The sequence below is a fragment of the Euphorbia lathyris genome, chromosome 7 (genome assembly GCF_963576675.1).
Source record: "Euphorbia lathyris chromosome 7, ddEupLath1.1, whole genome shotgun sequence".
Taxonomy (NCBI): Eukaryota; Viridiplantae; Streptophyta; class Magnoliopsida; order Malpighiales; family Euphorbiaceae; genus Euphorbia; species Euphorbia lathyris.
In genome coordinates, this window is record NC_088916.1 from 22,657,643 (window position 1) to 22,718,590 (window position 60,948).

Here is a 60,948-nt window from a genome sequence, read left to right on the forward strand (position 1 = left end):
TCTCATAAAAAAAGCACATAAATGACCTCAAACCTAAAAAGCTAAAGAATAAAAGTTGTTTAAAATATAATTTAAAACATTATTTTGTTAATTATTAAAACATAATTTTCTTGCTAAAGGCCCCAAAGCCAGAGATTTATTATGTGTTTTCGAGTCAAACCTAAAGAAGCTAGACTCAGGCTCGTTAGTGCTTGAGGCGATCCGAACTTGAGTAGAGTCCTATCCAATCGAGCTTTAACAAAGCCGAGTTCAAATAGTTTGTGACTATCAAGACTTATTAATATCCTACCAGGGAGGATCAGCTTTAGGAGTAGTATTGTTCCATGAACAAATACATATTTGTTTTTGCACATTAAAGCAACCTTCTTGATTGGTTGTAATTTGGTTGAATAAGTATGTATGTGAGAAGGGCTAGAGATGCTATTTCATTTAGGGGAAGAAAATAAGTTGAGGTGGTGTATCCGAGGAATTGTAGTCCTGGTGGTGTAAGAAATTTAAAAAAACGGAGAAGAGAGCTTATGCTCTCATTACAAAGAAGCAAGTTTCATCTGTCTTGTTTCGCGGAATTAATGAAAGATAAAATAATAAACAATCGAAAAACACAGATTTACTTGGTTCACCAACATGTCCACGGGCAGAAGGAGAATAGTATTATTAGGAGACGAAAATCAGATTACAATAATTAGATTACATAATGGGATATTTATAATACCAAATCTAACCTAATCCCACTAGGAACTCATGATCCTAATCCCACTAGGAACCCATAATCCCAATCCAATTAGGAACCCATGATCTCAATTCCACTAGGAACTCATGATCCCAATTCCATTAGGAACTCATGATCCTAATCCAACTAGGAATCCGAAACCCAATACTACTCCGAATAGGAACTAATTCAAGGCATTACGACAAATCTCCACTTTGACTTGAATCCTCCTGAAAACATAACAGATGCACCCATGATAGTGCCAGATGAACAGACTTCTCCCTCTGTCTCAGAGTTGCCCATAGGCAACTAGTAATCTCTGATGTTTAGCAAGTCCAAACAGTGTTGAAACATGCTCTGTGGAACGGGCTTGGTAAACATGTCGGCTGGATTGTCAGCAGTGCCTACCTTTTTCACCTTGACCCTCTTCTCACTTCTCAGAAAATGATACCTCACATCTATATGCTTGGTCCTCTCATGATGAACCTGATCCTTGGCTAAACAGATTGCACTCAAGCTGTCACAATACACTGTAGTCTGATCATGATGTAGACCAAGATCACTAACCAGTCCCTTAAGCCAGATCCCCTCCTTAGCAGCTTCAGTCAGTGCCATATACTCCGCTTCTGTAGTAGACAAAGTCACTGTAGGCTGCAAAGTAGCTTTCCAACTGACAACTGAACCGCCAATAGTGAAAACATAACCAGTCATAGATCTTCTACTGTCAACATCTCCAGCATAATCAAAGTCTGAAAAACCTGTCACCAAACACTCTGTATCACCTCCATAAATGAGACCAACGTCAGATGTACCTTTTAGGTACCGAAAGATCCTCTTCACAGCTTGCCAATGCTCTTTGCCAGGTTCACCCATAAACCTGCTAACAACACTAACAGACTGTGCAAGATCAGGTCTAGTGCAGACCATTGCATACATCAAGCTTCCTACTGCACTAACATAGGGAACTTGAGACATGTACTCCTTCTCTTCAGCAGACTTAGGTGCAAAAGCAATAGACAGATGCGCACTTGCAGCACTAGGAGTATCTATGGGCTTTGCGGTAGACATGCCAAATCTTGACAAGATCTTCTAAATATAGCCCTTCTGTGACAGAAAAAGTTTCCTTTTGCTTCTGTCCCTGAACATCTCTATTCCCAGAATTTTCCGAGCTGCACCCAAATCCTTCATCTCGAACTCTGCGCTGAGAAGACCCTTCAACTTCTGAATGTCGTGCTTCTTCCTTGCAGCTATCAACATGTCATCTACATATAACACCAGATAGATAAAGGACTCATCTTCTAGTTTATTGTAATAGACACAACAATCATATGGGCTACTGGTGTAGCCCAGCTGCATCATGTAGCTGTTAAACCTCTTATACCATTGTCTGGGAGACTGCTTAAGTCCATACAAGGACTTCTTCAACTTGAAAACATAATTCTCCTTTCCAGGAATCTGGAAACCATCTGGTTGGGTCATGTAGATCTCTTCCTCCAAATCTCCCTGCAGAAAGGCTGTCTTTACATCAAGTTGCTCAAGCTCCAAATCCTGATGTGTAACTATAGCTAGCAACACTCTAATAGAGGTGTGTCTTGTTGGTCCCGTATAACGTGACAATATTAATTCCAAGGGGGGGTTAGGAACTATTTAAAATTTCGAACTTAGACTTTCTCGAAGTCTTTTCGCACTGTGAGACTGAGTAAGTTTTAGATACAGACTTAGTCAACAGGTGACTAAGACTTAATCTATCCTTGAGTCAGGAGATAGCACTTTGAGTCTATTCCTGAACTCAGCTTCTCAGTTCACTCAACTCAGTTTGTGTTCGTTTTAGCGTTTAACTAGGCAGTGTTATAGCAAGCAATAATTAAGGGAGATAAGGGTTAGAAGGATATTACTCAGCAGACGTATCCTGGTTCGGCCTCTTCGCCTACGTCCAGTCCCCGGAAATCCTTCCAAGCTTTTTGAATCCTCTACTGAGCTCTTTAAAGGTAGAGCACAAACCTTTTACAATAGAAAGCTGAGTATACAAGAGTACCTTCCTCTATACCTCTACTCACTCCTATTTCTACCGCTGAGTACTGTAACCGAGTATTCAGCTTCTCCTTTCTATTCTTCTAGAAATGATAAGTGTTTTTGTCCTAAACAACAATTGCTAAGACACTTTAGATGATTTAGATCACTCTAGACTTTTACACATAATTGGAATTGGTGTAAGATTTGCTTTGCTTTTCTCACAGAACTTCAAGTAACAATTTGGTCAGCGTTTCGACTTGATTGAAGATCTGCGTCGAATGAAGCATTTGAGAGGCCTATTTATAGTGACACTTGAAGCACCGATGATTTCGAATTTCAAAATAACCGTTGGAGGGAAACGGCTTCCTGTCGCTTTCACTCAGTACGTGCTCAGCGTCCTCGGCCAATAATATTCTTGTATCTTCTGTCTTCGGCAGTGCTCAACAGCTTTTCGTCAGACAAACCAGAATGTTTCCATATTTATAGTAAAGTCTTCCAGACAACTTTCTGTGTCCTATGAGCTTTACCCAAAGTAGAAATACTTTGTCTCTAAGTTTGTTCAGGTCAACTGCTGACTGGACTATCTTGTCGCTCAACTCAGCAGCTTCATCTTGAAGCTATTTAGACGAAGGCTTCTCGATCCTTCTCCAAGTTGGGCTTGCGTTTTACTCAGTACGACTGCGTTTTGGTCTTCTTGGGCCGTGAGGCTATGATCCATTGACTTGGGCTTGACTCTTTTTCATGGGCCTTGGGGCCATTCAACTTAATGTCATATAAATCAAATAACTCAACATTGAACAAACACATTAGTGTGAATAAATCAAAGCATTTAAATTTAATGTGCTAGAATGTTTTTTTATCATTAATATGAATAATTTTGTCAAATCAAAATCATGTGGAAAGGTGTTTCAACAAACTCCCCCATTTTGATGTTGGCAAAAATATTCAATAAGGAACTCAGTGTTGAGGTCCCCCATGATGATTGACCTATTCTTAACTTCTTAAGATTCTCCCTCGTAAGGGTTGAGCCGCTGACTTAGTTTTACTTTAAACATTTTAAGGTTTAATGAAGTAAGTCTAAAGTCAGAGTTCAGAGTTAGGCCAGTTCTTGGACCATGCTCATTTCACTCAGTTTCGATTAAGTTAAGCGGAAGATTAACTTCAAATATCAGAGTTAGCTGAGTGAGTTAATTGAGGCTGAGTAGTTTTACTCAGTGGCCAAGTACATGATTAATTCAATGTTGTCAAGCTTTAGTTACTTTGTTCAATTCGAATAAGAAGACATGTGAGACAAGTCATGAATTTAGATCAACACAGCAGATAGGCATAAAGTGATAATCAGATAACACAGATGATTTAATAAAGATATGATTATATTTAGCACAAAACATAACATAAGCAAGTACACAAGGTTACAAATATCTATCGCCTAATGTTGACAAACACTTGGTTAGACTTGGTCTTGGGTTGTTGCTGGAGTTGAGTGCTAGGAGGGACAGTTGAAGAAGTGGAACCAAGATGTTGTTTCTTTTGTTGAGTTCCAGTTGGGTGTTTATCTTTCTCCCCCTTTTTGCCGGCATCAACGGGCTGAGGGACAACAACATAAAACTTCCCTTGATCAACATCACGAGTCAGGAGGGCGGAATACTGTTGGAGTTGAGCCGTACTGTGTTTAAGCCCGTCAAAGACTTTGATTCCACCAGCCATATTGGACGCCGGAATGTCCATATGAGAACTGATGATGCTGAGTATAAATTGAAGGGACTTGCCCATCCAGCTCATGGTGTCGGTCATCATGGCATAAGACTGATGGTACATTTTGAGCAAACCAACATCATAATGGTGTCGCTGGTTAGATTGATGTGTGACATGGTCATAAGTGGCCTTGGCAAGTTGAAAAATCTCAGATGACTTTGCCTGGTCAGTTTGCATCTCCTCTTTCGATAAGTTGAGCAGGCGGATGGCTTCAACAATTTGCTCTATTGTGCATTGGGAGGAAGAAGCAACCAAGTCTCTAGTTGTAGTGAGCTCAGTACTAAGTTGAGTGAATGCTTGAGCCACTTGAGCAGACTGAGCAACACCAGAGTTTGCGGCAGATAAGTCATTCAACTTACCTTCAATAGTGTCCATGTGGTGCACCATATGCAAATGAAGGTTAGCCACCTTTGTAGCGAATTCCTGCTTTGGCTGCTGAGCAACCATATCAGTTAGCACACACAACAGCTCCTTAAGACTTTTGAGTTCAGTCAGAAGTTGCGTTATGGTGCTCAGTTGAGCAGGCTCAGCAGGATGACACTCAGCATCAGAGGCATGAGTTTGTTGTATGTCTGCGATCAGTTCTTGAGCAGCTTGGAGAATTCGCTTTCCCGACGCGGAAGAAGTAAGAAAGTTCAGCGGATTAGCTGATGGAATCTCAGGAACTGAGTTCTGGTTAGGAGCACGTGATTGCATATGTGGTTGCTCACCAGAAATGGAGGTGCCCTCTTGAGTGGTTGAAGGTTGAGCAATTGGAGTGGAAGACTCAGTGTTGGGCCCAGCAGCAGGAGCTGACTGGTTTGCTGATAGTTCAGTTAGAGGATTGGTTTGAACAGCAGTAATATCTGCCTGCTCAGTGTCAGTCTGGAGCTGAGTATTGACTTGTGGAGGAGTCAGCTCGAGATTGTCCTGAGCAGGAGTTTTCTCAGGTACTTGTTCATTTTCTTGAACAAGAGGTTCTTCGATCACTTGCTCAGTTGAGGCTTGAGCAGCGGTGTCGGCAGACTTCTGACCTTGAGGAGCATCAGCTTCGGCATGTTCCTGACTTTTAGAAACAGAGGCTTATTTTTCCTTGACTGGCGAGGGCTTGGCAATAGGCTTGGAGAAAAAGTTGAAGTCCAAGTCAGTCAAATTGACGATAGGTTCATGGAGAGGGGACTCATCTAGTATATCAAACACGGGGGTTTTTTATGACTTCTTTTTAAATCTCCTCTCACTGCCATCTTTAGATTGTTTTGGAGAAGGAGTTTGGTCAGCTTGGATGATGTTAGGGACATCCTCAGCTAATTCTTCAGCAGCTGAGTTGCTTGAGGTATGTTTCTTTGTCTTCTCAGCAGAGACAGACTTTTCTTTATCCGTTTCCTGAGCTCGCAGGAAGAAGGAATCCTCTGGAACAGCAAAACCAAGAGGGATTACGTTTAGTGGTGCATCACCAGGAACCTTCTTCCTCTTTAGGGGTGGCTCAGTTTCCTCATGCACATCCTCAGTCTCTTGGACAACAGCTGGTCGTTTCTGGGAAGGCTTGGAAGGATCAGCTTTCTTCTTAGCTGGCTCAGCTTGAGTGGGTTTGGCCATTACCACTTTAAGTCTTTTTGCAGTTTGAAGTGCCGGCATAGTTTTTGCTCCAGCAGACATGACTACCTTTCTCTTTTTCCCTTTACTGGGAAGCTCAATCTCCTCTTCTTCTTCTTCAACCACAGGGTCCTTTCCTTTCTTTGATTTGAAAGGAAGGCTGTGTGCTAGGCCAGCAAGATTCTCAATGCTGATTTCTATTCCCAGTATGCTTTCCTCATTCTTAAAGCTGACTTTGTGGTCCTTGAGAATCTCGGTGATGAGAGATCCCATTCGAAGTGCTCCAGTACTTCGTTGCATGGCCCCGATCAGGAACACAGGCATATTTAAAGGTTTGTAATTGAGCATGTGCCATAGGAAACACTGTTCGAAATTGGATGCATAGGATGTGGAATTGACCTTTGGGTATAAGTAGTTGGTCAGCAGGTAGTGGGCGTGTCTTTGATGCTGAGTAAGCGAGGTGCACGAGACTTCGCCGACATGCCCGTCAGGTTTACAGAATGTAGAGGCGTACTTGACCTTTTTGTAATCATTGGTTTTCCTCAGCTCAGCTCCTTCGTCCTTCAAATCTAGAAGGATGGCTAGATATGAACGGTTGATGATGATTTGTTTCTTGTTGATGTATGTGACCATAAAATCAACATCGTCCGTAGTGACCAGTAGATTTGAGTAGAACTCGGTCACAAGTCTTGGGTAGGTCAGCCCATTTAATGAAAATAGTTTGGTCCATTCGTTCTTGGATATCCAGTCACAGTAGGGTTTCTCAGTTTCGACAGAGCTCTTTGAGAACCATCGTGAAGCCACGATATCTAGTCCTTCAACGTCGGAGAACACAGATCGAAAAGTTCTCTCCTCAGGCTCATTTGATCTCTTACCTTTGTCCTTCTTTTTCTTTGAAGGAGTTGAGTGTTCAGTATGAGGATCAATACCGAGGATGCTGACTTCATCCATAGGTTTGTCATGCTGACCATGAGCAGTGTGAGCCTCATCTTCTGGAGTATCAACATACTCTTGCTTAGGTGGGGAGCCAAGATTGATGTCTGAGCGATTATCTTCATATTGGTCATCAGTGAAATTCTGGGAATCAGACATGGTGTTCTTGAGAATGTCTTTGCAGAAACTTGAAGATTAGAGGTTAGAGAGAGAGAAGGTTCGAGTGCGAATTTCAAGCGTAGAGAGTAAATAGTGAGAAATCGTTCACTATTTATAGACGATAGGTGGTGACTTGATGGGTCGGAAAGAACGGTGGGAATTTGAACCATCGATAGTCAGTTATTACTCACATTAATTGCGAGAGACGACGCGTGCTTTTACTAATGATGACGCTTACGTCATCCTAGTGGCTATGTAACTACGTGTGCAAACCCTAATTGTGCAAGTTGCTTTACTCAGCAGTTCAAGTTCTGAGTGTATAAAGCAGTTTTAATTCATTTTATGGTAAAGGATACTCAGCATGTATAGCAACTCAGCATGTATAGCAACTCAGCATGAATCATACTTAGATTTTATTAAAGAGGATTAAACATACCGATAGCTTCTCTAAGAATGTTAAATTGCTCACGAGCCAGAGGCTTGGTGAAGATATCTGCAAGCTGCTCATCCGTTGGGACGTAGGTCAGCTTGATCTCTTCCTTGAGTATATGGTCTCTGATGAAGTGATGTCTTATGCTGACGTGCTTCATCCTGCTGTGCTGGATTGGGTTCTTTGATAGGTCAATGGCACTCTTGTTGTCACATTTGACTTCAATTGTTTTAGTCTGAACACCATAATCTTCTAGCTGTTGCTTAATCCAGAGGACTTGAGCAACACAGCTGCCAACAGCAATGTACTCAGCTTCAGTGGTTGACAGGGCTACTGACGACTGCTTCTTACTGAACCAAGACACAAGACAGCTCCCAAAGAAATGACATCCTCCTGAGGTTCTTTTTTGTTCAAGCTTGTCTCGTCCGTAGTCAGCGTCAGTGTATCTAATGAGTGTGAAATCATAAGTATTGGGATACCATAAACCTGCATTTACTGAGCCTTGCAAATATCTAAGGATTCTTTTTATAGCTATGTAATGAGATTCCTTAGGGTTAGATTGATATCTAGCACAATAACATACTGAGAACTGAATGTCCGGTCTACTAGCAGTTAAGTAGAGTAGAGAGCCAATCATACCTCGGTACAATTTTCTGTCTACTGACTTACCATTTTCGTCAGTGCAGAGGACAGTGTCAGTGCCCATTGGGGTAGATATTGACTTGCAGTTCTCAAGTTCATACTTCTTCAATATCTCCTTAGCATACTTAGTTTGACTGATGAAGATGCCATTTTTTCCTTGTTTGATTTGAAGTCCAAGGAAGAAGTTGAGTTCTCCCATCATTGACATTTCAAACTCAGTCTGCATCTACTTACTAAATTCCTTGCACATGGATTCATTAGTGGCACCAAAAATAATGTCATCAACATATATCTGAGTTAGTAGGGTATCTTTTCCCTTCCTCTTAATGAATAAGGTTGTATCAGCTTTACCTCTGACATAATTTCTAGTCAGCAGGAAACTGGTCAGCCTCTCATACCAAGCACGTGGTGCTTGCTTGAGACCATACAGAGCCTTTTTGAGCTTATAAACGTGGTTTGGGAACTTGGGATCCTCAAACCCTGGAGGCTGATTAACATAGACTTTCTCGTTTATAACTCAATTAAGGAATGCACTCTTAACATCCATTTGAAATAACTTAAAGTTCATGTAACTAGCATATGCACATAAAATTCTTATAGCCTCTAACCTTGCCACTGGGGCAAAGGTCTCACCGTAGTCAATACCTTCTTGCTGACTATAGCCCTGAGCTACAAGTCTTGCTTTGTTCCTGACTACGTTCCCTTGTTCATCTAGCTTGTTGCGGAATACCCATCTTGTTCCTATGGTCTTCTGGCTTTTTGGGTTTGGCACTAAGTCCCATACTTCATTTCTTCTGAACGGATCCAGTTCCTCTTGCATTGCACCCATCCAGAACTCATCGTGCTCGGCTTCAGAGAAGTACTTTGGTTCCAGAACTGAGACGAATGCTACGTTGCTGAGGTATCTCCTGAGTTGATTTCTTGTCATCAAGGTGTTTCCAGCAGCATCAAGAATAACACTCTCTGAGTGTCCTCTTGGTATTCTGATCTCTTTTGGTAGAGTGATGTCTTGAGCTGGTTGTGTTTCAACAATCTCTGCAGGTATAGATTGGTCAGTGAAAACAATTTGAGTTTCGCTTTTACCTTTGGTCAGCCCTTGAGGTAGTGACTCAACGGCTGTTTCTTGGTCAGCAGGTGCTGAGTATGGATCATCCTCAGTCAGCTGATTGTCTTTTCCTGCAGGGTTAGTTTCATCGAACTCAATGTGTACGGACTCTTCTAAGACCTGAGTTCGTTTATTGAAAACTCTATATGCTTTGCTGTTTGTTAAGTAGCCTAAAAAGATAGCTTCATCAGCTTTTGAATCAAACTTAGCAAGGCTGTCTTTAGTATTTAGAATGAAACATTTACAACCGAAGGCACGAAAGTATCCAATGTTGGGTTTTCGTCCTTTCCAAAGTTCCTAGGGGGTCTTCTTTAATATAGGTCTGACTAGAGCCCTATTAAGTATGTAGCAAGCTGTGTTGACAGCTTTGTTGAAACACCTTTCCACAAGATTTTGATTTGATAAAATCATCCATGATTAAGAGGAAATTAAATTTAAATGCTTTGATTTAATTGTACTAATCTGTTTGTTCAATATTGAGTGCAAAAATATATATAAAGTAAGACAGGTCAAAAGTCAGCATAAGCCAAAAGCTGAGTGGAACGGAACTCAGCATGAATGAATAGAAGCTGAGTGAAGTGGAACTTAGCATCAGAAGCTTTCTTCAAAGTTGCCAAAACGAAGCTGACTAAATTAGAAGACTCCTTCAGAATTATACAAACATAACGAAGCTGACTAAGAAGGAACTCAGCATGGAAGTTAAACATTCGAAGATAACGAATGAAGCTGAGTGACAGTCAGGACAGTATGAAGGATCCGTTTACTAAAGGACAAAGTCTGCCAATCTTCTGCACCAATAATTGAAGCCTCGAAAATACAAAGAAGACTAATTCCAAGAATCATGGGTCAATGGATTATTGGTAAAAGACAACTGGCACAAAAAGACAAGTCTGATACAAGAAGACAAAACCTGACGCCTGAAGAAAACAGAGGAAGCGAATGGCGGAACAGACTGAAGCTGACCAGAAGCTGTCTGCTAAAAGAGCCGTTTTGGACTTAATGGCTAAATCATCTCAAATGATCCAATCTTCAGAATTTCATCTATAAAAGGACAATGGTAGTTCTTGGATCATTTGCCCAAGTATCAAAAGAAAAATACAAGAGAGAAAATTCTGAAAGCACTCAAATACAAAAAGATCTTACACCAACTTTTCTATTCTCTGTGTAAATGCTAGATTGATTGTTTTGTAATCATCTAAGGTGTTCTTTAGTTGAAAAAGAACAAGTGTGTGATCAATAGGAATATTGAGAGTGTTGAGCTGAGTACTTGGTTGTAAGTATTCAGTGGTAGAAAAATCTAAGTGCTGGGTTGTAGTACTTAGTAGGAGCTGAGTAGACGAATAGAGGACGTACTCTTGCATACTCACTGCCTTGTAAAGGGTTTGTGCTCTACCTTGAAAGAGCTCAGTATTGGATTGAAAATCCCAGGAGGAACTGGGGACTGGACGTAGGCAGAGAGGCCGAACCAGGATAAGTCGTGCTGAGTAACTTCTAAACTCTCTCTCTCAATATATATATATATATATATATGTGCATGTGTTGCTTGTTGTATTTACTCAGCTTATAAACTGTTAAAACTGAAACTGAGTAAATCTGAGTGCTAAGTTGGAAGCTGACCTTTCAAGTGTCAATTCCTAACTCTCAAGTCAAGCAGTCTTAGTCAGCATAGAACTAAAACTGTCTGACTAATCGAACACCCGTGCTGACCAACACGCTGAGTTATCAAACTCTTAAAATAACATTAAGTCAGCATAATTAAAAGCGAAAAAGTTACATTAGTTCCTAACCCCCCCTTGGAACTAATTACTAGGGACCAACAAGCTTCTCCCCAAAAGTACTTTGGAAGCCTATTCTCACTCAGCATTGTTCTGGCTATTTCAACCAAGGTTCTGTTTTTCCTCTCAACTACCCCATTCTGTTGAGGCGTTCTAGGAGCAGAAAAGTTATGGTCAGTGCAGCTGGCTTCACAGAATTCAACAAACTGTTGGTTTTTGAATTCTCCACCATTATCACTTCGGATGTGAGCTAACTTTAGGTCTTTATCATTTTCAAGTTTTCTTACTAATGTTGAAAACGTCTCAAAGGTTTCATCCTTGCTGCTCAGCAAGATGATCCAAGTGTACCGAGAAAAGTCATCTACAATGACCAAGGAAAATCTCCTACCACCCAAGCTCAGCGGCTGGACTGGTCCGAAGAGATCCAAGTGTAGCAACTCAAGTGGACGCTTAGTTGAGACGATGTTTTTACTATGAAAAGATTTTTTAGTTTGTTTTCCATACTGACAAGCATTGCATAATTGATCCTTTTCGAACTTAAGTTCTGGCAGTCCCTCAACTAATTGCTTTCTTGCTAATTTGGACAGGAGGTCCATGCTTACATGACCAAGTCTCATGTGCCATAGCCAGGAATTTTCTTCCTTTGACACTAAGCATATATTTTTTGAAAATTTCTTTTCCAAATTCAGCATAAAGACATTATCAACATGAGGGGCAGTTAAAATTAATTCATTTGTTTTTCCTTCGAGAATTTTACATCGAGTGTTATCAAATATAACTTTTCTGCCATTGTCACACAGCTGAGCTACACTTAGTAAGTTATATTTAAGTCCACTAACTAGGAAGACTGACTCAATAGTAGGATTACCACCAATAGTTCCCAACCCTACTATCTTACCCTTTTTGTTATCTCCGAAACTTACGCTTCCACCTCGTTTACGCACAAGTGTGATGAACAGAGTTTCATCACCAGTCATATGCCTCGAGCATGCGCTGTCAATGTACCACATCTTTGACTTCTCAGCACACCTCAGGCTTACCTGTAATATAACTAGTTATCTTTAGGTACCCAAATCTTTTTGGGTCCTTGTTTGTTAGGCTCAGCAGGTGAAACATCATATTTAATCTTATGACGACACACTTTGACAGTGTGTCCATTTTTCCCACAGAAGTCACAGCTGACCTTCCGTTGGGGATATCTCACTGGCTGGTCAGCACCCCAATGCTGAGCATGCCAACACACCTTTGTGGTGTGTCCTTTCTTCCCACAGAAGTCACACCGGACATTCCGCTGAGGATTCCATCTCTACTGACTAGTATTTCGGTACTGAGTGTTCAGAGGGATATTTCTTTTATTCGGAACCATGAATTGGTTCTGAATAGATGTGATGTCCTTTCTCAGTTTCTTAGAATCTGATTTAACCTCAGAGACAAACTTGTGCATAATTTGCATGTTGTCATGCAAAGTTGAGTTGTCTTGTAGAAGATATCAAAGGTCACTGAGTTTGACCTCTTCAATCTCATCACATCGCCTGCTGAGTGCTCTAACCTTCTTGTTACACTTTTTGATAAGTGTGTAGAGGTCACTCAGGGCATTTATCAGTTCATTTTTGGGCAGGGGTAGTGACATTACCTCAGTTGAGTGTTCCTCATTGTCAGATGCAATGGAGGGGTCAGCATGCTCAGAAACACAAGGCTCAGCAAGCTCATCAGCCATGAAGTAAATCTTTGCTGACACGGTGGCATCAGCTTTTGATGATGATGACTCATCACTGTCACTCCAGGTGGCCACCATTGCCTTCTTACTATTCTTCTTTTCCTTCTTCAAGGTAGGACATCTTGATTTGATATGGCCAGTTTGATGGCATTCAAAGCATGTGATGGGCTTTGAACGTCCTTTTTGTACTTGCTGTCGCTAGACTCAGCTTTGTACTTATCGAACTTCTTGTAAGGCTTCTTGGAATATTTATCATTCTTTCTGAACAGCCTTTTCATTTTTCTAGTGAACATGGCTATCTCTTCATCGTCTGTTGAGCTCCCATCAGTGGAGTCAGCTTTCATGACAAGAGACTTTTGCTTCTTGTCCTCAGACTTCTCCTTCACCTCAAAGTTCTTCATTGAGATCTCATGGGTCAGCAGAGATCCAATGAGTTCATCATACTTGTAGGTGGTCAAGTATTGAGCTTCCTCAACAGCAGTTTTCTTGGCTTGCCAACTTTTGGGAAGACTCCTCAGTATCTTCTTGACTTGCTCTTCCTCAGTAAAGATCTTTCCAAGTCTTTTGAGCTCGTTGATTATGTTGGTGAATCTTGAGTTCATTTCAGAGATTCCTTCACCATCATTCATTTCAAACAGCTCGTATAACCTCATGTGTTGGTTTACCTTGGACTCCTTAACTTTGCTGGTTCCTTCATAGGTGACCTCCAGTTTCTTCCAGATTTCCTGTGCTGACTCACAACCTGAAATTTTGTTGTACTCTACAGCATCTAATGCACAATGAAGCATGTTTATGGCAGTGGCATGATTTTGCAATTTCTTGAGGTCGTCCTCTGACCACTTAGCCTCAGCTTTGACAGATGTTTTTCCGTCAACAGTTTCAACAGGAACAAACGAGCATTGGACTATTGAAAGCCATGCACTCATGTTTGTTGCATGAATGAAGTTTTTCATTATGTTCTTCCAAAAGGTATAGTTAGACCCGAAGAATAGAGGATGCCTAGTAATGGACAGTCCCTCAGGAAGAATCTGAGTTGTCTGATTTCCTGGGAGGAAACGAGTGCTATTCTCAGCCATTGTGGGGATCAGCTCAAGATAGTTATATCTTGTTCAGTGAGCTGTTAAGATCTGATACCACTTGTTGGTCCCGTATAACGTGACAATATTAGTTCCAAGGGGGGTTAGGAACTATTTAAAATTTTCTCGTATGGCTGACTGTTAATTTCGAACTTAGACTTTCTCGAAGTCTTTTCGCACTGTGAGACTGAGTAAGTTTTAGATACAGACTTAGTCAATAGGTGACTAAGACTTAATCTATCCTTGAGTCAGGAGATAGCACTTTGAGTCTATTCCTGAACTCAGCTTCTCAGTTCACTCAACTCAGCTTGTGTTCGTTTTAGCGTTTAACTAGGCAGTGTTATAGCAAGCAATAATTAAGGGAGATAAGGGTTATAAGGATATTACTCAGCAGACGTATCGTGGTTCGGCCTCTTCGCCTACGTCTAGTCCCCGGAAATCCTTCCGAGCTTTTTGAATCCTCTACTGAGCTCTTTAAAGGTAGAGCACAAACCTTTTACAATAGAAAGCTGAGTATACAAGAGTACCTTCCTCTATACCTCTACTCACTCCTATTTCTACCGCTGAGTACTGTAACCGAGTACTCAGCTTCTCCATTCTATTCTTCTAGAAATGATAAGTGTTTTTGTCCTAAACAACAATTGCTAAGACACTTTAGATGATTTAGATCACTCTAGACTTTTACACAGAATTGGAATTGGTGTAAGATTTGCTTTGCTTTTCTCACAGAACTTCAAGTAACAATTTGGCCAGCATTTCGACTTGATTTAAGATCTGCGTCGAATGAAGCATTTGAGAGGCCTATTTATAGTGACACTTGAAGCACCGGTGATTTCGAATTTCGAAATAACCGTTGGAGGGAAACGGCTTCCTGTCGCTTTCACTCAGTACGTGCTCAGCGTCCTCGGCCAATAATATTCTTGTATCTTCTGTCTTCGGCAGTGCTTAGCAGCTTTTTGTCAGACAAACCAGAATGTTTCCACATTTATAGTAAAGTCTTCCAGATAGCTTTCTGTGTCCTCTGAGCTTCACCCAAAGTAGAAATACTTTGTCTCTAAGTTTGTTCAGGTCAACTGCTGACTAGACTATCTTGTCGCTCAACTCAGCAGCTTCATCTTGAAGCTATTTAGACGAAGGCTTCTCGATCCTTCTCCAAGCTGGGCTTGCGTTTTACTCAGTACGACTGCGTTTTGGTCTTCTTGGGCCGTGAGGCTATGATCCATTGACTTGGGCATGACTCTTTTTCATTGGCCTTGGGGCCATTCAACTTAATGTCTTATAAATCAAATAACTCAACATTGGACAAACACATTAGTGTGAATAAATCAAAGCATTTAAATTTAATGTGCTAGAATATTTTTATCATTAATATGAATAATTTTGTCAAATCAAAATCATGTGGAAAGGTGTTTCAACATGTCTGACTACTGGTGAGAATATCTCATTATAATCCATTCCCTCTCTTTGATTGAAACCTCTAGCAACAACTCTAGACTTATACTTGACTCCCTCTGCAGGTGATATCCCTTCCTTTATCTTAAGAATCTACTTGCAAGTAATAATCTTTCTCCCTGGAGGTGGTATGACTAAATCCCATGTTTGATTCTTATGAAGGGATTCTATCTCATCTCTCATAGCAGCAAGCCATTTCTTAGAATTGGTGCCTAAAAAAGCTGCTTGGTAAGTTGATGGTTCACGAGTGTCCACCTCTTCAGCAACCTGTAGTGCATAGCCCACCATGTCCTCATACCTCTTAGGTGGCCTAACTCCAACCCTCCTTGGTCGATCTTGAGCTAAGCTACGATGTGTAGCTTCAGATGGTTGAGAAACTGATGGTGTAGACTCTGGTAGCTCTATTTCTGCTTCTAACTCTTCTTCCTTCAAGCCACTCTCACTCTGTATGACCTAAAACTCCACCTGTTTATCAATGCTATCAGTTTCTGTTGCAATTGTAGGCTTCACAATGGGTCTAAGCACAGATTTTTCGTCAAAGACTACATTTCTGCTCAAAATGACAATTTTCTCTGATGGAGACCAGATCCTAAAGCCTTTAACTCCATCTCCATAGCCTATGAACACTCCTTTCTTAGCTCTTGGCTCTAGCTTACCCTCATTAACATGATAGTAAACTGTGCACCCAAAAGCTTTCAAATTTGAGTAATCAGCAACCTTTCCTGACCACATTTCTGTAGGCGTCTTGAGTTATATGTCGGTGTGTGGTCCGCGGTTAATCAGATAACATGCTGTGTTCACCGCTTCAGCCCAAAATCTTCTTTCTAACCCAGTGTTAGAGAGCATGCACCTCACCCTCTCCAGTAATGTCTGGTTCATTCGTTTAGCTACACCATTCTGTTGTAGTGTATTCCTGAATGTGTGATGCCGAGCAATCATTTCATCCTTACAGAACTGATCAAACTCAGACGAACAGAATTCCAGACCATTATCAGTTCGCAACCTCTTTATCTTCTTTCCTGCTTGGTTTTCCACCAATGCTTTCCACTGCTTGAAATTCTTGAAAGCTTCACTTTTATGCTTCATCATGATGACCCAAGTCATCCTTGAATAATCATCAATCAGAGACATAAAATATTTGTGACCTCCCAAAGACTCAACTCGAGATGGACCCCAACAATCAGAGTGGATGTAATCAAATGTGTCTTTTGTTATGTGAATAGCTTTGGGAAACTTGCTGCGATGTAGTTTCCCAAAGACATAGTGTTCACAAAGCTCCAGACTCTTGAACTTATGACCATCAAGAAGATCATCCTTTGATAGAATCTGCATCCCTCTTTCGCCCATATGACCAAGTCTCATATGCCATATCTTTGTCATATCCTCCTGGTCAATCTCTGACGATGCAGCATTAGTTGAACCTGTAACAGTGGAACCTTGCAAGAAATACAAAGTACCATGCTTCACACCTTTCAGAATCACATCAGAACCTTTATAGACATGTAGAACTCCATCTTTTCCTGACCAGCTGAAACCCCTGCTGTCTAACAGAATCAGAGATATTAGATTCTTCATCATCAATGGAACATGCCTGACATCATTCAACGTGTAGAACTTACCATCATGTGTCCTCAACTTGATCGAGCCTATTCCAACTGCTTTGCAGACATGACTATTAGGCATTGAAATGCTACCTCCATCTACCTGCTTATAAGTTGAAAACCACTCTCTCCTTGGACAAATATGATAATATGCTCCTGAATCAAGAACCCACACATCAAAGTGATGAGTGTGTCCATCAGCAACTAGAGCAATATCATTTTCAGAGCTGGTGTCACCATCTGCTACAGCAGCAGAACCTGGTTGATTTTCTGATTTCTTCTTCTTCTTTGGACAATCAGTTTTCCAATGTCCTTTCTCCTTACAATAATTACAGGTGTCGTCTGGCTTGGGACCCTTTGAGAACGGCTTCTTAGACTTCTTCTTTCCACCGTTTCCCTTTCCCTTACTACCGCTGGCAAATAGTCCAGGGGCCTGATTATCTGCACCTGTATTGCTCGCCTTATGGCGCAACTCCCTGCTATGAAGAGATGACCTAACTTCTTCCAAAGTCACATAATCTTTACCAACAATAAATGATTGAACAAAGTTCTCATATGAAAGTGGTAAATACACCAACAAAATCAAAGCAGCATCTTCATCTTCAATTTTCACATCAATATTACGTAATTCTAATAATAATGTGTTCAGTTGATCTAAATGATCCCTGAGTTGCATACCTTCCTGCATTCGCAGGCCAAACAGACGTTGTTTCAGAAGAAGTTTGCTCGTTAGAGATTTTGTCATGTATAAGCTCTCTAACTTCATCCACAGACCGACAGCAGTCTCTTCATCTGAGACCTCAGTGATGACGTCATCTGCGAGGCACAACATAATTGTTGAATGTGCCTTTTCTTCCAGAATCGTCATCTCAGCAGTGACTTCTCCCGTTGCCTTCTTCAATGGCGTCCACAGACCTTGTTGTTTTAACAAAGCCCGCATCTTGATCTGCCATAGACTGAAACTATTTCTCCCAGTAAACTTTTCAATTTTCACGTTCATCGCAGACATCTTTCTCTCCAGAAAACAAAAAACCCCGATCGGAAACGGAAAGCTCTGATACCAGTTTGTTGTGCGGAATTAATGAAAGATAAAATAATAAACAATCGAAAAACACAGATTTACGTGGTTCACCAACGTTGTGTTGGCTAGTCCACGGGCAGAAGGAGAATAGTATTATTAGGAGGCGAAAATCAGATTACAATAATTAGGTTACATAATGGGGTATTTATAATACTCAATCTAACCTAATCCCACTAGGAACTCATGATCCTAATCCCACTAGGAACCCATGATCCTAATCTCAATCCAACTAGGAACCCATGATCCTAATCCAACTAGGAATCCATGATTCTAATCCAACTAGGAATCCGAAACCCAATACTACTTTGAATAGGAACTAATTCAAGGCATTACGACATGTCTATATATATATATATGTATACAATAAATAATGAGTAACTTAAACCTGAAATTAGAGTTAAGAATAGAAGAAAACTATATAAAAGGTATGAACTGGAATCAATCATTAGCTAATCATTGATAAGAAAAAAAGGTAATGATTGCTTCTTGAATTTGATTTTTCATAAATGGATGAGTGTTTACTTGGCATTGGAAACAAACTTCTCCTTCAAGATTGCAGCTGCTGATCTGATGTGTTCTGGTTTAGAAGTGAGAGCATATGGTAAAGTTGTCTTTTGGTCTTTGAAGTTTTTGTAGAATGCGTTTGAATCCTTCCATGAATGAAGTTTAGTATTATTGAACTCAATCCAATAAATAAAAAGCCTTTCAGCTCCATGAATTTGTGTAGATTAGTTTCATGAACTTTATTAGTATATCACTAGCTCTCTAAACTTGCTTATTTCATATTACCAGCTCCTTAAAAAACTTGTCCATAAAAGTATATTCGTTTTCTGAACTTTGCAAGTGTCTCACAAAATCTCTAAACTTTCTTATTCTATCACAATTAAATACAGAAACTTATTAAACCAAACTTTGAAAGTACATCTTCATCTATTTGAGGGGTAGTTTTTTCTATTCTTCTACCTTTCAATCTATTAGGTTTGAGAGATCGAATTGATGAGGATCGAAAGTTAGTACTATGATTTTTATATTTATAAGTTATCACGGAATAAACAAATTCACGGAGCTGGTGAGAAATTTGCAAAATGCATGGAACTATTCTATCGGCAAATTCAGAGAGCATTTTTTTTTTTTTGATAAAAGTGCCATATTTCATTTCATACAATCATAAAGTACAAATACAACACAATAAAACTTCCCACCCATACAGGCTATAGCCAGTATAAGATCCACAAAGGGAAGAAAATAGACTACAAATAGCAAGATAAAGACTACAAAGAGCAATAAAAAACCACAAAGGGTACAAATACAACGAAATAGAAATCATATACTTCTCGGAAGTCGAATCCCATTGAAAAACAGCTGTAATCCATTCTTCATCATCTAGCCTCTTCCGGACATTCGGATCTGAGTCCTTTCTTTTTCTGCAACCACGCAGATCTATAGATCTGCGGACAAGATGAACCTTTTCCGCTCTTGCTAAAACCGAAAAAGGAATAAACGATAAAAGTATAGCTAACAGGTGTAGATCTGATGGAAAAGAGATTCGAGAAAGTATATAGACTTCAAACTAGAAAGAAAGGATAAAACTGAAGCTAAAAAAATAAAAACTAAAACATAAATGGGAGGAGGAAGAAGGAAAACAAGCTTCCTCCTTCCTCCTCAAAGAGAACCTGAACAAAAGAAGGAGGCGAGACGGTGACGGTGGCGGAGACGAGACGGTGACAGTAGTGGAAGCTTGAAAAGAAAAGAAGCAAAGGGAAGAAAAAGGTAGAGAGATGGAGGAGCCTCTCTCTCCTTAGGTGTCTGCAAATTCAGAGAGCATTAGAACCAGATAAAAAGTAGTGGATTTGTGTAGTAAAATGTTGTCTGAGTCTGGCATGAATGAAGGAGCAGAATTGGTGGTCCAATAATAACATTGAAAGGAAGTGTTTCAATGTTTGGCAGCTATTCTCATTTTGTATGGATGTAGGCATGTTCTTAGCCGCTATTCTCATTTGTCCCTAGTAAATATGTCTTCCATGTGTTTCTTCTATGTCTCCTCACCCCTTTTCACATGTTTTCTCCTGCCCACAATAATAACATTTGTATGTATTTAAAGTTCAAACAAACCTGTGTAGTTTTTGAACAAATGGTGGCTTCCAATTGTGTGTTTCTGTATTGATTACGTTGAATATAAATAGAATACAGATAAGGAGTTACAATTGAAAGATATCCTAGATACAGAGAATATTTGACTAGGTCAAATGACTTAGTAATTATCCTAAATGACAATAATATAAACAGATATACATCAATCGGTATATTACAATACCGTCCTCTATCAGTCCCCCTCAATTAGAAGGAAGTTGAACCTTCAAATTGTCCCTTAGTTGAAGAAATCGACTCCTGGAGAGGGGTTTTGTAAAGATATCAGCTGTTTGATCCAAGGTAGATATATAACCAACTTTGAGCTCCTTCTTTGCAACCTTGTCTCTGACAAAATGAAAATCTATTTCAAGATGTTTTGAGCGATCATGGAAAATCGGATTGGCAGTGAGATAAGTGGCTCCCAAATTGTCACACCACATCATTGGAACCTTGGGCGAACCGAAACCAATTTCATGAAGCAACATGCGTAACCATAAGATTTCAGAAGCAAGACTGCTAAAGCTCGATACTCGGCTTCTGTTGAAGAACGAGATACAGTTCTTTGCTTGCGGGAACGCCATGACACAAGGTTAGGACCAAGAAAAATGGCAAAACCGGAGGTGGACTTCCGATCATCAGGATCACCGCCCCAATCGGCGTCGGTGAAGCCAATGAGATCAAACATATGACCTCGCTGAATTGAAATTCCATGCAAAGGTGTAGAGTGGAGGTAGCGAAGAATGCGCTTTACCGCTTGCCAATGCTCCATAGTAGGACAATGTATGAACTGACTAACTTTGTTAATGGCAAAACTGATATCAGGACGAGTGATCGTAGTGTATTGGAGTCCTCCAACGATGCTTCGGTAAAGGCCAGGATTATCAAAAGGTTCCCCGCCATTGAGTGTTAACTTTGCCGAAGTACAAGCCGGTGTTGAAATTCCATTAGCACCATTCATTTGAGCTCGAGTAAGTAAGTCTTGAATATACTTATGTTGATTCAAGTGAAGACCAGAATGTGCCCAAGAAGCCTCAAGACCGAGAAAATATTTGAGCTGCCCAAGATCGCGGATAGCAAACCGGGACTGTAATTGACAAATTAATTTTTGAATTGCAGCAGCACTAGACCCAGTTATCAGTATATCATCGACATACAGGAGGCAAAACAAGTTTGTGTTGTGACGATGAAAACAATAGAGAGAAGAGTCAGCTTTAGAGCACACAAATCCAAGATCAACCAATGCTGTTGTAAGACACTGATGCCATATACGGGGAGCCTGTTTTAATCCATACAAGCTTTTCTTTAATCGACAGACATGATCAGGAAACTGAGGATGAACAAAACCGGGTGGTTGTTGCATATAAATCACTTCATCAAGGGAACCGTGTAAGAATGCATTTGAGACGTCTAACTGACGAATATCCCACCCCTTTGTTACTGCAATTGCCAAGAGAACCCGAATTGTAGTTGGTTTTATAACCGGACTGAATGTTTGTTCAAACTCTAGCCCAGGCCTTTGATGATAGCCCTTTGCAACCAGTCTAGCCTTATAGCGATCAATAGTGCCGTCAGGGTTTAATTTGATGCGAAACACCCAACGACATCCAATTTCATTTGCCACTGTGGTCTTTGGTACGAGTTCTCATGTCCCATTTTCGAGCAAGGCATTATACTCTTCCGCCATTGCCTTGCGCCACTCAGGTCTTCGGATTGCTTGTGTATAGCATGTCGGGGTATTGGTTTCAACAGCAGCAAGGTGTGTCTTGGGGCGTAAGGATCCAGTTTGTGTCCTGGTAACCATTTTGTGCGTTTTTGTTGGGTTAGGGACTGCTGGTCTGTGCGAGGGTTTAGGAATTGGAATAGGGGCGATGATATTGGGTAGTAGGTTCGGTGGAGTGGGATTTTTGTTTGCTGATGATGTAGCAGTATTGGTAGAGTCAATTGTCAATGGAGTTGGTGTTGAAGTAGTATGTCGTGGGGCTTGGGTTTGTGAGATTTGCTGCAAAAAGTGAGAGGGTGCAGTATAGGGTATAATAGCACCATTTGTGACCAGAGTAGATGATGTGGGTGCTGTTGAAACCAAAGGTGCATGAGAGATGGTTTCTCTTGGAGGAATCGCCGTAAAAGGTTCCCGAACCGAAGGAAAAGTTGCCTGAACCGGTGAACTGACTGTCTGGCATGTTGATATGGAACGAATTTCATTATCTAACTCTGAATAGGGAAACACCTGTTCATTGAACACAACATGACGTGAGACAAAGATTTTATCAGTTAGCAAATCATAACACTTGTATCCTTTATGAACTTTGCTGTAACCAAGAAAAATGCATTTACGAGAACGAGAAACAAGCTTATGATTATTATAGGGTTTAAGCCACGGATAACATAAACAACCAAATGGACGAAATAAGTTATAATCAGGAGCAACACCAAACAATCTTTGAAAAGGAGTACAATTATCAAGGATACAGGACTCTGAAGAGCAATTAACTGGTCATAAAGAAGTTTGGCAGTTGTGAGATAAGTGGCAATTGAATCGTTATTTTGTTTGAGATTGTGAATTCTCTGTTTCAAATCTCTAATCTGAGTCCGAGACCCAGTTCCATAAGCTTTCATCAGCTTAGTATAGGCTGCAACAGCAGTCTTTGCGCCGACGACTTGCGGCAACACACTCGCATCAAGCGAGGAAATCAGCAAACTGAGGACCTGTTGATCAGTTTGCTCCCATCATTTGGACGCCGGATTGACAGCTCCGGTAGGCAATTCTTTCGGTGGAGGTTCTTGAGTTGCGTCAATATGGTGCGCTAACCCCTGTCCTCGTAGCAGCGGCATCAACTATGTTTTCCACAGCAGGAAATTAGATGACGTGAGCTTTTGGGTAATTTGGGCGGAAAGATTTGCGGTGAAGGAGGTGGATGAAGTAGCTCCGTTGGTGGTCATCGTGAAAAGGAAGCAGAAAAAGGATCGAAAGAGGAATTTTAATCCTTTTGTAGCTCTGATACCATGAACAAATGGTGGCTTCCAATTGTGTGTTTCTGTATTGATTACGTTGAATATAAATAGAATACAGATAAGGAGTTACAACTGAAAGATATCCTAGATACAGAGAATATTTGACTAGTTCAAATGACTTAGTAATTATCCTAAATGACAATAATATAAACAGATATACATCAATCGGTATATTACAATACCGTCCTCTATCAGTTTTATCCACCATAGAAGTCGAGTACGTATCGTACAACAATATAAAAGACAGTTTAGTTGAATAGGTTCCTTATTACCTCTAATACTATGGTCAATCTGTTATTACTTTTTGCTAAGGATTAAAGATTCCATAGCAAGTCAAAGCATATAGAGATCAAGTACTATTTTATTAGGGACTTAATTGCACGTAAAGAAGTTAGTATGAAGTACGTCTACTCATGAGAGAGATGTTTATACAAAACATGTTAGATCCTAATGATTGCGTAGGATCAAGGCATGCTTCTGTTTTTCATGTATTTTTATGAACATGATTTATTAATAAAGGTTTCAGGAATTTTTTCAATACACGAGTGCAAATATTTTTTTGTAATATATGCTGTTAAATGATATAATGCATGTTAGATAGAAAAACAGCTCACTCACACTAGCGTTCTCCCTTGTTTTGTCACATGGTGACCAATAGAAGGATGATGCTATTTTTGAACAATTCGAGATCATGTTCAATAACAGAAGCCGTCGTGTAGAAGGTATGAAAGAAGTTTAATCATGGTGCAAGATGATGACATACATTACATGTGTATGAAACATATTAAGTGTAATAAAAAAAATGAAAGTTTGAGACAACTTAAAGCCTTCTGTCAATAACCAAAAGTAATCACTAAAAGTGGTGAATTAAAGTTAGATATTTTGGCACATCTGAACCTATACTTCCGTATGGTGTTAAGATGAGAGACGTGTTCCTCTTTCGAAGAAAGAATAGAACCCTATAACACATGTTTCATACTATGTGTGTTTTAGCAACGACAAGATGGAAAAGAGTCGATCTCGCATTTTCCTAGTGTGAGACTAACATCGTGAAATCATGATTTTTTGAAATTTATTATCCTTATGACCCTTAACTTATTATAGAAGTATATGTTCTAATGTGGCTACATTAGAAGGGACGTCTGTAGGTTGATGTGATAATTCCAACCAACAAAAACCCGAATGGATAAGTGAGTTAGACTATGATGGAAGGAATAATGTAGGAGGAAAATATATCCATTTAGTTCACATCTTAAGAGTTTCTGTATTTCATTGTGCGAACACTTATGCATATATGCATATTTGTGAAAAATAGAGAAAATATAGAGATCAATATTATTACAGTGGATGTGGTGTGAAATCTAAGATAAAAACATACATCAGTGACGATCCATGTTCAAATATAAAGATTACATGTCTCCAATGAGTATATAATTCCAAGTTTGATACATGCACATCAAGCAGCTATATGTTCCAATGAGTATATAGCACTAGAGCTTTTTATAGTATGTCGGTCTGAACTATTTGCAATAGTATGGATGAGACTGAGATGAGGATTGAAATATGCTCCATTATGTGCGAGTGGGAGATGTTAGAAATATTTGAGTTATGGGTCGAATTTATCCGCCTGTAAATGAAACGGGTCAAGCCCATCTAAAAAAAATGGAAGATTATGGTTAGGGTTTTATAAGCTAAACTTAAGCTATAAATAGATAGTCACCTAACTCTAATCAATACATAATCAACGGCTGATCAAGAGCAAAATATACAACTCTCCTCTGCGGCCCTCTTCCTAAGTCACCCTCTCTCTCCGTTTCAAAGGTTCATTTTAGTTCGTGGATCCACCATTTTCACCTGAAAACTAATGTCTACATGGGTGATTCGTGACCGATGATACGAGATCGTGGTAGATCCGACCCTTTTGGTGCTAATCAACTCAATGGGTTCTGCTCTATAAGAAATAAGGCTTAAACCCGTGTTTATATAAAGATTATTTAATGGATAATCTATTTAAAAAAATAAATGTGGTTTCTATTTTTATTTTTATTTTTAATTTATTAGTAGTAAATATTTAATTTGGTTTCAAATTGAAAGTGATGTAATTACAAAATGAAAATTTAATTTGAAATTTGTGTGATGTGTGACTATAGACTAACACTCTATAATTACAAAACAATTATAAAAATATAGATGCTTAGTTGAATAACATTAACTTAATTTGAAGTCCTCAATCATTAAAGGAGAAAAAAAATTAAAAAAGATAATGATATACTTAATTTGAGAAGAAATGACATAATATATAATGATAATGATGAATTGCATGTGAGGCATGCCCCATTTCTCCAAACTCATTTCATCTTCACCAACTCTTTACACTTCATGCAACTGCCTCCTCGGATTTCATCACTTTCCCTATTATTATTATTATGTTTCTAGTTTACTTTAAAAGGGAAAAATAAACTTGTGAATTAATATAAGGCCTAATACACAAATAACCCTTTGAATTTGTTCAAATGTTGCAACTTACTCCCTCAACTTTCAATTGTAACAACTTACCCCTCAAACTTGTCCAATTATAAAGTATAACCCCTCAAACTTGTCCAATTGTAAAACATAACCCTAAATTGGGATTTTTTGTTTACCCCGTACTTGAAGCAACCGTAAAAACGTTTCTCCGGATTCATATCACGCCATGAAATCTTCAATAGAGCTATTTCTCCACATAAACACATTTTCACCATCATAATATCCCAAAACTTTGAATCAAAAAATCACTAAAAAACGTATAGGAATAACAAAAAGAAGAAGAAAAGGTTGAAGAATTGAGGATTTGGTTACTTAAATACTGATTTTTTGGGGGTCTAAAGATCTGATTATCACATTCCACGAGCGTTTGCAGTTTCTGTATTTCACATGTTTCTTCAATTGCAGTCTGTGTCAACAATTTGGGGTTCTGTTTTATAATTGGACAAGTTTGAGGGTTATGTTTTACAATTAGACAAGTTTAAGGGGTAAGTTGTTACAATTGAAAGTTGGAGGGGGTAGTTGTAAAATTTGGACAATTTCAGGGGGTTATTTGTGTATTAGGCCTTAATATAATACCAACTTACTTAATTCATGTGCCACTTAAAGAGTCATAATTTCATTTTTGGCTTACCTAGTGCTCTATTTCACTTTACTAAATCATTTTATTGGCCCAAAATGTTTCATTATCCCTTTTAAACCTTAATTCTATGCTCAAAAAACTACTTTTAGAATATGGGGAAGGAATGTCACATATGCCCTTGAAGTGATTTATTTGTATTTTAAATTTATTTAAAATGATATTAGTCTCGTAAATTAGAGTTGGTTATTTACTTTTTAAATTTGTTTAAAAATGATTAAAAAACAAAACAAAAACTGAGGTTTTGGTAAGGCTCGTACATAGAAAGAAATGGGTAAAAAAGGTCAGCCACTTACCAAACAATGGCCACCTATAAATTGAAAGCCCAACAACCCATATTTTACTTCTTTGTTTGTTTGTTTTTTTTTTTATAAAAATATACTATTTGTAATGATTATCCAAAACCAACAATTTTCAAGAACCTTAATCATATGCTAAATAAATAGACAAGTACCCAAAAGCCTTTTCTTTTTTCTTTTTTGGAATCCAATTTCAGGTAAGTATCTCAATATGAAGGATACATTTGTTTTACCTATTGTTTGATGTTGCTGCTTGTTCAGTTTACTGTTGGAAAAAACTGTTTTTTCAAAAAGCAAAGATTTTTTTTTTTTTTTTGTTAAAGACTACTTTTCAGGTGTAAAAGGCAAACAAGGAGTCACTAACCAAACACCTAAAACTCTCCATTTTGAAGTAAAAAGACAAATAGAATGTTGAAAAGCAGCAACTAAACACCCCAGAAATTAAATTTCAATAGTTAGTAACAACTTCAATCCTTAAAAAAACACCACTAAAGTTTAGGTAAGAGTAAATATATCTACTTTACGGGCTATAACAAATTACACGCTTTAGGTACAATTGTAACGACCTGATACATAGTAGCGGGATAGAAGGATTGAGCAAGGATCAGTCCTAAGGATGACGATATGGGCAAGAATGAACTGAATCTCATATCAGAAATGGAAAGAGTGATCGAGGCTTATTAGTAAGGTGTGTATTCAATACATATAGACGCGTTTTAATACTGTGATGCACAATGTGTTGGATTTGAGCCAAAGCGGATAAAATCTACATGGTATTGGGTCACGTTGTCACAACAGTTCTATTATATTTATTTGGCCTATTACACAAATAACCCCCTGAACTTGTCCAAATGTTGCAACTGCCCCCCTCAACTTTCAATTGTAACAATTTACCCCTTAAAACTGTCCAATCGTAAAAAGTTTCCCCGGATTCGTATCTTGCCAAAGATCTGATTATCATACTCCACGAGCATTGCAGATTTTGTATTTCACGTGTTTCTTCAATTGCAGTCCATGTCAGCAATTTGGGGTTGTGTTTTACAATTGGATAAGTTTAAGGGGTAAGTTGTTACAATTGGACAAGTTTGAGGGGTAAGTTGTTACAATTGAAAGTTGGAGGGGGCAGTTGCAACATTTGAACAAGTTCAGGGGGTTATTTGTGTATTAGGCCTTTTTATTTGTTGATCATATCTTTCACTTCAGACTCACTCCTCAGAGCTAGATCTTTACATGCCCACTAACTTTCATACATTACTAGACCAATACATTATATATGGAGAACCAAGCTCTAATAGCAATTGTAACAGCGTGACCTAGTGTTATATCGATATGCATAGTTTACTTCGGCCTTATTAGTCCCATTCTTTTGATCTCGTGGCTTTAAAATGAGTTTATATGTATTAGAAACATTTTTTTACTAATATAATTCGGTCACTCTTTATATTTCTAGCATGGAATTCAGTTTATTCTCGTCCCATCGTCATCATTTAAAGTTGTTTACTTGAACGTTATTCCCTTGAGATGGAGCCATTACAGAAGATCTATCAAAATTATGCTATGGACATATTCAATCACAAGTTTGACTAGGTTATGATTCACATGTTAACCGTTACTAGTTAGCAAAAGTTTAATGGATCTACCTATTTTAGTTAGCAAAAGATTCATATATAAATAACAATAGGTTTTTGTAATTTTAGTTAAAAATAAATTTACAATTTTTAAAGGGGCTTTGATAAATTCTATTTAAAAAAACCCTATAAATTTTTAAAAGGTTATTAATGAACCGTGAGACGTCAAAATGCAGTGGAATTAGACAGTGACTGAAAATATTTTTAGCACAATGGCGAGAAACACGATCACCCATAATCGATTTCATAGCCTTTTTCTTCAAAAATGGTTTCATGATCTTTCAATGATCAAATCTATGTAATGACAGACAAAACTCTTCTATTTTTCTATGAAGGAAAACATGATAGCGTATATATATATATAGGGAGACGTACCGCAACCAGGGCCGGTCCTGACAATTTAGGGGGCCTAAGCAAAATAAGCAATAAGGGCATATTTAATATAAAATTTACAATTTAGGTCCCCTGTAATAATAATAATATATATTTTATGTATTTATTTTTTCTTCTTATTTTAAAAAACATTTTCTCTAATTATTTACAGCAGTATTATTAATTTTTTTTGATTTATTGTTATCATTGATATTGTTTTTGTTGCTTTTTATTATTAAATTTTAAATTGATTTTTATTCATGTCATTACATAATTTAATTTTTAATTTTCAAATTTAATCAATTTTTTTTTTATTTTTTATTAAAGTTCAAATTTAATCAAATTAAGATAATAAAATTAAACTTTTTTTAAAATGAGGCAATAAAATGAAACTTATCTTTTTACCTTAACTATCCATATCATTTATATATTAAGTTTTTTTCCACCATTGGATGATAACTTTATTTTTTTTTCCACCATTGATTAATTTTCTATCTCATCATCCAACGGTGGAAAAAACAAAGTAATGGTTATATATATAAAATTTGTATATTAAAAATATATTAAAAAAGATTAAAGGTGGGAATCGAACTCATGCCCTCATTTTTATATTAAAAGTATATTAAAAAAATTACAAAAAGGTGGGAATCAAACTCATGCCCTCTTTAGTTGAAGAACAAGGTAATACCATTCTGGTACTTTGAATCTGTTTATTATGCTTAAAACATAATGTATTTATTTATAACTGTAAATTTTTTTTGGGCCCCCTCCAGCCCTGGGCCCTAGGTCGGCGCACTCCGGACCTAGACCCAGGGCCGGTCTTGACCGCAACCACCTATAAATGGAGAAAGAACAAAAAAACTACAAGTAAAGAAGAAATTATTAAATTTACAATAATAAATTAATCAAAAATTTATTCAATAAAAAAAACAAAACAAAAGGAATTAGTTTATAAAAGAAAATCTCAAAACTTAGATGAAGAATTCTTGCTAGCTATGTTCAGGTCTTAAATCTCCGTCCATTCCAAAATATAAGTCATTCTAGGTTGTTTCACACAAATTAAAAAACACAATTAATATAAAGTGCAATTAATGAATCTTAAATACAATATAGCTTAATTTTGAAAAGTTTTTACATCAGAGTGCAAGAACCAATACGTGTTATAATCAGAGTGGTCATTTTATTAGACACAACTTTTTTTTACATGTTAAGAATCTTAAATAATATATAGCTTAATTTTGAAAAGTTTTACATTGGTACTTAAAAATTGGTTATTGAGAACCATTTTTTAGGTGAGAACTCACCTTAGGTGAGAACCACCCAAAACTACGTAGTTTTGAGTAAGGAAATTCAAAAAAACACTGCTGCATAGGAGGGGATTCAAACCTGGCACACTTCAACCACACCTCACACTACTTACCATTAAGCCAATTACTTTCCTTGTGTATATAGTCACGCGCGTTTTAATATAGTAGTTTCTTTTAGCTTCTATTGTTTAATATTTGATGCATGCACTTATTAATATCGATTAAATATGCATAATAATAAATTATTAATAGAAAAAAAAAGAAATGTGCATATAATGAATTATTAATAGAAAAAAATCTGAACATACTCTAATTTCTTATTTATTTAATTCCTCTATATTTTTGTAATTTATATTTTAAAATGTTAAGGACGATGTATATTTTAAACTTCATAATTTGTGTTCTAAAAATTTAAATATAGTGTTTTAAAAAACTAATAAATATATGTACCATTTTTGCATTTGTTCTATAATATAATTTATAACACGGTGCTCGCTATGGTTACTTTGTTTTTTACAAAGTACCGTTACTTGGTGCTCATTTTCACCATTGGATGAATTTTATGCTCCATCATCCAATGGTGAAAATGAGCACCAAGTATCGATACTTTGTAAAAAACAAAGTAACCATAGCGGGCACCTTTATAACACATATTCTAAATAACATATCGTATGTTCTACAAAACATAACCTATGTTCTAAAGTTTATATTTTGTGTTCCAAAAAATTAGTAGATATCTCAATCGTTTTTTCTTTGTTCTATAATATAATTTATAACTCATGTTCGAAAAAAAATAACACATGTTCTAAAAAACATAACGTATGTTCTAAAAAATATGTCGTGCGTACTAAACTTCATAGTTCGTGCTTTAAAAGTTAACATATTAAAAAATATATAGTTTGTGTTCCAAAAATTAAGTATAATGTTCTAAAAAAAATCGGTAAATATCTGAATCGTTTTTTCATTTGTTCTATAATATAATTTATAACTCATGTTCGAAAAAATATAACACATGTTCTAAAAAAACATAACGTATGTTCTAAAAAAATATGTCGTACGTTCTAAACTTCATAGTTCATGTTTTAAAAGTTAAAATATATGTTCTAACGTTTGTTTTAAAAAAATATATAGTTTGTGTTCCAAAAATTAAGTATAATGTTCTAAAAAAATCAATAGATATCTGGATCGTTTTTTCATTTGTTCTATAATATAATTTATAACTCATGTTCGAAAAAACATAACGCATGTTCTAAAAAAACATAACGTATGTTCTAAAAAATATGCCGTACGTTCTAAACTTCATAGTTCGTGTTTTAAAAGTTAAAATATATGTTCTATCGTATGTTTTAAAAAATATTTTTTCTTATATAACATAAATTACAAAAATATAAAGGAATAAAATAAATAAGAAATTAGAGCATATTCTTGGATTTTTTTCTATTAATAATTCATTATTATATGCATTTTTTTCTATTAATAATTCATATTATGCAAATTTATTTTTTTTCTATTAATAATTCATTATTTTGCATATTTAATCGATATTAATAAGTGCATGCATCAAATATTAAACAATAGAAGCTAAAAGGCACTAGTATATTAAACAGCGCGTGACAATATACATAAGGAAAGCAAATGGCTTAATGGTAAGCCATGTGAAGTGTAGTTGGGGGGTGCCAGGTTCAAATCCCCTATGTAGGAGCATTTTTTTAAATTTCTCCACTCAAAACTATGTAGTTTTGGGTGGTTCTCACCTAAGGTGAGTTCTCACCAAGGGGAGGGTACTATTTTAGAAAAAGTTGAATGTCTAATTGTGATAGTATCTTGTATATTGTACATGAACCGGTGATGTTGGGTACTATTTTGATAACATTGATAATTTATAGGCTTAACACATTATTTGTCTCCTAAACTTATTTAAAAAGCTTGATTGACCCTCTAAACTTTCAAAGTGTTTCGATAGCTCCCTGAACTTGTATAAAAAAGTAAGCTAAATGCGGAAAATGTATTCCACATGTCTTATAATGTTATTAATTAATTCAAGAATAGATTAAAAATAAAGTTATTACTTGCTCAACTATAAATTTTGTATTCTCTAATATTACAACCGCATACCCCCGATCTTGATTGTTTTACCTTTTTTTAAGACACGTGCAATACATTTTTCATGTTTAACTTACTTTTTTACAATCGAGTGTCAATTGATTATATTTTATGTAAGTTCAGGAGGCTAACTGAATATTTTATGCAAATTCAGAAGACTATCGTGACACTTTAAAAGTTTAAGGAGTCAATCAAACTTTTTGGACAAATTTGTGGACGATATATTAAGCCTAATTTATACCATTTACAAACTTAATTTGGTAGTTCGTGGAGTTTGCCAACATCCGGTACTCATATTCTACCTTTCTAAAAAGCAGGAAATAAATAAATAGTAATAATAAAATCACAGCGCCGAATCTTCCCTAAACTGCAATTTGATGTGGTATCTTGACCTAAAGGATTAAGGTAACAGGACCATAAATGGGGGACCAAATCCATTAATATTGTATTCTGAAATTGAAATTCTGTTTGATGAAATTAAAGAGCTGAACTAGAAAAACTACTTTAACTGAATGCCATACTCTAATTTATTCTAAAATTTATTACATACTACCATAGTACTACTTGTTAGCTTCCAAATCGAATTCAAAGTTCACATGGCATTAGCATCTAACTCTTTCAACATACTAATTATTTTATTAAGCTCCATACCTACCTTTCCGATTAATTTTAAGGTAATATATTGAGAAAAATACAAAAATAAACTTTATAGTTATATCTGTTTTCAATCGGCACTTTTATAGTTTAAAAATTAACAAATTGATAATTGAAGTTCATTCTGTTAGCAAACACAGATCAAATTGACTAACAGTGTTAAAAAAGTTAATTTTATTCTTATATCTATTTATTTTATAAATTAACCCCTTTATTATGTAATTATGGTAAATTGCACCGATAACCCTTCAAGTTCATTCTTATTTTTATTGCGGCTCCTAAACTTCCAAATCAAACATTATAACCCATAAACTTTATACTCAGTAACATAGTTAACATTGATCAAAATAACTACTATAATAACAAATAAACTTTAATTCTTACCTTTTGATTTTAAAGTCATTTACATATTATTTGATTAAGAGTGAAAAAACAATTCTTCAAGAGAAAAAGTTCCCAAAAATTGTGATTTGAAAAATAAAAAATTATAATTCCTTTTTGGAAAATAAAAAATTATAATTCCGAGGAAAATGGGACTCAAAACAATTTTAATCAACTTTAATCTTTTAATTGAGCTCGTCTTCGGTCATTTTAACTTGATCAATGATAAAAAGAATGATAAAAAGAGGTCATGGTATGAGTAAAACTCAAACTTCACAAGACATAATGTCCAATTTTAAAGTACACAGACTCATAATAAAAGTAAGTGCAAAGGTGACAGGCCATTGGTATAATTTATCCAAGATAAAAATAAAAGTTCAATGATTTTTATTGAAACCAAATGAACTAGAGCGACCTTTTTGAAACTGACTCCAAACTACCATTAGTGCAATTTACCCATGAAAATAATAGCTTAAGTATGTATCCGTATATAGACGGGTCGATATTATAATAGCTTAAGTATGTATCCATATATAGACGGTTCCATAATATCGACGTCAGTATAAAAGTAGATATACTCTGCAAAACACTTGAATAAGTTTGGCATCCCTGATTCTCAATTTTACCTTCATATATGTGTTGCACTTTTGCCCAAAATGGTTTGACAAATCAACAGGCAAAATCACTTTCAACCCAGAAGAAAATCATTAAAAGAAAAAATCATCACCACAAAAACTAAATAATTAATTCAATTTCCATATCCATCCAACTATCATCAACTGCATAATCCTCAATCTGATAAAGGTTTGATTATGAACCTGTAGACTAGTTTCTTCTTCTTTGAGGTTGAATTATCCACTGTCAGTAATATTTTACCCAATTCACTCACTTTGAAGCTACTAGTAATCACTGGTTCATCCATTGGAGCCAATTTTGTAGGTTTCTGAATGATGACTGTATATGCATCTTTGTCATCTGGGGCAAACTCAGCTGCGTAGCTCACCTCCCAACCCACAACCCGGATTTCCCATGTGATGATGCATTTCTGCAATACATGAATTCGAAGTTACCAAACAAAGAACAATGATAATATATCATATGAAGATGTATGCATTGCGATTGCTCGAAGAACCAAAAGAAATATAAGAAATATAACCCAAATGTATTCGAGGATGCACAACTAAAACCTTGGTGAAGGCCTCCTGCCAGTAGGGGATGATTACAATGTTAATGCACCTTCTATTGCTGAAATTAATGATGTAATGTGGAACATAGGATGCACATATTAATAGAAAACATTAATGCTTGAAATATGACCCTAACGTATTTGGGGACGCAGACGCAGACACACAACTAAAACCTTGATGATTCGAGGTGCAATGCCATCTATCCTCATCATTTTTCCCTAACTCAAATAGCTAACAAGTCAAAGTCTAACATTTTGCAATGGAAACCCTTTCTACCAAAATTGAGTTTGGCCAAAATCAATGAGATTAACATTGCATCCTCAATTAGGCATTCCAAAATAAGTTATAAGAGCAAAAATGAAGCTTAACCGTAATAGAAAAGCATAAAAATTGAATCACACACCTCATAGATTATAATTTCCACAATCTGTTTGGTTGTTGGTTTCAGAGTAATCTCAGTTGCAGGATCAGCAAGAGTAAATTCAGGATTGCAATCACAGTAATCCACACTCAAACCACCATACTGGATAGGAACTTGCTCAGCTGATATGTATCTGTTTCAATATGTGATGCTTAATTAACCATCAAATCAGCAAAAAACGAATTTAGCAAAATTGAATAAGCAGAAACTTCACTAACTTGAAGAGTGTTTCAGCAGATTTTGAAGGACCAGTAAACACAAATTTGCTTTTAGTCCTTTGTGTCATGAATGGACTAAGCATTGTATAAGATGCAAGATACCACCAAGGAACATTGATGAACACCTATATAGAAATTGAAAACCATTAGAGAATTGCAAATTAACTTTCAATAATGTAAAATTGAGTAGCAAATGATACCTGTTTGGCAACAAACTCAGGATAATTATCCTGAAGCAATTGGAGAGCTTGCCTAGTGGCTAATCTAAGCTCTCGTTTTGCAGGTCCTGGAGAATTCTTCAGATCATTGATCTGAAAGATTGTAGAAACACCACCGGGACTAAAATCAAGCTTCCTAATACTCTTTTCTAAGAACTGAATCCGCCATCGCAGAAACTTGGTTCTCTTCTCCTGATCAGCAAAAGTCTTCTGATACAGTTCTTTATTCTGGAATTCCCCATAGACATTATAGCAAACAGGATGCCCCTCCCTATCATAACCATGCATAAACACAACTTTCTCTAAATCATCACCTAGATCTTCATCAACAAGCTCATCGATTTTGAAGTCCTTTCTCCATTGAATTGTATTCTTTATCATTACAAATGCATCTCTCACTTTGAAATCTCTAGCCCTAAGGAATTTCAGAAGTATCACATCACTTCTATCATCCTTGAGAAGAGGAATCCCCCAAATTGAGATTTCCTCCGGTGAAGATTGAATGTTTTCCGATTCTTTCTTAACTTGTTGAGATTCCTTTGATTCTTCACTTGGAGGATTAATCTCAGTGCTAGCATCAGATTCTGACAACGGTGCTTCAGTTTTTGGTGGAACAACACTCTGTTCCGCTTCTTCCTTTGGTGGTAGCGGCGGCGGAGAAGGAGAGCTGAATTGATGGTTGTCTAGAGCTTCTTGAACAAGCTGCTTCAGTTCCTCTAAAGCTTTCTTCTCAGCATACGAAAGATCACCGACTTGATTACTCTCTTCCTTGAAAGAAACCAAACTCTGAGGAATCTTTAGCTTCTCCTTTCCAGCCTCCACGACAGGAACCTCTTCTTTAGGTAGTACAGATTCAGTCATTTCCGTCGTCTTCTCCGAAGTCTGCAGAGTCGGAGTGAGTGTTACTTCTTTGTCCATAATCGCCGCCAGTGACTTAGAGTCATGCGGCGGAGGTACTTCTTTGTCAGTTAGTACAGATTCATCCGCAACCGGTGGTGGTGAAGGTTCAATCTCCTTCTCTTCAGTCGCCGGTGGAGGGGTTTGATGTTCCGGCAGCGGAGGAGGGGTAAGATTAGAAGATTCTTCGGCCATTTTGGGGAGGTAGAGAGAAGGAAGTGTTTAGTTTGAAATAGGGAAAAAAGTGAAGTAGAGAGAGAAAGGGAAGAAATGGAGTGTGTAAGGAGATGAGTCACGCGATCTGACTGCTGTTTTTAACATATACAAGAAAAGACAATAGGTAATCTGGAATCCTATGCGTTAATCTTCTATTTTCTTCTTATTATATCTTTAAACAAAATCTAATATTTGGAGTTTACCTTCCTATTTATTTTATTTTATAAACTCTTAGTCCTAATACATAAAATTAGGATCACAATGTTTACAGGTTTCGTGGGTATCCGACACTACTCGATTTTAATAGGATGATTCGAACCTATGTAAAAGGGTTTGATCCAAATAAGTATCCGTAATTGCTAATATGTATAGATACCTAGTGTCAACTATGTATTTAGACACATAAATTTTATTATATAAAAAGTTGATGAATAGAGACAAAAATAAAAGATCTATGAATTTTATATTTTTATTTTTATTGTGTTTTTAATTTATTAATAATTTGAGTATATGAAATTTATGTTTAGTTAGATTTGTAATTTATTGATTTAAAATGGTTAAGGATATCTACGAATACATGTGTTTTAGATGGAAGATTCAATAAGTATATATGTTAGGGTAATGGGACGGGTACAAGTAATTCAAAATAGATGAGTAAGGGTTTGGAACTTGTATTAGTTGTGGTAGGGATGTCAACGGGTAGTATCAATCTCAAACTCTTACTCATTTATTTTTTTTATTAACCGTCTCATTAACTTAACGAGTGTATTTCATGAATCTCATACTTGTCTCATTTAAGCTAGACAAGTAGAAGCTATGATTGGAAGCTAGCAGTATAGACTTCTTTCCTATTGGATGTTACTAATCTAACTCGGAAATGTAAGTTGCTTAACACATGCAAGTCGAACGTTAAGGGACTTTTAAAAATGGGAAGAGTCAACCGGCATCCTGCAAACAGCAGTCCTAACTGCGCATTCATTCGAAAACCTTCCATGAAAGATGTTTAGGTCAAATTCTGTCTATTGGGCCTTAAGGCGATACCTCCCCCACTGCCCCTCCTTACCCCTATTCCCTTTATCGGTCTAAGCCTTCCAAAAGTTTCAAATTTCGATGAAGACAGAGATAGAGATATAGAAAGTGTGCCGCGAGTTACTTCCTGACCCAGAAAAAATTCAATAAAACGTTTCATACCATTGAATTGGGAGTAACCTCCTTGATTTTCCTTGATATCTAACATAATGCATGAAAGGATCCTTGAACAACCATAGAATGGTCTGAAAATCATTAGTAAAAACTTCTGCAAAATGTTCTATTTTTCCATAGAAAAAAATTCGTTCAAGAAAGACTCGAGAAAATGTTGATCGTAAATGAAAGGACTGATTACGGAGAAAAAAGAAGATGGCTTCATATTCATCTATATGAGAATTATATAGGAACAAGAAAAATCTTGGATTACTTTTTCGAAAAAAAAGAAATGGATTTATTTATAATAATAAGACTGCTCCAATTCCAATACTGATGAAGAAAGAGGAAGGGACAAAAGAAACATCTTGTTCTTTCTTCAACAATTTCTGATCTCTAGTGGATCTCTCAGTAGGATTCGAACCCAGATGAAGTTCTGACGATCTATCAGAGAAAAAAGAACGAATGGATCTTGTAGGATTCCCAAGAAATTCTTCGATTTCTTCCGGAAGCAGATGATTATTCATCTCCTTCTCACCTTCCCTGAATAGCCGGGACATTGAGGAATATCCAGAAAGGCATTTAGGGAATCGGTCATCATGGGTTCCCGTGCGTACCTTTATCCACTAAGAATCAATACATAAAAACAAAAATATTACAAATTTAATAAAAGATAAATTTAATAAGTCATCCGTAAAGAATTCATCTACAAATTTAACAAATATTCCAAATTAAAAAAGGTCACATGGGGGTATTCTTATACCCTTCACATATAATATTTTTGAGTCCATACTCGTCATATACCCTTTTATTCAGGGTACAAATAATCCCTTTAGGGTTGGATAATATCAAGTACCCGTTGTCATCCCTAACCCATGAATATCCTATCATTTGCCTTCTCAAGATTATGAGCCCTTAACTTAGCTAAAAAAAACGTATTCACCTATGAACTTATATATCATTAGCTCATTGAATTTACTTAAAATGATTTATTGACTACATGAATTTATTTAAAGTGACTCATTGGCTTTGTGAATTGCTTGCAGTTAGGGGTGTCAACAAACCAAAAAACCATATATCGAAACTACTAAAATAATTGACATCAATAGCTAATAATATATAAAATTGAAATATAACCGAACTGAAATATTCGGCGAACAAACCGAATTTAGTTAAAAAAAAACTAAAACAACGAATAAAATCATTATATTTCGTCAAATTTACCCCAATAACAAAAAAAAAATGAAATGCTTTCAAAATATATCTATATCGGCTTATTATCTAACAACAATAAAAAAAATTAAACTTGTAAAATCTTATTTTTTTTATATATATAGATATATAGAATTAAAATATGTGTAACTCGGTACAGTTCGATTTTTTTGCCAAACCGAACCGGTGCACCTAATATTAAAACTGATGCTAAATCGAAAAATTGAATTCAATCAGTTCGGTATGATGTTTAAACTGAATTGATGCATATCCATACTTACAGTAGTATATTGACTTTCAGCAACATACATTTTAATCCGTACAAATTATATACTAAATTCAGGGTGCTAACGAAACATTAAGTTTCTTTAAAGCATCTCTAAGAGCCTCTTAGTTTGGCTCTTAAATTAAAATTTGAGGAGCGAGAATTAAAAATCAGCTCTAACAGCCTTTTAGTGGCTCCTCAAATCACTAAGAGTCTTTTTATCCTCTTTGTTAATAGAGAACATCTCTCCACCTCTTAATGTCTCCTAACTTCATTTTTTATTAATAATTTATTATTAAAGAATCTCTTTTTTTGATTTACTATTGGTAAATATAACAATCATTAATAATTTTTATTATAAAATAATAAATAAGAAATGAATGTAAGGAGTATGGTTGGAGATGATATATCTTTTTTTTTTTTTGAGAATTGAATATATATATATAGGTAATCAACAACAACCATCCTTATACAAAATGGAATAGCAAGATGGAGGCAGACTCTCCATAAAAATTTGACAGCAATCAATTTGAGAAGCATACTGAGCTATGTTATGTGCTAAATTATTTGCTTCTCTTTTAACATGATTGAAACTTAAGCTTGAAAAGGATGGAGCAAAACTGTAGATGTCTTCACAGATTAATCCCAAATCATTACGCCACGGAGAAAGATTACACAATGCGTTAATTATCGATAAAGAGTCGCTTTCAACTTCCAAATGAAGTAGATGGCAGTCGACAGCAATTCAAAGACCAAAGAGAATTGCCAAGCCCTCTGCCATGTCAACCGTTGCACATGTAATATTTGGACAGCAGGCCGAGACCATAGGCTGCCCGGCTGCGTTTCTGATCACAATTCCAAGGCTGCACATAGTTCTGTCCATATCAACTGCAGCATCACAATTCATCTTAAAACCGTTACCAAGCGGGGGAGACCAAGTTGAGACACTAGGCAATGGACAAAGCTGATTCTGGATTTGTTGAGCATGATTGCATTTGTACTCATGGTGCAGCTCATATATTTTTTCCTTTAAAGCTGGTGCTGCAATAGGTTGATCACCATGAATCTTTCTATTCCTATTAAACCATAGCATCCAAATGGTGAGCAAAAAAAAGGTTGAAAGATTGTGTATCAGCAACTGAATATACATCCAGGATCCAAGTATCAATAGAATTAACAAAGAGTTTATCAAAACGGGGATTCAGACTAAGGAGCTTCCATGTTTCTTTAGCAATCGGACAGAAGCACAGGATATGACTAATAGTCTCACCAATGCAGCCACAGAAACAACAGCAATCACAAACATTGGTCCCCTTTTTAAGCAATTCATTAAAAGTGGGAACAACATTATGAACTGCTTTCCAATAGAAAATCTTCACTTTTGAGGGAACTCCAGAATGCCAGATGATCTTCCAAATTTTTGATTTATCATTTACGGAAGAGCTGCTTCCTTCCCCACACCTACGAATCGCTTCAGCTTGTTGGTAACCCGATTTGACTGAGTATACACCATTTTTTGTGAAAGACCAGAAAAGAATATCTTCAGGAAGACGATAACTAATTGGGATACACAAAATAGAGGATACCTCAGAGGGGAGGAAAGCAGCATTTATTGCATTTCTGTTCCAGCAACGGTGCACCGGGTCAATAAGGCACTCGACCAACTCAGATGGAAGTACATTAGTTCTGATCAGGGGCTTTCTGTAGCATTGGGTTGAGATCCAGTTATCATTCCAAATGTTGATAGATTGGCCATTCCCCACACGCCAGCAAATGCCTTTCTCAAGGATAGGCCTCCCTTTTAGAATGCTCCGCCAAGTATAACTCGGTTGAGAACCAAGAGAGGCTTGAGTAAAGGAAGATTTAGGATAATACTTCGCTTTGAAGATACGGGCACATAGAGATTCCGGGTGAGTCAGCAGCCTCCAGCCTTATTTAGTGAGAAAAGCCATGTTGAAAGACTCAATCCATTTAAAACCGAGACCCCCTTGGTACTTGGGTAGACACAATTTATTCCATTGGACCCAACATCCTCCTCTACTTCCCTCCTTCTTTCCCCACCAAAATTCCCTAATTAGTTTCTGGATTTCCAAACAAAAGGTACTAGGAAGAGCGAAGGAGCTCATAATATACTGTGGAATTGATTGTACAACAGCTTTTATGAGTATCTCTTTTCCAGCTTGTGACAAGATCCTCTCTTTCCAGCTATTGAGCTTTTTAACTATTATGTCCCGAAGAAAACTGAAAATTTGTGTCTTAGATCTTCCGATTAAAGAGGGCAGCCCAAGGTAACTTTGAAATTTCTCAACCTCCTTCACGGCTAAGAAGTTACAAATATTATCTCTCACCTCAACAGAGACATTCTTACTAAAAAGGATTTCAGTTTTATCAAAGTTTATTCTTTGCCCCGATGCTCTTTCATAGAAATTCAAGACCCACTTAATTTGACGGCATTACTCCATGGTAGCCCGGGCAAAAAGGAGAGAATCATCTGCAAATAGAAGGTGTGAAATTGGTGGCCCATTCCTGCTAGCTTTCACCCCATGGATCTGGTTTCTCTTTTCTGAAGACCTTATCAATGCAGATAGGGCTTCAGCGCAAAGTAAAAAAAAAGATATGGGGAGATCGGGTCCCCTTGACGAAGCCCTCTACTCGGAACAAGATACCCATGAGCTTGACCGTTGATTAAGAAGGAGAAAGATACAGAGGATAAACATACCATGATCAGTTTGATAAAACATTCAGGAAAACGCATCTGCTTCATAACCTTCTCCAAGAAGACCCATTCAATCCGGTCATATGCCTTGCTCATATCGAGCTTAAGTGCAAATTGCCCTTTGGAGCTCGAGCTACGATGCTTCATAGTATGGAATAGTTCACAGGCAATCAAGGCATTATCTGTAATGAGCCGACCAGACACAAAAGCACTTTGAGCAGGGTCGATAATATCAGGCAACACCCGTTTTAACCTGTTAGCAAGCACTTTAGAAATTAGTTTGTAGAGCACGTTACACAAGCTTATATGCCTTAAGTCCTTCATATTTGTCGGTTTGCACTTTTTAGGAATCAGGCATACAAGGGTATGGTTCAACCTGTCGGGCATTCTTCCAGATTCTAAGAATTCCATCACACAAGACTGTACATCGAGGCCAACAAGATCCCAGTATGATATATCTTAGTCACTTTTAAATTACTAAAAATTAATTATTTATATTATTTTTAGAAAGTACACTAAAAATCTCTTGAAGATAGATGCTCTTAAAGACTAAATCAGATTTTTTTTACCAAGATGTATTAAGTCATTGTTTTATTTTGAAAAATAAAACTTACTAGGCCTGTCATTTTTTTTTAAGTTAACTTCTCAATTTTTAATTTCACATATGCTCAAGTAGTTATAGAAAAAAAAAACATTTTCAGAGCCCTAATCATTTTGATTTGGAAAATTTACATAAACACCACAAAATATCATTTTTGTTTAAAAAATATCAAACATGTGTATCTTCTTTCAAATATCTTCTACAGTGGCTAGATTTCTAAAATATTACTCTCTCTATTCTACAATACATGTCTTTGAGGTTAAAACACGAGAATTAAAAAACAATTAATTTTAACTAAAAGACTTTATTACTCTTGTATTAATTGCATCCACTAATTAATTTTTATCAATTCCCAAAGTAAAAAAAAACTTAAATGGGGTATATTTGGTAAAAAGCAATTAATATGTATGGATAGAATCAAAATGACATGTATTATGGAACAAAAAAATTCGTTAAAAAAGACATGTATTGTAAAACGAAGGGAGTATCGTTTAACAAGCCTCAAAATACTAAAATTATTCTCTCTACCTTAAAGCACATGATTCTTTCTCTTTCTTATATCAACTATTGGGGTCATCGATTTTATTTATTGTTGCTATTAAGGTTTGCAGTTTATTTTGAAAAAAAAAACTGATTTTTCAAAAAGTAGGGATTCCCTATTTTCGTAAAAAAAAAAACTAATTTTCATATATAGAAGACAAATACGAGATTCCTAATCAAACACCTAAAACTCATATTTTTAAAATGAAAAAACAAACAAGATAAAAAAAATGAAGTAAACAAACATCCACATTCTTCTACCTCATCTCCTCGTGTTGTCAATAAAATTGCTCGAGCCCTTTATTTGTGGAGGGTGTGGTTCAGAATCCATAATCTAAAGGTGAATGTTGAAAATAGAGTCGTCCCATTAACGCCCATCAATGCATTAACTATTCTTTGAAATTTGGTGACTTTCATGCAACCGAATGTCCATTTAGTTTTTTTTAGCCTTTTTTACAAGATATAAATTGTTTGGTTAAAATTGAGAAAAAGCTATTGATAACTATTCTGGGGAGAAAATCAACTAACATCTGTTATCAACAGTTAACCCAAACAAGTGTTATGTCCAAACTTTAATAAGTGTTCATTGGTTCGTTTGACCTTGTATTTATTTTATTCTAACAAAATTGTACGACTACTTATTTGTGTTCTTGAATTTTCGTAGGTGTCAATTCCTCTAGGTAATGTGTATGCCATCAATAAAGATGCTCTATCGATCGAGGGTGGAGTAGATGACTATGGAATTTTTCTTTAGAGTATCTCCAATAGACTCCTTTGTTAGGTCTTGAGTTAAAATTTAAGGAGTGAGAGTTAAAATTAACTCTAACAATCTCACAGTGACTCCTCAATTTACTAAAAGTCTCCATTCCCTCCTCATTATTGAGAAAGGAAGGGAGCTCTTAGCGACTCCTCAAATTATTTTTTACTAGCTTTGTACCCGTGCTATGCACGGGATCTATAAATTTTATATAAAAAATTATCAATATTTAAATATGATTAAATATATAAGCTGAAATTTATATTAGTATACTTTTTTAATTAAATCAAATAAAATAATTATACAATATTATTAAAAAAGATGATTGTGTCATTGTATCATTGATGTATAAATTTAGGTTAATAAGAACTTTAGTTGTTCCATTTATCGAATATTTAGAGTAAAATTGTATTGTTTTGTTTGTTAGACTAAATTAACTATTCCCAAAACATTGAAACTATTTGATATGTTATCCGTTATTAAAACTATTTTACAATGGTTTACAAATAATTAAATAAGATAATATAATTCTTATATCAATTTCATATTTTTTAACCCTAATTTCTTTTCTTTAATATCGTCACATAGAAAAGACATGTTTCACTATTAGAGTGTACATAATCGATCAAAACAAACTTACAAAATTAAAAATGATGTTTATAATATTAGCAAATATTCTATAATTTAAAGTGTGGCATTATCCTTAAAAAAACATAATTTTACAGTCCAAATGCTACAAAATTCAATTGGATATTAAATTCTGAATTATTTGATATTTAAATTTAAAATACATATCATTTTAGAATTAGAATGATACAAAATTTATTGGAATTCAAATTCTAAACTAATTGATATTTAATTTGAAATACATATAGCATTTTAGGATTAATTGTTAAATTTAAATAGCAAATAAAGTACATCAGCAAAAATACACCTCGTTCAACTTCTCTATATCATCCATTGCTTCTTTCTTTTACAATCATTTGTTTTTTCCCTTTCCTATAAAGAGAAAAATAAATAAATCAAAAGTAAAACAAACCAATAGATAAATCAAACATTATCATAGGATTTAAACTAATTAATTAGATTAATTTACAAAAATATTATAATGACAGAGTCAAATTTAAAATATTTTGATAAACATTAGTTAATCCCATCGTGATTAGTCAAAATCTGCTCTATCATTCTATTTAGAATCAAATAATATACAGCTAGAAAAGAAGAGAATAGCTATTAATAATGGAGGATAGCTATTAATAATAGAACCCAATCCAGCAACCATCAATCTAACATCATAAGCCAAGTATATGCTCATAACATGGGTGGGGTGGGTTGTGGGTTTTCTTTTGTCTTTAATGTAATTTTTCTTTGTTTAATGTAAGTGCATTGCGCATAACTTTAAAAAAATAATAATAATAATAAAATATGCTCATAACATACCTGATTCAAATCCAATTTGTCCATAATTTGCAAAGTTCCTGCTTGAACACTCACTATAACAAAATCCAAATATATTTCAATTCCAAATTGGAAATGGAGGAAGAAGATTTGTATAATATCTTCTCGTTAAACCAACAAAAATGAAGGAAGAACCTGGGTTTCGGTAAGCGGCTTGCACTGCATGAGCTGCGAGATCTGCTCGATGTTGGGCCTGTCTTGATAATCAAGCCTACATAAGATAGAAAACAAATTCAGGATCAAACTCATAAACGTCCGGAAAATAGAAACCCAAATGAACTTAGTAACTGACCTTAAAAGTTGGTCTTGAAATGTAAGACTATGGTCGAGAATGAGTAGGGATGATGATTTTCATATGGACCATATTTCATCTCTGAGACATGAATCTTTGTGACTTTATTCTGGCATCAGGAAGTTTAACACTAACTGGCTGCACCTTTGTGACATACAGAGACAGTATCCTAAAACAATACTAAGTGAATATCATTTGGGGTCATTTGGCTTTTATATATATAATAGATAGATGATAGATGATGGTGCTATTGACATGAAGAATATGATATCTCTACCATTCTGTAAAAAGAACAACCCGCTGATAAAAACAAACATAACAATTGAGAAAAAGAGAAGACGATATAGAAGCATTATGCATTGAGCCAACACTTTTACCTGGTAATGGAATCAGGGGACCTTGCTGTTCTTAGATTATAGACTTGGATGGCGGCAACATGAGGGCTGATTGAACCTTTGGTACAAATAAAAAGATATATGGATTTTTGATAATATAAACTGACCCTTAAATCATATATGACTAATTTAGAAATAAGATTCAATGATCTAATAATGCATACATATAACTTAAAATCCAAACAATTGAAGAGATAAATCGTAAATTAAAAAAAAAAACTTCACTAGATGAGAGTCTTCCGATGCTTGACAGTCTTCTTGAGCTTGCGATGTTTGGACTTGGAGCATCCATCCATGTCCTTCTAAGGTATCAATTTCTTTTTCAACCTTCAAACCAAGATAAAAGCGTTGGTTTGTAAAGCTCTCAACACTAAATGACAATAACAACAACAACAAAGCCTTAGTCCCGAAATGATTCGGGGTCGGCTAACATGAACCATCATATAAAACCATGAAATCAAGTCGTGTCAGCGACACAAATTCGCTCCCTCCACTCCGTCCTATCCACTACCATATTTTCCTCAATTCCCAGTAAACTCTGATAACCCGCGAAGCCCAAAACGGGTTATATTCATTTCGCAAGCCCAGCCCATATTAAAGCCCCATGGGCTAAGATTGGACGGGACCCGAATGAAGGAAGCGGGCGCAGCGAGTAAACCGCCCCGAATTCCTAAACGGAGCGTTAAGACTCCCACTCAGAACCACGTTCGTTGCCATGAAAGCCACGAAAGGGACATGGCCTAAAAAGGGGTAACCGCCCTCAGAACGTGGCCTACTAAGGAGTAACCGCCCTCGGCGGTTATCCAAAAAACACCTATAAAAGGCCTTAAGAATAAGGGGGGAGGTACGTTCACATTTTTTCCCACAAAGCTATTGCTAAATTATAGACTCATTTTTACAAAAACTGACTTGATCGTCGGAGAGTTTTCCCGGAGATCCTGTCTCCGGTTTTGTTTTGCAGGTAACTCCGGCAAAGAATATCAAAGCGGATCCAGCAAGTTATCATTGGTGCGGTGAACGTGGACCTTTTTTACCAACATTTGGTTAAAGGTACACGAAGAACATGTCAGAACCATCACGAACGACCGGCGTTACCACTAGATCAACCAGTATGAACTCCAGGGGACCACGGATTGCGAATTCGCAACCTACAAGTACACAGCCTGTGGTGCCTAGCTCATCGGGTCCATCGGGACAATTGAGTCCCTTATTGGAAGTCCAAGTGCAAACTGAGATGGAAATGTCCAATAGTGATTTCGTGCAGATGGCAGGACAAGTCTTGGCTTCGAACATGAGCCAGGCGGCTGGAGATCGAATGATTAATTTACTAACGGCCCTCACCGAACACAATACCGCCGTGGCGACTGCTCCTCAAGAACCTGTGGTTATCTCAACACAATCACCGACTATCCCTGTCATATCGGCCCTCCCGCAGCCATCTCAAGCACCAAATCAAGTGGGCCAGAGTAGTCGCACAAACCCACACAGCCACCCGAGCAACTACTCGCACCCAGATCTCATTACGACGATACATCCGACCTGGCAGCCATCCCAACCGTTGCCAGGAGTGCAAGGCACTCTTCCGCTACAGCAAGTGGAACCTTTTCCTCACAGACATTCGGAGTTGATGACTCCTGGGCGAGAGCACACATGGAACTTTGATCCTATAACGGGACAGCGGTTAGTCCCCCAACAGGCACATGTCTCAACACCGATGGGCGGGTGGATGCCACCCAGAATTCACCAGCAACGGATGGAAGAAGTCCGGCGAATACCCGATATTGACTTAGAAGATCAATTACGAAGCATGATGGAGCGAATGGGGTACTCACCTAGGCCGAGAGCAGAGGTCCAGAGCGATTCACCTTTTGCCCCTTCGTTGCGGGAATTCATTCCAGATCACAGAATCAAAGCGCCCGCGATACCTAAATACTATGGGGATCCGAATTCTGATCCTGAGGCTCATGTCAGGAACTACAGAGAACTAATGGATGTTGCAGGGGCGAGTGAAAGCATCATTTGCAGGTTATTCTCGACAACTTTAGGCGGAGCCGCATCTGATTGGTTTCGATCTTTACCCGCAGAATCTATTCACAATTGGCATCAATATAGTCGGGATTTCTGTGCGAAATTTGTGGGCTGTAAAGCAGCGGATGTGACGGATAGGCAGCTGAAGGAGATCAAACAGAGGAACTATAATTCCCTAAGGGAATTTGTTATCGCATTCAACGATATTCTGGTGCGATTGCAAAACCCGGATATCGTGAGCATCCGCAACATCATGGCAGATGGAACCACAGATTGGAGTATGCGGGAGGAAATCATCCGCAACAAGCCGCGCACAGTGGCCGAACTCATGAAAATAGCAAAGGAATTCATGGAAGTGGATGATGTCAACAGGGAACATAGGGCTCAAACCCGACGAGAAAGAGATGCCGCTAGATCCACTTCGGACAATCGGCGCCAGACCCAGTCCAAAAGTAATTTTGTTCGAAGAGGCGATCGCCCCTTTCAAAGTGGCGGATATCAGACACCATTAAACACGACTCGCCAGGAGGTGTTACTTTGGATCGAAAAGAGCCCCCTGAAGAAGGATGTGCGGTTCCCCGAGGTAAAAGGTCGAACTAGTTTGGGGCGACATCCTAACAAATATTACAGGTTCCACATATTCAGTGGCCACGACACAGATGATTACTACGAACTGAAGAAGGAAATAGAAAAACTAATCGAGAGAGGCAAGCTGAGTCAATTTGTAAGAAAAGAAACAGCTGATGAGAAAACAACGCTCCCGCATGAGGGAGAAACACGGCCAGAAAAGAAGCAGAAGAAAGGGGTGATAAACGTGATAGCAGGCGGAATCTACGAGCCTCCCACAAAAAGAACTCGACGTGAACGGCGAAAGAGCAACACACATAGGGGGGATGCCTTCAATTACTCATTTGCGAGAATCACGGAGCCACATGCGGATGCCCTGGTGATCACGATGGCCGTTGAAGGATGGGACGTCAAGCGGGTCCTTATCGACACAGGCAGTTCTTGCAACGTCATTACCCGGACAGCATTCAACAAGTTGGGAATCAACGACGAGCGGGTGGAACACACCTTCATGGATGTAACTGGTTTTGGGGGTCAATCCTCCCAAACAAGTGAGCAGGTGGTGTTGGAGGTAGAAATGGGCGATAAGAATCTAAAATGGCGAGGTGATTTAGAATTCGCAATTGTTGATCTCCCACTGGCCTACAACATAATTCTGGGACGGCCATTCCTGTCGGAGACGGAGTCGCTCATCTCAATGAAGCATTTAACGTTACATTTGCCAACACACCAAGGGCGAGTCATAGTTGAAGGTGATCAACTTGTATCTCAACAGGCCTATACATTATCACTTGAACCAAAACCGGAATAGGAGGATAAAGTCGAAGAGAAGCTGCCGGCGGAAGCATTGGGAGAAACGGAACTATTCGCCATCTCGAATGACAAGAATGTGCGAATAGCGGCTGGACTCTCAGAAGAAACAAAGAAAGCCATTACCGAGGTATTGATCCAATGTGAGTCGGCATTTGCCGCCCCAAATGAAGTGCTAAAAGGAATAAGCCCAGACGTAGCAACCCATCGGTTGAATGTAGACAAAGGGGCAACCCCAGTGCGGCAAAAGAAGAGGGGACATGCTCCTGAGCGGCAAAAGGCGATTGAAAAAGCAGTGGCGGACTTGCTAAGGTCGGATGCGATTCGAGAAGTCACCTATCTGGAATGGCTAGCCAATGTGGTGCTAGTCAAAAAGCCGAATGGAACGTACAGAATGTGCGTCGACTTCAAAGACTTGAACAAGGCATGTCCGAAAGATATGTATCCACTTCCTAACATTGATATATTGGTAGATGGAACTGCAGGATATGAAGCTTTATCATTCACCGACGTGAAATCCAGTTACCATCAGATACCCATGGAGAAGGCGGATGAAATCAAAACATCGTTCATAACTCACCAGGCGACTTATTGCTTCAAGGTGATGCCCTTTGGATTGAAAAACGCGGGAGCAACATACCAGAGGATGATGAACAAGATATTTTCAGACAAATCCGACGAGAACTTCTCGATCTACGTTGATGACATGATCATCAAAAGCAAGAAAATGCAAGACCACCCGCAGGATATCAAAGAAATCCTGGAAGTACTAATCAAATATGGCCTCAAATTGAACCCAGAGAAATGCACATTCGGAGCGAGAGCGGGAAAGTTCCTGGGTTTCATTGTTAGCGGCAAGGGAGTTGAGGCCAATACCGAGAAGGTTAAAGCAGTAATGGAGATGAAAACGCCGAGGAGCATAAGAGAAGTACAGAGACTAAATGGGCGGTTGGTGGCATTAGGGCGATTCATATCATGCTCAGCTAGGAGATGTCTACCTTTCTACAATGCCATCAAAAAATCCAAGTCCTTTGAATGGACGCCGGATTGTCAAGAAGCATTCGAGGGGATAAAGCGATTACTGTGTTATCCGCCCTTAATGAGTAGGCCGGAGGATGGAGAAGATTTATTTCTCTACGTATCCGTCACCAATATGGCGATATGCACTGTGATGGTGCGAGAAGAAGAAGGGCAACAATATCCAGTGTACTACGTGAGCAAAGTCCTGAAGGATGCAGAACTCCGGTATTCGAAGTTGGACAAAATGGCCCTCGCAGTGATAACCACGGCGGCTAGATTGAAACCATACTTTCAGGCGCATACTATCATTGTGAGAACTGGCATCCCAATGCGAAAGGTATTACAGAAACCTGACGCATCCGGCCGGTTGATGGAATGGTCAATTCACCTGGGGGAATTCGATATTCGCTATGAAGGGAGACCAGCGCTAAAGAGCCAAGTACTCGCCGATTTCGTGAACGAATTCACCTGGGATGACGATGAATGTCCGAAGACACAAAAAGAAGAGTGGAGCATGTACACAGATGGAGCCTTATCTACAGACGGAACTGGGCTAGGAGTCATCATCAAGGGCCCGGAGGTTATTCGCTTGTGCTATGCAGCAAAATTAACTTTCAAAACTACCAATAATGCCGCAGAGTATGAAGCAATGATATGCGGATTGAAGTTGCTCAATGAACTCACCCCAGAAAGAGTGGTAATCTACAGCGATTCCAAACTCATGATAAACCAGATCATAAAAAGTTATCTGGTGAAACAGGAGGAGCTCGTAAAATACCATCAGGTAGTCGGCCGATTGACACAAGAATTAACGCACAAGGGAGTCGTTTGGGAGATGGTGCATGTTCCACGAGGCCAAAATGCAAAAGCTGACGAATTGGCAAAAGCAGCGGCAAGTAGAGAACCATGGAGTCAAAAAGCATGCCGCTTGGAAATAAAATCGGCACCAGCATTCGAGGTTGATCATATTATGATCATCGAGGAACTGGAAGACGATGAAGATTGGCGGATGCCAATCCGTCAATATCTGGAGCAGGGAGATTTGCCGGTTGATAAGAGCTTAGCCAGAAAAATAATTGGGCAGTCGGCACGATACTCAATGCGGGATGGAACTTTGTATCGGAAATCATACACATGTCCATGGTTGAAATGCGTTAGTCGCAATGAAGGAGACTATGTGCTGCGAGAACTACACGAAGGAATTTGTGGCGTGCACGAAGCTTCGGCGGCATTGGCAAGAAAGGTCAAACTGATGGGATACTACTGGCCCAAGGTGGTGGAAGATTTCCAGAAGATGGTTGCGGAATGTCACAACTGTCAAATCCATGCGAATGAAAAGCATGTTCCCGGAGCTGAACAAATCACTATAATGACGGCGTGGCCATTCGCAACATGGGGAATTGATATAGTGGGTCCATTCCCAGAAACAACAAAGAAAAGGAAGTATTTGATAGTCGCAGTGGACCACTTCAGCAAATGGGTAGAAGCGGAGGCAGTAACCGCACAAACACCTGAGCGAATGATCGAGTTCTTACGAGAGAACATTATCATGCGATTTGGGATCCCGCAGAAGCTTATAACTGACAATGGCACCCAGTTCAACTGTGCCAAGTTCAAAACATACTGCGAAAGCATGGGAATCAAGAATCATTTTTCTTCTGTAAACCATCCCCAATCAAATGGTATGATGGAGGTTACCAACAGGGCCATGGTTCAAGGCATGAAGAAGCGGCTAGGTGACAAAAAAACAGGTTGGGCGGATGAGATACCCCATATATTGTGGGCATACAGAACCTCTGTAAAGGCAGCAACAGGCGAAACACCTTTCTCGCTAGTTTATGGAGCCGAAGCAGTCCTACCTGTTAAAATCAAGTCGCCCACAGATCGGATAATTTATTATTGCGACACACAAAATCCTATCAACATTAGAGATGCTTTGGATTCTGTGGAGGAACGAAGAGAAAAAGCTTACATGCGAATGGCAGTATACTGCAATAGAATCAAGAAATATCATGACAGAAGAATGCGAAAAGTAATAATCAACGAGAACGACTTGGTCTTGAAAAAAGCGGATAAAATACAATCCAGAGATGGCAAAGGCAAGCTGGGCGTCAACTGGATCGGACCATACAAAGTATCCAAGAAGCTGGGACCAGCCACTTTTGAAATAGAAGAAATGAGCGGAAAGAAGCTCCCGCGCACCTGGAATCTAGAGAATCTACGCCTATATAAAAAGGCCGAGTAGTTCGAGGAAATGACGAGTACTCTTTTTCCTTTTATGAGTTTTTCCCATTGGGTTTTCTGATAAAAGGTTTTAATGAGGCTTTGATCCCGCACAATTGGTGTACATATGTAATAAACTTTTTCTCGTCATCAATAAAAGTTATTACATTCACTCAGTATGTTACAACAAAATGCGGATTCTTTGCAAAAACACATAAATGTGTTGCCTCTTAAAGAAAGGCGGATGCATGATTACGCATCACTCGCAAAAAACCTTAGGGTTAAAATCAAAAACACATAAATGTGTTGCCTGTTAAAGAAAGGCGGATGCTTGATTACGCATCACTCGCAAAAAACCTTAGGGTTAAAATCAAAAACACATAAATGTGTTGCCTGTTAAAGAAAGGCGGATGCATGATTACGCATCACTCGCAAAACCTTATGATCAAAACTTATGATTATTTTCGAAAGAAGAATTATAAGGTAAGGCATAAAATTAAGCGAATAAACGAGTACTCAATATTGCAAAAAGGGTCTGGCCACCCTAGCTATGAAAAAACACAAATATGGAGTCGGCAAAAGGACAAAGGGCACATATAAAGGGCAAAAAAGTGACAATCACACACATATGAAAAGCAACAACCGAAATAAAATATATATATCAGAGCGGTTTGTTACATGGTTTTTACATACAAAAGTCCAAATATAAGTTAAGCTATGCTACAGCTTCCTCTCCTTCGCCCCTAATGCCCTCCTGGACTGCGGCGACTCCCTCATCTCCTCCGGTAGGAGGATCTACTTCAAGCGAATCCTCAACCCTTGAATCGGTAACCGCTTCAGTAACCTCTTCGGCGAGAGGTACCTCTTGCACAGGTTGAGAAACGGCTTGGGGTGCCTCTCCTTCCGCGGGCTGAATAGGGATCTCGCAGCTAATCGGAGGATCCTGAAGACTCTTCCAATCTAAGAAGAGTACCTCATCCATATCAGCATCCTCGGCTTCCAGCTTATCCCACTCCCCAGTTAAATCCTTTTCAGGGATGGGAACTTTGGGGCGGTTAAGTACTAGACCCTGATGCCCGTGCTCATAAGCGGCATGAATCCGCTCCCCATACCAGTAGATGCGGGCGCCATCTTCAGCCAAAACCTCCTCAACCCTCTTCTTTTGGGCCTCCTTGAAAGCAGCTAGGTCGTCGAGGGCTTTTTGCAGTTCATCGGACTTGGCCTGAAGGGATTTAAGGGCCTCCTCCTTCTCGCCCAAGGCCTTCTGACAGGTGCCCTCTAGGACCTTCACCTTCCCTTGGACATCATCATAAAGCGACTTCTGAGTCGCCAATTCCGTACCAAGGCTTTCCAACTCCTTGGCTCGCTCTGCATCCCTTCGGAGAATGCCCTCAGCGAAATTGATAATCTGCATATAACACGTCTCACAAATAAAAATGGGCGAGTAGAAATATGCGGTTACGATGAACACAAGATATTTGAAAGCGAAGGACAAAGCAACAATATACCTCTACAGAACGCTTCTCGATCCCTTCCACAGCAGTAGGGAGCGGTACTTGCTCGCGCACACTGGAGGCAGAGGGAAGTCGCCCGAGGACATTGCATATGGAAGATACAATATCCTTGCAAGAGAAGTTCACGGCCAGGCCGAAAGTCCTAGTCCACCATCCGCTAATATCGGGGATTGGCTGCAAAAGCATAAAGAAAAATATCAAGAGAACGGCAGATAGCTCATGAGGAAAAAGTAGCAATACGAGAGGGAGCAGATCAAGATACCTCGTGAATGGGGGTACTGCTCTTTCCTTTAGACGAGGCGGATACAGGTGCGCCGCCAACAGTAAGGGACACAGAAGTGTTCTTCTTTTTAGAACGAGAAGACTCTGTATCCGCACTTATCTTCCGCTTCCTGGTTAAAGGAAGATCCTCAGAGGCAGAAGCGGGACCTTGTGAAGCGGAAGCCCTAACCGGGGAAGCCGCCCCAATAGAAGGAATCGTCCCTCCAGAAGGATCCGCCCCTACAACGGAAGCGGTTTCCGTCATCCGCTTCTTTCTCCTCGCCAGGGCTTTAGCCTCCCGATCTACAGCGATTTGAGATAAAGGATCACCCCTGCAAAGGGTTAAAAGAAACCATCAACTTGGAAATAAAAAGTACCTTACACAAAAACGCGATAAGGAATATAGACAACGCGATCCCCCTCGCTGTACGCAATCGCTACTCGGCTCCTTAGCATATGAAAGGCCTGATCGTATGTCCATACAAAAGGAGGAGTGCTCTTCAGGAACTTGATAACGGCGGATTCTTCCTTGCTGGGATACCCGAAGTTCAAACTCTTTACGTTGGGTCGGCTCCAGCAACGAAGGAAGTTCAGGTTTTCCTCATTAAACTTGATAAAAAAGTAAGATCGATCCCACTCGCGGATCTTGTTCAGCTTCTCGTCAAAACCATAGTATCCGCTCTGGCTGGATGAAAGTGAAATACCCCGCCGAGCTTTTGAAATGGTGGAGCTTGGAGAAGATTTTGGACGAAAAGGGAACCTCCAAACAATCCGCCAAGAATTTGTCCAGAGTCAAATCGGCCCAGCCGTTAGGATGCAATTGCCCGGGCGCGATTCCGTAACCGCCTAGGACGGAAGCAATCTCATCCGCCAGCGGATAAGTGAAGCCGCAGATAATCTAGGCCACGAAAATAGTGAAGTACCCCTTTGGGAAATCGCCCGGTCCCCTATCCTCCCCAGGAATGATAGTCTCGAGACCTCGGAGCCAGGGATAATGCTCCCGCAAATCATCGATTGTCTCTTGACAAACCAGACTTCCCGACCTGTCCTTCTTTGGTAACAAACGAGGGGTTGGGACAGGTGGCGGAATCAACTTTTTGGGGTCAAAACCTAAACCCTCGTCGGTTGTATTCGCCAGATGAAGGAAGTCGGCGGGATGAGAATTACACCCAGGAGAGCTGGTTGAAGCTTCCTCAACCATCTCTTCGACCTCGTTAGAGACCTCGCGGACATAATCGTCGTCAAACGGCGCGAAGTCGAGGTCTGACATGATCGATAAAAGGAAAACGGAAGCAAAAAGCCGAATAAGGAACAAATGTGAAAAGAAAAACTTACATGAAAAAGACAACACAGTGAAGTGACGGGATTAAGAGGTCAACACCGGAAAAGAAGTAACGGAATTAAAAGGTCGACGCCGGAGAAAACGAAAGAGGGGAAATGCACAAATTCAAAACTTTGAAATAATCGGACAAAGACGAAGCGTCCCCTATAAAAAGACCCTAAAAGGGCTCTTGCTAGACCAAGGGGGAGGCATGTGATAACCCGCGAAGCCCAAAACGGGTTATATTCATTTCGCAAGCCCAGCCCATATTAAAGCCCCATGGGCTAAGATTGGACGGGACCCGAATGAAGGAAGCGGGCGCAGCGAGTAAACCGCCCCGAATTCCTAAACGGAGCGTCAAGACTCCCACTCAAAACCACGTTCGTTGCCATGAAAGCCACGAAAGGGACATGGCCTAAAAAAGGGTAACCGCCCTCAGAACGTGGCCCACTAAGGAGTAACCGCCCTCGGCGGTTACCCAAAAAACACCTATAAAAGGCCTTAAGAATAAGGGGGGAGGTACGTTCACATTTTTTCCCACAAAGCTATTGCTAAATTATAGACTCATTTTTACAAAAACTGACTTGATCGTCGGAGAGTTTTCCCGGAGATCCTGTCTCCGGTTTTGTTTTGCAGGTAACTCCGGCAAAGAATATCAAAGCGGATCCAGCAAGTTATCAAACTCATATCACTCTCAATCACCCTCCTCCAAGTTTGCTTAGGTCTTCCCCTACCCCTCACCACTACATCCCTTTACCACTCTTCAGTTCTCCTAACCGGCGCATCAAGCGCTCTACGTCTCACATGGCCAAACCACCTTAGTCGGTTTTCTCTCATTTTATTCTCAATAGATGTTACCCCTACTTTGTCCTAATTATTTCATTACTCACCCGATCCTTTCTCGTATGACCACACATCCATCTCAACATACGCATCTCCACCACCGACATCTTATGGATGTGGCAGTGTTTCACTGCCCAACACTCCGTACCATATAACAATGCTGGTCTAATTGCCGTCCGGTAGAATTTCCCCTTCAATCTATTAGGCATGTCGGGGTCACAAAGGAAACCCGTAGCACTCTTCCACTTCGACCAACCAGCTTTAATCCTATGAGCAACATCTCCATCTACTTCTCCATCCGTTTGGATAATAGATCCTAAATACCGGAAGCAATCCGCGGCCTGAACAATTCTCCCATCTAGGGTGATTGTCCCTGCCTCCCTACTCCTATGGCCACTAAACTTACACTCCAAATATTCTGTCTTACTTCGGCTCAACTTAAAGCCTCTAGATTCTAGAGTTTGTCTCCATAGTTCCAACTTCCTCTCCACTCCTTCTTTTGTCTCATCAACCAACACAATATCATCTGCAAACAGCATGCACCATGGTATACCATCTTGAAGTGAACTTGTTAGTTCATCCATAACGATGGAAAAAAGAAATGGGCTTAGTGCGGAACCTTGATGCACTCCAATCGTAATAGAAAACTCTTCAGTCTTCCCAACACTAGTACGTACACTCATGCATGCTCCCTCATACATGTCCTTTATGATGTCAATATATTTCCGCGAAATGCCTTTCCTTATCAAGGCCCACCAAAGTACTTCCCTTGGTACCTTATCATATGCTTTCTCCAAGTCAATGAAAACCATATGCAAGTCTTTCTTCTTATTTCGATAGTGCTCCATTAATTGTCTCATTAGATGGATGGCTTCCATAGTTGATCTTCCCAGCATAAAGCCAAACTGGTTTTCCGAGATCTTCACCGTCCTCCTTAGCCTTTGTTCGATCACTCGCTCCTATAGTTTCATAGTGTGACTCATTAATTTGATTCCCCGATAATTGGCACAATCTTGGACATCGCCTTTGTTCTTATACAAAGGGATTAAGATAGTTTTCCTCCATTCTGATGGCATCTTATTGTTTCTCCAAATTTTGTTGAAGAACCTCGTCAACCATTCGATTCCTCTTTCTCCCAAACATCTCCAAATCTCAATAGGGATGCCATCAGGTCCTATTGCTTTCTTCAACTTCATCTTACTTAATGCCATTTTGACTTCACCCTTTTGAATTCTCCGCAGGCATTCATGATTTATCATATCGTGATGGATACTTATATCTCCAACATCTTGTCTGCGATCTCCATTAAATAAGTCATCAAAATAGGACCTTCATCGTTCCTTGATATCTTTATCTCCAACTAGGACTTTCTCGTCCACATCCTTCACACATTTAACTTTTCCGAGATCTCGCGTCTTCCTATCTCTCATCCGAGCAATTCTATATATGTCTCTTTCCCCTTCTTTCGTATCCAATCTGGTATACAGATCCCGATTCACCTTTGCTCTAGCATCTCGTATGACCTTCTTTACTTCCCTTTTAGCCTCTTTGTATTTTTCATAGTTCTCGTCACTCCTACATTTCCCCAATATTTTATAGGATTCTCGCTTACTCTTTACTGCTTGTCGTACTTCTTCTGTCCACCAAGATGTGTCCTTACCCGGTGGCATGCTACCTTTAGATTCCCCTAGAACTTCCTTCGCTACTTCCCTTATAGTATGCTCCATCTTAGTCCATATCGAATCTATATCTAAATCCATATTACAGGTCCAAACATCTTTTTTGGTCATCTCATCCACAAATTTTTGTTGATTCTCTCCTTGCAATTTCCACCACTTAATCTTAGTCTCTACTTGTGGTGTTTGTTTTCTTATACATTTCCTACTTCGAAAATCAAGCACCACTACTCTATGTTGGGTTATCGTACTCTCACCAGGGATCACCTTACAATCAATATAACTCTTTCTCCAAGCACTCCTTACTAAGAAGAAGTCAATTTGGCTCGCATTACCGTCACTCCGATAAGTCACTAAGTGGGATGTTCTCTTCATAAACCATGTGTTCATGATACTCAAGTCATAGGCTGATGCGAATTCCAAAATATCATTTCCTGCTTCATTCTTATCTCCAAAACCATACCCTCCATGAACACTCTCAAACCCATCTCGCCTAGAACCCACGTGTCCATTGAGATCACCTCCTAGTACCATTTTTTCATCCGTAGGAACCTGTTGCACCACTTCCTCTAAGTCCTCCCAAAAAGCTTGTCTTATAGAGACATCTAATCATATTTGTGGCGCATATGCACTAATGACATTCACAACCTCATCCCCTATCACTAGCTTGACACTCATGATTCTATCGCTCTTCCTAGACACCGCTACTACATCATCAATATACTCCCTATCAATAAGAATACCTACTCCATTTCTACCCTTATCCTTTCCTGAGTACCAAAGCTTATAACCCCAATGAGCTATCTCTCTAGCCTTGGCTCCAACCCACTTGGTTTCTTGTAGGCACATTATATTTATTCTCCTCCTCTTCATAACATCTACAATTTCAGCTAATCTTCCTGTCAAAGAACCTATGTTCCATGTCTCAAAGCGTAACCTACTACCCTTACCCCTACCCCTACCATTCCCGTGGAGTAGCTTATTTACCCGCAACCCTTAACCATTTATAAAATGGAATAAACTAATTAGTTGATTGAAAATCCAAATCCCAATGGAGTAGATAAATTACATCAATTGTGAAAATCCAAATCCTAATGATTTTCAGAAGGATGAAACCTAAGCCTAACAATCAATTATTGAGCAGATAAATCTTAAAATAAGAAACATTACCCCTTCTTGCGCCCACTATGCTTCGAATTGGAGAGACTAAATGCTAACCATCTATCTCTTTCCATTCATGTTCCTATTCCAAGAATGCTTTTTTAATAGGATCAGTTGCAATTAAAACCATAAAGTTAGAGAAAAGAGCACAACAGACAAAGGAAGCAAGCCAAGATGAGTTCATATTGCCAAACAATCTGTCAAGACAAATGATTATTGATGTTGTAGACTAATATTTTGCCCACCAACCAAACAGAGCAAACTTTTTCATATTTCAAAACAGCATAACAATATTGACATTTGAGCAATAAACAACATAATAAACATATTACATTTTTGAATTGGTCTTTCATCATGCAATTGAAAATTCAATTAGGAAAAACAACCCTAGATCAGGAAAGAGAGAAACAAACCATATGAGGTATATCAGAATTAGGATTTTGGGTGCCATTTTGTATAGCAGTAGATGATCTCCGAACCATTTTCTTCTCTGCTCCTCCAGATTTCTTCATTTCTTCCTTTCCTTCGTTTCTCCCTCTCTTTTCTCTCTCTTTGCTTTTATAATTTGATTTATTGCTAATCAAGAGAGATTATTGCAGCTGAGAATTCTATTGAGAGTCAGCTAGTTGTTGAAATTCTTCAAAAAAAAAAAAAACAAAAAGCTAGTTGTTAAGGAAGATAAGGCGTGAGTCGGTGTTTTCCGGAAAGTTAGCTTGAGAAGATGAAGATAGGGTGAGAGGAGTCCGTTTTCCTAAGATGTAGCTTAATTAGTTGAGTTCCTTATTTTATCTAGCTACTGAACAAATTAAAAAGTGTTTGAAAATTTCAGGAAAGAAAATAATCCGAAAATCTATAAAAACAAAAACTAATATATAGATAAGGTTTTAAATTTTAGCTTTTAAGTAGAAAATTAGACTTCATCAGTTAGCATCCGTATTAAGCCACATAGGAAAGCGGTAGTTCTAATATGGTGACAAGTGTTACTTTTGTTTCCGTGTTTTATATATATAATAGATTAATACTTTATTATTGAACACACTCTCTCTCTTTTCTCACTGTTGGTAAATATAACAATAACTTTCTAATTTTCTTTTAGAAATAAACTACTAATTTTAATGATAAATAAATAAGAAGTGCGTATAGGGAGTATTATTAGAGATTACATGTATATTATTTTTGAAGAGTCGACTAAGAATATGTTCTTTGTTACTTAATTTCAGTATCAATAATTTCAGTTGAATTCAGTTTAGTAGCATTCAGTTCAGTTCAGTAATTTATCATTATTTATTATAATTATAATTATTTATATATAAAATTTATCAGTTCAGTGCAGTAGCATTCAGTTCAGTTCAGTTCACTAACATTCAGTTCGGTTTACTTAATTTCAGTAAAAAGTAACAGGACCTAAGAGTCTCTTAGAGATGCTTTAAACACTTAGAGCATCACCAAGGTAGGGCCGAGCCTGAACCTAGACCATGAGTGCGTTGGTCTAGGGCCCAGGGCTTAAGAAGGCCCAAAATTCTTTAATACTCCTACATTTATATATGCTATTTTAGGGCCCAAATTATTATTATTTTAGACCTAATTAAGCCAAAGAACCACTTACGTAGTTAGTAGGATTGGTTACATAAAACACACGATTGATCAAAATAAATACACACCTCTCACATCATTGAGTTTAATTATTATTATATCAAATAGTTTGAATATATATTGAAAATGTCAAGTGGATCATAAAAATAAGGGTGTAAATGAAAACAAAATTGCATCTGCATCACTCCCACTCACTTACCCATTCGAATTTTTTTTCTTTTTCTAATATCGCTTTTGAAGTGATCCATAGTATGAAAAAGAATGTGGGGAAAAAGAGTGGGGATGTA

General features: G+C 38.1%; 2 protein-coding genes and 1 long non-coding RNA gene across 5 annotated transcripts; all 3 read right to left on the reverse strand.

Moving 5' to 3' along the window:
- Positions 1-33,679: 33,679 nt before the first annotated feature.
- Positions 33,680-36,311, reverse strand: LOC136235786 (patellin-3-like). Its single transcript, XM_066025813.1, has 4 exons — positions 35,096-36,311; positions 34,896-35,020; positions 34,660-34,810; positions 33,680-34,114 (listed from the first exon to the last, which is right to left on the reverse strand). The coding sequence occupies exons 1-4, from the start codon at positions 36,203-36,205 to the stop codon at positions 33,860-33,862; spliced, it is 1,641 nt and encodes a 546-aa protein (XP_065881885.1). The 5' UTR covers positions 36,206-36,311; the 3' UTR covers positions 33,680-33,859.
- A 7,945-nt stretch (positions 36,312-44,256) lies between these two features.
- LOC136201059 (uncharacterized) lies at positions 44,257-59,852 on the reverse strand. Of its 3 annotated transcripts, XR_010673666.1 has the most exons (6): positions 59,482-59,852; positions 59,078-59,150; positions 45,250-45,971; positions 45,093-45,168; positions 44,940-44,992; positions 44,258-44,498 (listed from the first exon to the last, which is right to left on the reverse strand). It is a non-coding gene; the product is annotated as an uncharacterized lncRNA (long non-coding RNA). The 3 variants fall into 3 exon arrangements; XR_010673667.1 differs by lacking the exon at positions 59,078-59,150 and having other exon boundaries at positions 44,257-44,498; positions 45,250-45,702; XR_010673665.1 differs by lacking the exon at positions 59,078-59,150 and having other exon boundaries at positions 44,261-44,498.
- Positions 51,925-56,090, reverse strand: LOC136201058 (uncharacterized). The gene is made up of 3 exons (XM_065991608.1): positions 54,069-56,090; positions 53,801-53,980; positions 51,925-53,700 (listed from the first exon to the last, which is right to left on the reverse strand). The coding sequence occupies exons 1-3, from the start codon at positions 54,330-54,332 to the stop codon at positions 53,008-53,010; spliced, it is 1,137 nt and encodes a 378-aa protein (XP_065847680.1). The 5' UTR covers positions 54,333-56,090; the 3' UTR covers positions 51,925-53,007.
- Positions 59,853-60,948: the final 1,096 nt, after the last annotated feature.

Coding starts and splice junctions, on each gene's coding strand:
- LOC136235786 (XM_066025813.1), bottom strand. CDS start 36,205: ATGGCCGAAGAATCTTCTAATCTTACCCCTCCTCCGCTGCCGGAACAT. Junction 35,021..35,095: donor CTGAGTTTGTTGCCAAACAG/GTATCATTTGCT, acceptor ATTTCTATATAG/GTGTTCATCAATGTTCCTTG. Junction 34,811..34,895: donor TCTGCTGAAACACTCTTCAA/GTTAGTGAAGTT, acceptor ATATTGAAACAG/ATACATATCAGCTGAGCAAG.
- LOC136201058 (XM_065991608.1), bottom strand. CDS start 54,332: ATGACGGAAACCGCTTCCGTTGTAGGGGCGGATCCTTCTGGAGGGACG. Junction 53,981..54,068: donor GCAGTACCCCCATTCACGAG/GTATCTTGATCT, acceptor ATGCTTTTGCAG/CCAATCCCCGATATTAGCGG. Junction 53,701..53,800: donor TCGAGAAGCGTTCTGTAGAG/GTATATTGTTGC, acceptor TGTTATATGCAG/ATTATCAATTTCGCTGAGGG.